Raw genomic sequence first — 72,089 nt, 5'->3', positions numbered from 1 at the left:
TTTGCAACCTTTGTTATTAATCGCTTTGAGCTGAAGCCCAATTTTGGAGATGAGGCATCTCCGATCATCTCATGAATTCTCATCTGGAGATCGGATGTTCTATATCACCTCGCAAGGTCCAATCTGGAGATTGGGTATCTCACGTTGTCTTGTGAGGTCCAATTCGGAGATCAGATGTCTCACGTCATCTTGTGGGTCCAATCCAGAGATCGGGTGTCTCACATCAGGTTGTTCTAGTTTGGTTGGGATTCCTATAACCCTATTTCGACTTTCTCCCGACCTTGTTTGGACATCTAGATCTTTTTTCTCATGTACTATATCGTCTCACTTGATTGGGTTTTATCAATCTGATTGGGATGAGGAAAAATTTTTCAATGAAACTTTTGATTAGGATTTTATCTTCATTGAGACAAATCAAATATTTTATTAAAAATTTTATTGATAGTACATTCTGAAATTTTCAGCATTCCATATTCTTGGAATGACTGTGCCATTTAGATTTTCAATTCGGTAAGCTCTTGGATAGATCATCTTGATAATCCGATAAGGCCCTTCCCAATTTGGAGCAAGTTTTTCTTGCTCCGTTGGTTTCGAGACTTCAACTCGTCGGAGAACCAAATCATCCTTATAAAAAATCTTAGGCTTTACCCGAGTGTTGTAATACTTGGCCACTTCTGCTTATAAACCGCCATGCGGATTTGCACTCTTTCTCGAGTTTCATCAAGTAAGTCAAGACCAGTTTTCAACCGATCTGAATTTTTTTTTTATGAAAATTTTCTATTCTGGTCGTAGGTAGACCGATCTCAACTAGTATTATGGCTTTTGCTCCAAAAGTGAGTTTAAAAGGTATTTCTCCAGTTGGCCTACAAGGTATAGTTCTATATGCCCAGAGAACATTATAAAGTTTTTCTGTCCAGGGTCTTTTAGCCTCAGTGAGCCTTGTCTTCAAGCCCTGAAGGATGATTCTATTAGTGACTTCGGCTTCTTCATTTGACTGCGGATGACCAACCGAAATAAACTTATGGTCTATAGAGCTCAGAACAAAATTTTTTAAACTTTTGATTATCAAATTGCTGCCTATTATCAGTAATTATGACTCGAGGCAAATCGAAACGGCAAATAATTGATTTTCATATAAAATCCCTCATCTTTTTCTCAATAATTTGTGCCAGAGATTCAGTTTCTATCCATTTGATAAAATAATCAATAGCCACAACCAAAATTTTTTTCATCCAATGGCCATTGGGAAGGATCCCAGAATATCCATTCTTAATATAGCAAAAGGCCATAGTGCTGTCATAGAATTAAGTTCTACTGTAGGCTGGTATTGAATGTTAGCATACCTTTGACACTGATCGCATTTATTAACAAGGTCGGTGAATCTTTTTGAATAGTAGGCCAATAATAACCTTATCGGATTATTTTATAAGCTAGAGACCTGCCCTCCAAGTGATTGTCACAAATTTTTTCATGAACTTCTTGAAGGATGTAATCGGCTTCCGACAGCCTAGGCATCAAAGTAGCAGAGATGAATATGACATCTTATATAGTTGATTGCCTTGAATGACATACTATGGGGCCTATCTTTTAATTTTTCTTGCTTCAACCAGATCAGCTGGCAGAGTCCCTTTAGTAATATGCTCCATCAATGGATCAATCCAGCTTGACTCACGTTCAATTTGGACAATCGGCAAAATCTTAATACTGGGCTTTTCAAGAACATCAATGAGAACACTTTGATTAAGCTTGAAAAAAACTCGATGTGGCCAAATGAGATAATGCATCAGCTCGGATGTTTTTCGATCTTGGTATTTGTATGATTTCTAAATCTTTAAAGTTTTTTAATAATTCTTTTATATTATTCAAATACTGAGATATTATGGAATCTTTAGCTTCAAATTGACTTAGTACCTGATCGACGACAAGTTGAAAATCAGTAAAAATTTTAAGTTCTTAACATTGAGCTCTTTAGCCATTTCAAGTCCCACAATGAGTGCCTCATATTATGCTCCATTGTTTGATGCATCAAAATTAAATCTCAAGGCACGCTCAGTCACAATGCCTTCTGGGCTTGTCAGAATTAAATCAGCTCCACTTTCTTTAGAATTTGAGGCTCCATCAACATGTAGTACCCAATAAGAATTTTTTTTGACATTCTCCAAGCTCTTCAAGATTGGTTCTTCATCAGGGATAAAGCATTCGACAATAAAGTCAGCTAACACTTGAGCTTTTTGAAGATCGAGGTCGATAATAAATATCTAATTCACTTAATTTAATGGCCCACTTGGCTATCTGATCTGAAGTGTCAAGTTGCTATAAGACTAATTTTAGAGGTTGATCGATCAGAACTATAACAGAATAAGCCTGAAAATAAGGTTGGAGTCATCTTGTCGATATAATGAGAGCATAAATCATTTTCTCAGTTTTAGAATATTGAGTTTCAGCATCTCTAAGCAATTTACTTATATAGTAAATTGGTTTCTATATCCCTGCATCATCTCGGACTAAAATTGAACTAACAGCATTAGCTGAAACAAATAAATATATGAATAATTTCTCACCTTCCACTGGCTTCGATAATAATGGAGCTGTCCCAAGATACTTCTTGAGATCGTCGAAGGTAGCTCGGCATTCATCCGACAAATTGAAGTCTTTGATCTACCTTAATATTTTAAAGAAAGGAAGATATTTTTCAGCTGACGTGGAGATAAACTGACTGAGTGATGCTATCCATCCAATAAGTTGCTGTACTTCTTTGATGGAGCTCGGATGCTTCATTTTAAGTAGAGCTCGGATTTTCTCAGAATTAGCTTCAATTCTCTTTTGAGTTACAAGAAAATCTAAAAATTTCTCCGAAGTAGCTCCAAAAGCACATTTATTGGGGTTGAGCTTCATTTGATATTTTCGTAGTTTCTCAAAGATTTCTTCCAGATCGATAATATACCGGTCTGACTAGGTATTTTTTACCAACATATCATCAACATAGACTTTCATATTACGATCAATTTGTTACTTAAAGATTATATTCACCAAGCATTGATATGTAGCACCGACATTTATAAGACTAAAAGGAATCATTTTATAGCAATACAAATCTCTTTCGATGATGAAGATCGTACTTTCTTCATCTTCAGATGCCATCCTGATCTAATTATAGCCAGAAAAAATATTCATGAAACTAAGCAATTTATGTCCTAAAGTAAGCATCAACAAGCTGGTCAATCTTTAGGAAAGAAAAATTATCTTTTGAACAAATTTTATTGAGATCGGTATAATCAATACAAATCCTTCATTTTTTATTAGCTTTTTTAACCATAACAATATTTGTGATCCACTTCGGATATTGTGCTTCTCTGATGAATTTTGCTTTCAAGAGTTTGTCGACTTCCTCATCTATTATCTTTTGCCTTTCTGGGGCGAAGCTTCTTTTTTTTTGTTGCATCGATCTATGTTTCAAATCAACATTTAGCTTATGCACAATAACATCAGCTGAGATCCCAGGCATATTAGAGGTTGACCGAGCAAAGACATCGGCATTCATCCAAAAAAAAGATATTAGTTTTTTCTTCAAGTCTAGCTTCAATAGAGACCCAATTTGGATAGTCTTTTCTGGATCATCACCCAAAGGAATAGTAAGAAGTTTCTCAGCTGGTTCTCCTTGATTTTTGCTGATATCAACTTTACTTTCTTGATCATGTATTTCAATTGGTAGAGCTTTCATGGGTCTTTTCATTTTTGTGGCTATCAAAAAGCACCGCTTAGCAAGCATCTAGTCTTCCCGTATTTCTCCGAACCATATTTAGTAGGGAATCAGACTAATAAATGATAAATGGAGACTACAGCTTTAAGGGTATTGAGCTCAGATCGGTCAAGAATAGTATTGAAAGCTGATGGTATTTTGACAATCAAAAAAGTGAGTCTCACAGTTGACTGACAAGACTCCATTCCTACGGTGATGGGCAGAGTGATCTCCCATTCCACAGCCACAAAATTTTCAGAAAACCCAATTAGGGGGGTGCTGACCTGTTTTAACTGATCTGCCATATACATTTTTTGAAAAGCATCATAGAACATGTCAGCAGAGGTTCTATTATCCACCAATATTCTTTTTACATCATATTTTGCTATTGTCATGGAGACGACAACAGCATCATTATGAGGAATTTGAGTTTATCTGACATCATCATCAGAAAATGAATTTGTGTTATATGTGCGCAGATGCTTTGGGAAGCTCTCGGTTACTTTAGCTGCCCTCTCAGTCCCACCAAGATTCGAGATCATGTTAATAACTCCAGCCGTAGGTTTATTGAGATCATTTTCATTATCGGGCTTCTATCATTGGTTAGTAATTTGATTTGCCCGATCTTGAACATATTTGCTCAGGTGACCTCGGCAGATCAGTGCTTCAATTTCATCTTTTAACTGCTGACACTCAGTATCGTGGCCATAGTTTCGGTGGAAACATCAATATTTTCTCTTATCTCTCTTTGGTAGTGGGGCCTTCATGGGATTAGGATGGCGTAGATACCCCTAATCCTCGATTTCCATTAGTATCTGAGCTCGAGGAGCAAATAATGAAGTATAAATATCAAATCGCCAAGGTGGGCTTTCGGACCTCGAATTCTTTCGAGGTTGCTCAAAGTTATTTTGCTGGTTTCTATGGTCTTCTTCTCAGGGCCGCTTTTTCCCATCTCTTTTTTTCTTCGCTTGAGGAGTATGCTCTTTTCTTCTTCTTCAGCTTGAGTATACTTTCGAACTCGGATTAATATCTGCTCATAATTATCTAGATAATTTTTATTAAGGGAGAAGATCAGGCGATTGCTCCTAAATCCTTGCTTCAAAACTGCCATTGCAATGGACTCATTGAAGTTCTTTACTTCCAATGTGGCGGCATTAAAGCATGCTGCATATTCTCGAAGAGATACATCTTTCTGCTGTTTGATAGTAAAAAGACTATTAGTATTCTTCAGATGAATCCGATTATTACAAAAATATGAAATGAATAGTTTGGCCAACTACTCGAAAGATGAAATAGATCATGGCTAGAGGTTGGAGAACCAAATTCTCATAGATTTTTTAAGAGTGATTGGGAAAGTAATGTAGAGTAGTGCATTAGATGCCCTCTGCAATCTCATGATGACCCTGAAGCCTTCAAGATAGTCTAAAGGATCAGTGGAGTCATCAAATGATTCCACCGCAGGCATCTTGATCCGGGAAGAAATCGGTTCATCAAGAATTTCTTGAGAAAAAGGGGATCGCAAGTTGAAATCGCTTCCACCATGAGAATGGCTTCCAATCTGTGTCTCCATCAACTTGTTCTCAAGATCTTGGATCTTTTGTCCAAGACCTTCTTCCACATTTAGCTTCTTATGGGGAGTAAATTTCACTTCCCAAGATTGATCGGTAAGATCAAGAAAATGATCATGGCGAGGATCTTGAGGTGCTGGTTGCTGAGAATGATGTGATTGAATCATTTGGGGGGTGGCTTCTTGTTGCCTTTCTGTAGTACGCTGGAGTTGTTATACTGCAGCAGTAAGAGCTTGGACCTGCTAGATCAAGAGATTGAATTGCTGTGGATCAATAGTAATTGATAGTTGGACATTTTCTTGACCATCTCTAGGAAAAGATGAAGCAGGTAAAGGCTGATTCGGTGTTTTCTTGTTCACCATGTCCATAAGAAATTTTCAAAGTGCCCTCCTAACGCCAATCTGTTGCTACAAAGCTTCAGTGGACAGTCGACGAGGTCGGTAATGAATCAAACTAAGTTGCTTCTTGGTTGAACCCGATGAAGTCTGTGATGATTCCTGTAAAGACAGTCTCAAAATCAATGGGGTGCCCTCCATTTTAAGACCCTCCGATGGTTAAGTTAGATGAAACCTTGAGGACAGATAGTGGAAATGAGAGAATAGAAGGACGAGAAAAGAGATTGTGGGCAAAATAGAGAGAAGACTCTTGTTTTTTTCAGTGGGGCTAGCTGAAAGTGATTCAACAAAGTCTTGACTCTATCCTTCCAGACTTACCTCCGGAGGATATCTTACCCTCCTTTATATAGAGAGGGTGAAGAGGTCTCGTTCAGGTTGTCAGGCCGTTAGGAAAATTTGTTAGGCTGTTAGTTTGTTGTAATAGAATAACCAGCTGTATAGAGATAGTGGGGTGTTTGCCCATGTGGCAATTGGCTGTAGTATAGCTAGAAGACAGTTGGTGCTGAGTTGGGTGACAGCTGACACTGAGTTGGATGACAGTTGCCGAATGACCGTCTGCAGTTTGATGGCACGTCGATAATCTACCGACGTGGCATAGCTGAATTCGGTAACTTATTGAATTGAGTATCATATATCTCCGTAGTATCAATAACCATATCGATTAAAGACCGACATAACTCATCGCAGATCGGCTAACAACCGAGATGAACATTATACTTTAAGAACAATCCGGAGCAAATCGGATCAACCGAATACCAGATTGAAGAAGCAGATCGAAAAATGACCGATGTGACCTGAAAGAGAATTCATGACAGATAATAATCCATCACCATGTGTCCAAATGATGAGGTCGGATAACATATACCAACAGTTTTAAATAAATATCCTAATTTTATAGGAAATAATCCAACAAGCCAATAAATTAAAAAGCAAAGAACCTGATAGCTTTTTATTTTCTCCTATACTGTAGATTTTTAAACTGTAATTAAGAAGCATAAATGTGCACTTACAAAAATTTAATTTGTAATTCTGAGACATATATTGTATTGACCTAAGTTGATGCATATTTATATCATGAGTTGTTGTTTGTAAGGAAGTTGTGTGGTTATTCCCTTCTCCTGACCTGATGAAGGATAAATGTTTCATAGAATAAATACGGATGCTTGCACATTCAGATATATATTATGTCAGCCAAATCAGATCCTCTCGATCTGGAGAATTCAACAGTCTATAAGTATCCATCACCAATACCCTCACTGATATCCAGACAGTATGGTTTTAGTAATAGAATCTAAGGAGAATAGGACTAACCCTAAATTTTTCCAATACAATACAGAGCACATCCACTGACACATGTCACATGTATTTTGAGAGAATTCATAGTTTACATGTCAAGATCTGTTCTTAGAAGGAAGTGATTCATACTTAAGAGTAGAAACTTTATTGGAACATTTTATTTTCTGAAAGCCACTGCAATACTAAAGCTGTTGATGCTTCAGTTTTCAGTTGGTTCTCGATGCATTTGCTCATCACCCATTGACAAGCTTGCCATACTAGAGACGAGGGAGTAACATAACGTTTAGGTTGTACCTATTCTTGAACTCAAGCTCAGTTGCTTCTTGGAAGCATAGTATTTCACCAAGTGTTAATATGAAAGAGTTGCAGGTTCTGGTCGATGCTTTATTTCCTATTTGAGTAGATAGAGAAGCTTTGGAAGAATTTTATTTACAAGAATCTGGTATCCTTTCTCTGTAGGATGATCGGGATCCCAAAACAAATACTTAGTGGCATCTGGGCATGTTAATTGACTCAAATTGTTGGGCAGAATGGTGCCTACAATTTTCCCTGGATCAAAGCACCCCTTTGTTACTTCCTCAAATCCTGAAAAAAAAAATCACAACTTCAAGGAAGATGTAATAAGTGTGATTTTCTCAATTAATAATCATTGATGATGCCAATGAAGACCATTCATCATCTGAAGAATATAAACTACTGCAGAGAGCATCTTCTCGGTGGAACCTATTGATCACCTTGTCAACTACAATATGCTGCCTCCCAAAAGGTGACCCTTGAATGTTAAGCGAGGCCCCATTTGGTAGCTTGGTCAATAGTACAGAATAAGCTTCTTTGCTAAATAGATACAAAGGATAAACGTGATTAGTACATTTACATACCGTAGTCATAAGGATGCATAATAAGTTCAAGCAATGGATTATAGACATCAATGTAGACAATCTTGGCCCCTGGATGGTAGGTGGCTAGCCTTTCCACTTCCATGGATAGCTCACTATTGAACTTGATGGAAGCTTGGTTATAGGCATCCACACAATCCCTGGCAATTCCTCCTCTTAGAGTTCTTTGTGCAGGCAGACAACCTATAGGAGGAACACCCACCACACCAATCTTACGAGGTCCCAAATTGTACAGTTCCTGCCAATGAGAAGAATTTCTCAGTCCAAAATGATGAAGCTGTCTTATGTTTTATGTGCTTTCGTTCCTTGTGTTGATGTGATTCATAGAATCAAGGAATCATCTATGAGTGCTACTGTATACTAGATGGTCACTGTAACCTATGTATCCACTGGGGAGTGTAGATGTACCTTTAGAAAGCTTGATGCTGCTTGAAGCACGAAATTGATGTATGAAGGGAGATCATAGCTCAGAGCTCTGATAGAGCTAGTGAAATATGTGTTCATTAAATCATCGGTCCCAGCAAATATAATGCATACACCTTCTGCGACTATATCAACTGCTCTATCTTCACCGACAATGGCTTGTAACTCTCTCTTGTATTCTTCGAACATCTCTAGCTGATCCCACAATGAGAAAACTGACTGAAAGTGGCAAAAGGAACATGAAAATATCATTTTGGCTTCTACAAATCATGACAAACTCATCCAATTGCGATGGCTATTGATCATAAAACAATTGCTCCTATAAAACAATATATGAATATAAGAATAACCAATTCAAACTCTACAGCAGAAGCTATTCAAATTAACTCTAGGATCAAGCAAAAGTGAACCATTTGGACTGCAGTTTAGTGTAATGCAAGAAAATAGAAAAGCTAGTTGTCTAGCCCTTTCTTCAGTTGTTCCTTCATTGACCAAACAAACAATTTTAGAATTCCAAGTTATTCAGGCATGGTCTTCTTCTTCTTCTTCTCTTTCCTCCCCTAATTTTGCACGAGAAGGTTGTTCTTATTAAGTATCTTTTTCTTTGATTTGAAATCACAATTTCATTTTGTGTTTATCTGGTTTGTTTCATTACTTTGCAATTTTTTCTTGATCTTTACAAGATAATTATTGATCTTAGAAATGACTAGGGTTTTAAAATTTTTTGGAAGTCCAAGCAGAAAATATGGAAAAGCAATCAGCACTGACCTGCACTCAAGAACCAAGTGACTTGAAAGGATGGGTGAATGTAGATGTTTTGGTTTTAAGGAAAGCTAATTCTTTAAATGGCACACCTTCAAGTGGTAAGTTCTATAAAGTCAGTGCACTAAAGTACTTTTTATAAGTCAATGGAAGAAAAGGAAGTGCTTTTATTAGAAGTGGAATAAATAAAGTATGAGGCTAACAAAGTTAAAAAATTTATACCAGTAATTCAGCGGTAAGGTTATCATATCCTGCACCACCAGAAGCAAAGCTTACACCAGTGAGCAGGTCTTGTTCCTTTACGTCTGGGTCAAGATACGCCGGCAAAAGCTCCTTTACTCCCAGCAGAGATGCTGATTTGATTAAATGACAGGAAGGAACGATGCATGATCAAATTCTCAGATAGATTCTAAATTTTAGACAGTCAGTACATGGAGAAACTATGAATATATTCTTTGTTGGGTTATAAAATATGTATTGTTATTGCTTTACCAATGAAGTCCGTGGGGATCTTTCCATTGCTGAACCTTCCTGTTGCTCTGTGTCCTATGAAGTCCCTTCCATATGGAGGGAAGTTGCTCTTGGCAATTGTCAGGAGCATGTTGTTGTTGCCTGGGTCGTCAATGGAGTCTCCAAATGCAAAGACTGCCGGCACTCGAACTGCTGTCTGGTCTGGGACCAGTGCTTGGGATTGGATTATTGGTAGTGTGACGAAGAGAAAGCAAATGACAGAATACATTCCCATTAGAAAGCTGAGCTGCTTTTCTGTGCTTGTTTTCTTATTGCAGAACATATTCATGCATTATATAGTGAAACAAAAGAGACAACCCAACTAACACAGCATGTTGCCATTTACTCTCTTGTCAAGTTTTGTATTAGAGATCTGCTCTACTCTGCAGTTAGTTTTTGTATTAGAGACCTTGGTCCAATGAGGATTACACTGCTTGGGTTGTAGGGAAGTGAAACCCTCAACAGAGGCCCTTCTCTTTTTTTTTTTTTTTTTTTTTTTTTTTTTGGAGAAAAGTCGCTGGTCTGCTTGGCCAACCCTTAGCCACAGAAGTCCAGAGAAGCGTTTAATGGGAGCATTTAATTTCCTGATTGGATTTGAACAAAGCAGTGATATCTCAACCCCCAACAGACTTCCAGTTCCAGTATTTTTGTGTTAAGCTTATCCATATTGAGTCATCATACTACCAAAACAACTTTTGAATGTATCTTGATCGGAAGTGTTAGTACTGCACTAAGGTGGTTATTTTCTTTAGTAGTATTTGAATTTTTGTGCCGTTAGTTTGTTGAGATGTCAACTTTAAGTGATGAAACTTTGTGATATTTCATGTATGGTGCTTCATAACGGTGGATTTAAGGCAGCACTGCATGAACGGTAGTTATAAAGCATTACGGTGGATTTAAGTCAGCACTGGATGTATAAAAAGAACCCAGTAATGGGAAAGTTGTATGCTAGTCATTAGTTTTTTAGTAACCCATTAGTTCATAGTCAATTGAGACACACACGCGCGCGCGCGCGCGCGCGCACAAAAAAAAGGAGGAATATGAATAATGTGCAATAAGCAAAAAGGAATCATTAAAACTGGAGCTGTGGTGGATGTAGGACATTATCAGATTGGTGGAGCTTAAAAGGAGGTTTTAAAGTAGAGTGCTAGGTATTTGTATAGTACGCAATGAACTTTTTCTTAGATGGTAGTGTACCCTCAATTATATCCCCACCGCTCAATTAGTTGGTGCAATATTGGAGCAATTATTTTTTTGGGAGAACAGGGGAGGCAAAATAGCCACCCAGAAGTTTATTAGAGAAGAAAAAATGGGTAGTGTTAAAGAAGAAGTGTACAGAGACTCAGGTAGTAGATTAACAGCAAGAATAGGGCAATAACCGAATTCTGTGTCGCAGCATGGAACTAGATCAGATGATTCATTTACGCATCACTTGCTATTTCTCTTTTCACTTCCTGTCTAATCTTTTGATGCAAATCCAATTATCAGAAGAGCATCTAATTGTCTGAATGCTTCAATAATTCTTTGTTTCTAGGTTTGCATGACTGCAAGTGGATTATATACATTTCTATCCAGTTCGAGTCTATCCAGACTAGTCTGTCGCAGACTTTTATTAAGAAGGATATTGCAGCAGCATGACCTATTTGCAAAGATTCAAAGTATGAAGTTCCCTCCAGCACATGCAGAGATGGAGCAAATTCCTGCTGTCAATCCAAACTAGAATTCTTGTCCTGTAGGCTGATTTTGGGGCCCCAAGCCTACATCTGATGCTCAAACTAGATTTCATTTTGGCAGATGTTTCTTTGGTCGGGAAGATCGGACATGACACATGGAGCCTGGTCTCACTACCTGCTAGATTTGAGACAAAACTAGATGAATTCTGGGTTATGCTAGGCCTGCATCTTGCAAGAACATACTTGAATTGCACTTATGAGTTGAGTCCCTGTGTTTGTTTATTTTATATTTGATCATTTTGCTTCCTCAGTTAATGTACATCAGAAGAGATTTTTCAATATTTATCTGGATGAGTTTCATGCTTCCTTCCTGCATTAGATCCCGATGTTGGAAGATATACCATCGAGTAGAATCATCATTTGCTTTGGAAAATTATCAAAATATTAAATCTTTTTACTGTGTCCCAATCTTGTGATAATAAGATGATAAACTATGATTAGGAATGATATGGGAAAAAGAAAATCCAGATTTACCTTCTGCAATTGATCTGATAATTGGATTAATATCATAATAAGAGGTATTGTGGCTTTGCCTGACATTAAGATGGATTGCTTCTGGCAGAACACAAGTATTATAATTATATTCTTCCATGCATTAAACTCAAAAACAGGCTTTACACTAGCAACAGCAGAATGTCAAAGAAATGTGCACACAAATACGATGCTTCGTGAAATTCTTTGTGCACCACAGGCGGTGTAAAAAATCGACATGGAGTGTATCATCTCATCAGATTGATCTTCGTAGTCATCACTTTCCAACATATATTTAATGTGTACAGATCGATTTTTTCGTTTAAAAATTTTGTATAATGAAAATATCTTTGTTTTTTTAAAAAATTATGATATTGTATATCCATATTATAACATCCTGCATCTATAAATTGCACGGGATGTCATAATTTTTTTAAAGAACCGAAGCATTTTCGTTATTCAAAATTTTCAAACAAAAAAATCGATCTGCAGGCATTAAATGTGCGTTAGAAAGTGGTTGGACAAAAATACCTCTCTTATATTATGATATTTTAGGCCGTATTATGACATCCTGAGCTATATTACGTCAAAAGATGTCATAATTTTTTTTAAAAGATAGGAGTATTTTTATCATATAAATTTTTTAAACGAAAAAGTCGATCTATAGGTATTAAATGCGCGTTGAAAAGTGGTGATTATGTGGATCAATCAGACAAGATGGTGCACTCCACGTCAGATTTTTTACACTGTCCGCGGTGCACAAAAAATTTCTCATGATGCTTCGTGGATCCTTTCATGCGTGTGCATGTGCGTGCATTGTAAGATCTCGCTGTAGGGTGATAACTAACTCAGAACACATATTTAGTACCATATCGGCAGGTGAGTGAAACCATGAAACAAAATTGGTAGCTTGTACCGTCCAATGCCACAGCATCCCTTTGCTGCTTTTACAGGGAAGATGCTTTGGTAGCTCAAAACATCTCCCAAGTTCTGAACCCGGCAAATCTTTCTTTTGGAGGCGGGGCTTGATAACTCGGATGTTGCCAGTTCACCAAAACAATTTGCAATTACCTCTCATGCAATGATCCACAATAATATAGAAATCTACTTGAGGAAAATATTACCATTTGAGCATATCCATAAAACAAATATTTTTATAGAATTAACATTGCCATAATTGCTTGGCTTCCGTAAAAGATGAAGCACAATCTGGTAGATTCAAGCTAGCTACTATTTGTGCTTGCTACTTCTTGACTAAGCCTTCTAATCTTTGTCATTATCTTCGAAATTGAACAATAGTTCTGCCTGACTGAGGTAGCTCTGCAATTCTCCTGCAAGAGTTCTTTTTAATGGTACACATCCCAAGGGTAAAGGTCCCACCAACGCAATCTTGCGTGCTCCTAGCTATGATGATTGCTAGAGGGGAAAATAAACTAATCAGTGTCACTATGTTTGTAGTAAATAAGAGGTGTATTCTTATATCAAGATTTGCATTTCAGTTTAATTACTATGAGGTTCCATTATCATTTTATAGTGATTTGATATTAACACGGTATCTTTTGAGAATGATTCGCCAAATTTTTTTGCTTTTTTTATAAAAAAAAAATCAAATAATCTAGGTCTTTAGAGTCTAGTCGGAAACTTTATGAACTCTGGCAACTTCAAAAATGCAATCATAATTGAAGGGAAAGTTAGTTGGCATTGCTAATAATTCAGGCCATTAAACATCAACGAAGATGTATAGGTACGAATGAAATAATAGCATTAATTCTACTAACCTACCTACATTAGATTGGACAACGTAATAATAGATCATGCACCAGAGGATGTCATGTAGCTATCCTCATTCAATCATCTGAACTTATAACATTGATTGTGCATGTGTTATACATTCAAATTGGGACAGCGAAACATGTTCTTAACCAGCTCACAAACCTTTATTCTAAGGGGAACATTTAGGACGTGAAACAGTAGTACCCATCTAGTTGCATCCTTAGAAACCGCATTGCAGCTCAAACTTGGTGTGATTCACGTATCCAGTCCTAGCTTCCTCGTGCTGATTCATAGCAGACATGGATACTTACGAGGTCGGAGGTCACTCTTCCATTGGAGAACCTCCCCATGGGTTTTCCCCTGGGATGGTGAAGGTGACAAGCGCATTGTTATTACCCATATCCACTGTTGAGTCTCCAAACACTAGCACTGCTGGAACCACTGGCCTTGTCCCATTGGAAGCTCCTGCCCCACCAGCTTAGAGAAAGAGAGCACAATGAGAGCCCCTACAGCCTCCATTTCCTCTCCTCTTGTTTCTCTCCTGATACATGTAACCACATAAGTAGAGGGGGTAGATGAACGCAAATGCTAAAATGAAGAGCTTGTGAAAAAAAATTAAGGGTGTCATGAATAGAGTAATTCTATTTTAGTGATAACAGTAATAATTGACACATGGATCACCAACAGCATAAAAAGGAGAGTTTTATTTAAAAGGGAGTCATTCAACCAATGTTCTCACAATGTACTAGAAAGAGATGTGGAGACGAGAAAGAGAATCTAATAGAATGAGAGTGGTTTGAGGTGGTTGGATGTCAGTGTCTTGAGAACTGGCCACAACCATGTGGAATGAATTTAGTTTCATGCATCATATCCTGATGTTTGTGACCTTAAAGTCATCTGATTCTCATTACAATTTATCACTCTGAAACAGTAACTGGTCTCGCAACACCTATGCTCATCGGCTTCGTATTAATGTGGGTGACCCTTGTTTTCCATGAGCTCTAACATTTCCAGGGCCCCAGATTGTCCATGTCCATCGAAATTTTTTTAAAACAGTAACTGGTCATGACACTCATCGACCCTCTCTTTCCACATAATTCCCTCGATAGAGAGGTACGTAACAGGCTCCAAAACCGATCATTTTCTCTTCCTACAGGTCTTAATTAGCAGCAACCCATCAAGTTGTGGGGAGCCATCATGAGTGTGTTTTGGCGAAGTTGCAGAAAGCTGAGTCCCATAATCATAGTTTCCATCCTCATAATTCTCTTCTTCGAGAGCTTCTTACCTCAAGTTGCCAGAATAGCACATGCATGTCTATTAAGATTTGAATTTAATAGTGTAAAAAAACATTAATTCTTTTGTAGTGACGATCCCGATACCGTCTCCAATAACTATTTGGTTACATATATTTCATCAACATTTATGCCATATAAGTCTTCAATGCTTTTTAGTCTTCCTCACTTGGAAGCATGACATCTAATCATAATCTTTTTTGCGAACACACATACATTAGGCTGCACTCAGAAGAATGATGAACATGATGACGGCCATGTCAAAAGAAGATAATGAACGAAAAAATGATCTGATTTAAAAAAATACTGATAAGTAGTGCAATTTCAGGAGGAAGCTTCTTCATAGACCCTATACAAATGTTTTGAATGTGGTTCATGATTTTCTAACTTTGGCTAATATTAAAAATTATATATATATATGTCTTTAAATTTTATGAATTTTTAATTTGAGGGGAAAAAAAAAGGGATTTCCTGAAGAAGAAAGAGAGATGGAAAGAAACGGGAAAATCTCCTGGCCGAGAGATATGACATGACAGATGGAGAGATTTGCTGAGGAAGATGGAAGGTGTCTTGTGCGTGTTTTTTTCTTCATTTTTTCTAATTATGAAAATAACAACTCCTTTAGCAAAATAATAATAATAATAATAATTTTATTTTTTTTAAAATAAATATTAGAGAAAATATGATAAAATAGGAAGCTCACCCACGCTTCCCCCGCCCCATATGATTTTTGTTCCCTCTCCCCTCACAAACTCCCCTCTCGAGAGCGCGCCTTCGCCCCCCTTCCCCCGAACCCCTTCGAAGGCACACCATGGCAGCCTCAAGCCCGTTGCTTCTTCTCTTCTCCAAATCTCCTGGGAGCGTCTTGGTCCCTCGTTACGAAGAGAAGGCAAAGGAAGCTCAGCCATGTCGCCAATTGGCCGTAGGAAGGGAACTGGCGGTCTTATTTCCTCAGAAAGGTGGGATCTTGCATCCATTTTTCTGTTCCTCCTCTTATGCTGATCACCGTCTGACACCCTCTTCCGTACAAGTGATGCATTTCTTTTTTTCTTTTTTTTTTTTTTTTTGTGTGGTGCTTGAATTGATCGGTCAGCTAAAGATTAGATTTTTGCTTATAATTGTGCTACTTGGGTTGTATGGCTGGTGCCAAAGATGGGAGGCTTGTCCCCCATTTAAGGTTGGGAAATGTTTGTGTTGTCGGATTGGGCTGTGATAAATTGGGGATGCTATTTGTTGCTCATAGATGGGATGTTCCTGGGAAACTTGCTTTCGGATATCTATCTTCTATATCTATATATCTTCTATTTATCTATCTATATAATATACTAAAATAATTTTATTTGGGGCATTTAATAGGATAATTAAGGTTTACCTGTCAAATTTTTACCCCTCTACCTCATACGCACATGTAGATCTAAAAAAATATGATATGGCCTAATTAGTTCTCTCTATGTATGGCACTTCTCCATATCAGCAGCTTTTGGTCTAAATTTTTTAACAAAAATAGATTTTTTAAAAATATTAACATCGTATCTTTGTTTTTCTAAAAAACTTCATTTTCATATCAAAAAAAACTTTTATTAATATATTTTAACATAAATAAAAAAAATTTTACTCATTTATTAATATATTTTAGAAATTAATTGATTTTTAATTTTTTTTATAAATACTGACAAATACCCTAATTAGCCAGCCTATTTTTAAGGAGAAAAAAGCAACAGCTTTATTTTTTTTTTTTAAAGACTATTTTCAAAATAGTGAAAATTGATTCCACTTTTCCCACCCTCCCCAGTTTCAGTCTTTTCTAATTCATATATTCCCTGATTTATCAATCCAGCCTCTATTCTTAAAGTTTTATTCTTAAAATTTAATAAAAAAAATCTCACCTACTTCCAAATTAGCCACCTATTATTAATTATTAATGAAAAATGACAGTCCTAAATATCTTTGAAAAGCTATTTTCAAAGCATTGAAAATTATCTCCACCTGTCCAGCTTTCCTAATCAATAAAAATAATGATAAAAAGTTTAATAAAGAAAATCTCACCTGCTTCCAAATTAGTCACCTATTATTAATAAAAAATAATAGTCTTAAATATTTTTGAAAAGCTATTTTGGAAGGAAAGATAAAAAAAATACAAACGGTACCATCAATAATTATGCTAAATAAATCCTCCTATCCCAAAAGGCTTCTTGCCACAGCACAGTTGAAGGCACGAGATACTTTGATTAACTAATTCATTAAAGGAATCAAACAATATCATACTCAGCTAATAACTAATTAAGGATGAAAGCATTTACAAGATAAGCGAGAAGGGGTGCAAGGACTAAAATTTGTACTCCAGCATTTGGTATTCCACTGCCAGCTTTATTGGACATTAACCAACTCAACTTTATGCTGTTAATAGCCATCTACAGATGGCTTCTCTCGAACAATGGAGATCTCGGAGAGAGCATCGTCTCAAAGAAGAATCAATCTAAAAAAATATGACATGGCCTAATTAGTTCTCTTTATGTATGGCACCACTCTATATTAGCAGCTTTTGGCCCAAGTTTTCTAACAAAAATAGATTCTTTTAAAAATATTAACATCACATCTTTGTTTTCTAAAAAGCATCATTTTCATATCAAAGAAAATTTTTATTAACATATTTTAACATAAACGGAGAATTTTAACATAAATGAAGAATTTTTCACTCATTTATTAATATATTTTTGAAATTTTAACATAAATAGAAAATTTTAACATAAATATACTTTCATTTTGGATTCTGAATTTTTAATTCAAATTATTTACTCTATTATAAAGCCTAATAGACAGAACAGTGTTTAGACCAAATTTCTCATACTGTCCATTACATTGAGCATTATTATTATCCTTCTATATTCTCATTTCAGCATGGTCATGAGATATGATTCTATAAAAGACATAACTCCACTCAAGGAGAATTAGAGGATCAAAGCAAGAGTGGTTCAAATGTGGACGATGCCCGAATTTAATCTTTTCGAACAGGTTAACAATATCGAGATGGTTCTTCAAGATGTAATAGTGAGGCGGTGTCATAACAAGTATTTTTATATTTTTCTATTCATTAATCAGCAGTTAATCTTATATTTATTTTTTTTCCATTAAGAATCAAGAATTTATGCAACGATAAAACATTCTTTTATTCAAAAATTTTTAGAATATTATCTCGAAAGGAAAAGTAGTTATTATAAGTCAGTTCAGGGTTGGTCAAAATAGTGGTTCTTATAGGACCACTAAATATCTCTTTAAAATTAACTTTCAATACTCCACCAACATGCGTGTTACTGAGGATAATTATGAGATATCTATGTATGATTTTGAGTTTACTCGATTCATAGAGATAACCTCAAGACAAGCTGATGAGAATTATTTGATTGGTAAGATCACTACATTATGTACTATTGTTAATATAAGTATCACGATATTCTTTAAAATATTATCCTATTTTTTTCATATATAAATTAATTCTTATTTCATATTTGTTATGGTTCTTATGGATGTTATTAGCAAGTTAGCTGTTGGTGAACTGGAAGAAAGCTATAAGGATGGCAGCAATCAAAAAAGAATGGAGATAGATCTTGAAGATACAGATTAATTTTTATCACTCTTGATGCACATATATCCTATTCATATGTTTGCTACTTTTTCATTTTGTTAACATGTATTCTGTTTCACTCTTGATGCACATGTATTCTGTTCACTATTCCGTTAACATGTATTCTTTTCACATGGAAAATGGGCTACGAGCTCAAAAAAAAAATAAATACTCAGCACTATTTATGTTTTTATATTTAATTATTCAATATTTATAGAGGCAATAAAATGATTTGTACGTTGTGGGGGTCTTTTGCCGACAATATTGTTGGAATTATATCCAATACCCAAAATGGTCCTATTATTGTTGTTGTCCAATGGTGTAAGATTAAAAACTTCTCTGGTATGCATTCTCTATGCATGAGTTTTGTCTAATGAGTAATTTCATTAATATATAATCTTTGCATATTTAATTATCTTTATTCTATTTTATATAAACAACAGAAAGATATCAAATTCTCTATATGCATCTAGGATGCTCATAAACCCCACTATTTTAGAGGTCATCGAATTTCTATCTCGATAAAATACCAAATTCTCTCTGTGCATCTATAGATATGTAAAAGTGTGTAGCGTGATAATCCTCTTTGATACTTTTTTTTATAACAATCCATTATTTATCATGCTCTTTTTTTATTTTAATAAAAAAATTATATAGATTTAACTGATCTTTAACTCAAATGAGTATTAAAAAAATGGTAGTACTAATATGATTAATAGACATATCATAGTTTAAGATTCTCGATCCTTTACACGTCATCTTTATTGATGCAGATCGAAGATTGATGAGATTGCTTTATCACAGTAACCTAGCCAGCTTTGTAGCCAAACAACTATTTCTACTGTTGATGATCTTTTACAGATTCAAGAGAGGAAGACTATTAACGAGATAAAGAAGTATCGTGATATATGTTAAATTCTTGATTTTAAAGTTGACATCCACCCTTCATGTTATCTTCAATCTCTTATTGATGCATTTCAGGAGACTATATGTGGGACAATCGCTATGATGATGAGCATCGACACGGAGCGTGGGTGGTTTTATAACTCTTGCAAGAAATACACTAACAAAGTTATTCTGGATGGCTCTAGATTTTACTACGAGAAATGTAATGGACTTGTGAATTCTGTTGTACCTAGGTAAAGATGTAAAATAAATTGACTGATGGATATTTATGTTAATATCATTTGCACTAATTTTATCTCCAATCATTTTGTATAGGTTCAAGATTGAGTTGAGGGTGATTGATGAATCTGGCAGTGTTGTTTTCATTATTTTTGATCGTGAGGTTGCTAAGTTCCTCCAATGCACCGCTGCTGAATTAAGAGATTTTATGTATACAGTATGTGCCTGAGAGATGGAGTACTGTGTAGAATTTGATATATTCTATTTTATTTATTATAATTAATTTTTTTGTTCTCTAATTCAACACAGAATTCTGGTGATATCAATCAAACTCCTGAGCGTTTAGACCAATTTTTTGGCAAGAAGTTCATTTTCAAAGTGCAAATCACTGATAGGAACATTAGGGGTTATAGCTACATATACTTGATAACGCGTATAACCAATAATGAAGATTTGATTGCAACCTATTGTTCTAATAATGATTTAGCATATGTACATATTTATTTGAAAAAATAGTATTTTTTTCAATTATGTATTCCTCCTATGATTAACACAATTTTTGTTTTAGGTACATGAGGAAGAAATTGATACTCAGAGCATGAGCAGGATGGTGTCTGCTACAATTGAGTCTGAAGTGAGGAACACCTCTGATGGATTAACACCTACCAAATATAGTTCTCCAGAATTAAGTAATAAGTTAGATGACAATGAAAACCTCATAGCCTAGATGTCTTCTAATGCCAAGAAAAAAATCAAAATGGAGCAGTAGTTTTATATTTTATTGGTTAATTTGAAGTACTTTTTTCTTCTACCATAATGATGAACCTTTTTGGTGGTCTATTTCGTAATAATTGTAATTTTGTCAAACCATGTTGGTACTTAATGTCTGTGCTTTTGTTGGTATTTATAAATTTTTTTTTGGTGTTATTCTTAATTATTTGGTATTTATTTTCTCATAATAACGGATGTCTATTGGGAACATAACTTCCCCCACTTTTTTATAATGACTACACGATTTAATCTGGCATTTGAGATCTTTAGAACATCTTATGCAAACAAAATATATACCATGAATATAATTATGTTGAAGAATCACATGCTATAAAAATTTATAGTTCATCTTTACATCATTATATTTTGCTAACGGTTGATAAAATTTATCTTTTATATTTCAAAAATATTATCTTTTAATTAGTAACAGAATTCTAATTATATGTGGTAAGTAAATTTTGTAAGGCTTTAACAAAACATCCATGATTATGATTTTTTTGATGAATCATGAATACTGTATAATTTTATAGTTTGCCTTTATGTCATTATATTTATCTAATGGTTGGTGGAATTTATCTTTTTTTAAAAAAAATATTGTATTTTAATTAGTAACAAAATTTTAATGCTATTTGTTATCTCAACTTCGTTAAATTTAAAGATACTTGTATATAATTTGTCATATACAATTTCTCATAATAATTATGATTATTATTTTGAATATATATTACTTTATCTTATAAATTACGTATTTACAAACACTCAAACACTATCCAAAAAAAATAAAAGATATTTGAAATTGCTATATATATGTGTGTGTGTGTCTTCAGTCATTACTAACAAATTGACTCACACATTTATAGGTTCATAAATTTCTAATGTATTTTACTGTGGAGAAAGTGGCTCTATTATGCTGGAACAATACTCTTCGTTGTCTCCTTTATCTGATATTATGAACAGTAAGTTAATTATAAGTAATGAAACTACTATATACTTTTAAATTAATTATACTCAATATTAAATTAATCCAACTAAAAAAAATCTTTTAGCAATACAAGGGAGTTTAAAAAGGACACAATCAGATTTATTCTCATGCAGTATAGAATATCAGATGGAGAATATGCGAGATACAAATAATATAAAGAGAAGTAAGCAATTTTCACCATCTGTTTCTAATGTCAATGAAGTGACCAACTATTCTGTTCATATGCAAGTGGTAGAAGATGGTATTTATAGTACACTCATTATTAAATTATTTATTTTTTAAACATTATTATTGACATTAGTATATCATCTAGTTTAATGTGACTCAATTTTATTGATATCTTTATTATTGCAAACTTTATACAGCAGGCTTAGATGCCATTGGTGATGATTGTTTGAATGCTTCTTTGAGATCTGATATTACACAAGTTGAACATAGTATGTTATTTTATTTTTTTATTTATTTTTTTTACTAAGATATATGACATAATATATTAATTAGAAACTAAATTATATGATATATAACATATTATTTTAATTTTATACTAGATAATTTTGGTGAGGATATTCATCATTCTGAGGAAGGTATGTTATTAATTTATTTATAGTTATCTTATTTTTTATATATTGATTTTATTTATTCTTTAAAGTATAAAGCTTACTACTCATTAGTTAATTATATATATACATTTTATGGAATATTAGATTACTGGGACATAGGTGATCCTCTATCAGCATGTGAGTATTGCGGAGCAAATATGTGGTATGAGGAGAGAAGCAAGAAAGATGTTAAGAAAAAAATCCTAAATTCTCCATGTGCTGCATATAAGGTAAGGTTGAGCTATCATTTTTGAAACATCCTTCTAATGTGCTGCATAAGTTGTTATATAATAGAGATGCAAGAAGCAACCACTTTCGTAATCACATAAGAAGTTACAATATGATGTTTGCCTTTACGTCAATGGGAGGTAAAGTAGATAAGGATATAAATAGAAGTCGTGGTCCCTGTGTACAGAATAAATTGATAAAATGTTGACATGATTGGAGTTTGCTCTCAAATGCTGGTTTGACTCCAAAATTTGCACAACTCTATATTTATGATACAAACAATGAAGTGTCAAATAAGATTTCTGCAGTAAGATATTTTATATTCTAAATACAACTATAAGTTTAATATATATTTTTATTTCCAACAATTACTTAATTTATTGAATTATTGCTTTAGGAGTAGGGATGATAATGGCCAATTTGATGTTGATATTGTGGCTTCATTGAAGAATATGCTAGATACATCAAACTCATTGGTTACGACTTTTAGAATGGCAAAAGACAGAATGCATGCTAATATAACCAATAATCTGAAGATTAGAATGATACGCAAATGTTCTACAGATAGAAGGAGATACAACCTACCAACGTATTCTAAAGCTGCTGCTTTGATAATTGGTGACATTGGATCTATACAACATGAGCGAGACATTATTATACAAAATAAATTAGGACTGTTACAACGTATCCATGAGGCTCATCTGCTATATCTGCCAATGCAATACCCATTATTGTTTCCATATGGGGAAGATGGATATAGAGATGATGTTGAGCTCAGCGCAATAAATACTGACTCCACTGTTAAAAGGAGAAGAGTGACACTAAGACAATTTTTTGCCTTTAGAATTCAAGATAGAGACAATGAGCTACAAACCATTATGAGTGCGAATAAGCTTTTTCAATAATTTTTGGTAGATGGATATACAATGATTGAGTCTGAAAGGCTATCTTACATAAGAATGCATTAAAAGAATTTAAGAGCAGACCTTTACAAAGGCCTTACGGATGTTGTGCTTAGAGGAGAGACAAATCCATCATCTCAAGGAAAACGTATTATCTTATCTTTGTCCTTCACAGGAGGTGCACGGTATACTATACAGAATTATCAGGATGCAATGATTATATGCAAATGGGCTGAAAATCCAGATTTATTTATAACTTTCACATGTAATCCAAAATGGCCTGAAGTTTCTAGATTTTTAGAGTCAAACCACTTGAGAACAGAAGATAGGCCTGACATTGTAGGTAGAGTTTTCAAGATCAAGCTTGATCAATTAATCAAAGATCTAAAGAAGAATAATTTCTTTGGAAGGATGAAAGCAGGTATAATTTATAACCAGTTCGTATCATTTTTACTCAACGTAATGTTTTTACTTAATTTTATATGCGAAGTCATTTTTGTTCCTCTATGCAGTGATATATACAATTGAGTTTCAAAAGCGTGGATTGCCTCACGTGCACATATTATTGTTTCTTTGCAAGGAAGATAAGTATCCTACGGCGAAGGATATTGACACGATTATATCAGCTGAAATACCTAATAAGCAAAAGTTTCCTACATTGTTTGAGGCAGTAAGTAGTCTAATGATTCATGGTCTATATAGTCAAGCTAATGGCAATTCACCTTACATGGTTGACAGTAAATATTCAAAATATTTTTTGAAAGTATTCAATGAGTTTACTATTATCGATGAAGAAGGCTATTCGTGGTACAAAAGATCAAATAATGGTGTGACGATAGAGAAGAATGGAGTGATTTTGGACAATAGATTTGTCATACCTTACAATCTAAACTTACTGATAAAGTATATGGCTCACATAAATGTGGAACGATTCAATCAATCCAGATCCATAAAATACCTTTTCAAGTATGTGAATAAAAGTCATGATAAAGTCACTGCAGCCTTTTATGGTGGTACGGAGAATTCAGGATCTGAACAATGCAGGAACGAAATCAAAATATTCTAGATTGTAGGTACTTATCTCCATGAGAGTCTGTCTAGAAAATTTTTAGATTTGATATTAACTACAGAGAACCCCCAGTTGAAAGACTATCATTTTATTTATCAGACCAACAGATGGTGGTTTTTTCTGATGATGAGCCGATTGATTCTGTTATTGAGCGTAATGCACATAAGGTCACAATGTTCAATGCTTGGCTAGAGGCTAACAAAAAATATTCAGAAGCAAGAAAATTGACTTATGCTGATTTTCTTACAAGATTTGTCTTTAAAAAGGATATTCGTTAGTGGTCTCCTAAAAAATATGATTTTTTAATTGACAGATTGTACTACACTCCATCTGAAAGTGGAGAAGTTTATTATCTACATACTTTGTTGAACATAGTCAAAGGACCAACATGTCCTGAAGATATCAGGACAGTTGATGGAGTTCATTATTGTTTATTTAAAGATGCATATTATGCAATGGGCTTACTAGATAATGAGAAAGAATACATTGATGGAATAGTAGAAGCAAGTTCATTGGCGTCAGCTGAGAACCTGAGGCATTTATTTGTCATGTTGCTTTTCTCTAACACTTTGTCTAAGCCAGCATTTGTTTGGGAGAAAATTTGAGAATTATTATCCGATGACATTATTCATAGCCAAAGAACACTACTAGGACATGATTGTAAGTTTCTTTTTAATATCCCATAGATTTAAATATTTAATTTAAATATTTTAATTACTATGAATTTATATTTTTCTTTAATAGCTAACTATTACATGTGTTACAGCTTTACAACTTATAGATGAGGAGCTAAAGAATTATGCTCTTATTGAAATTAAGAATTTGTTGTAATGTAATGGGAGAAGTTTTGCTGACTTTGAATCAATGCCTTATCCAGATATGAATAGAGCACAAAAGGGCAGTAACAAGTTGATGCATGATGAGTTAAGTTACAACAGAAGTATTTTAGTTGAAGAGCTTCAGCACCTTCTAAATTCACTCACTGATAAGCAAAGATGTATCTATGACAAGGTAATAAGTGTCGTGAATTCCAATGATGGTGGTGTCTTCTTTGTTTATGGTTATGGGGGTGCAGGTAAGACATTTGTCCAAAAGACTCTCTCAGCTTCATTGCGATCACAGAAAAATATTATGTTAAATATTGCTTTCAGTGGGATAGCATCCCTATTGCTCCCTAGTGGTAGGACAGCATATTCTAGGTTTGGTATACCATTACAAATAAATGAAGATTCAGTTTGCAATATAAGACAAGGCAGTGATTTAGCTAAGCTCTTGGTGCATACTCAGCTTATTATATAGGATGAGGCATCGATGACAAACAAGTTCTGTTTTGAAGCACTTGATAGGAGCTTAAGAGATATCATGAGGTTCTCAAATCCAGAATGTGCAAATCAGCCATTCGGAGGTAAGGTAATAGTATTTAGTGGAGATTTTAGGTAGATTTTATCAGTAATACCAAAAGAAACAAGGCAAGAGATAGTCTTCTCAACTATTAATTCCTTATATATATGGAATCATTGTGAATTGTTGGCATTAACATGAAATATGAGACTCCATTTGGGATAGTCAAGCATTGTTAACCAAGAAATTAAAGAATTTTCAAACTGGATAATCTCAATAGGTGAAGGAGCAACAGATGAAAGCAACGAAAGTGAAGCTATGGTTAATATTCTTGACGATGTTCTCATAAATATCTCAGACGATCTTATAAAGGCAATTATTGAGAGCATGTATCCTAATATTTTGGAAAATATAAATGATCTCAATTATTTTCAAGAAAGAGCTATGCTTGCTCCCACCCTGTTGAATGTTGACGTTGTTAATGAGTATATGCTTTCAATGATCTCAAGGGAAGAGAAAATATATTTGAGTTCAGACAGTGTTTGTAGGGCAGATGCAAATGTTGACAGCATGGATGATTTGTATACAACAGAATACTTGCACAGCATAAGGATGTTAGGCCTACCAAATCATATGTTAAAGTTGAAAGTCAGTGCTCCTGTGATGTTGCTTAGAAATATTGATAAATCTTTGGGGCTGTGCAATGATACAAGATTAATTATCAGTCAACTAGGGAAGCACGTGCTTGAAGCAAAAGTTATCTCAGAAAGTAACGTTGGTCAAAAGATTAACATTCCAAAGATGGTAATAACATCTTCAAATGCCGTATTACCTTTTAAGCTTCGTAGGAGACAATTCTCTTTGGCAGTATGTTTTGCTATGACAATAAATAAGAGCCAAGGTCAGTCTCTTTCAAATATGGGTTTATATCTATCAAGCCCTGTATTCACTCATGGACAACTATACATCGCCGTTTCAAGGGTACGGAGTAGAGATGGACTAAAGATTTTAATTCTTGATAAAAACAAAAATTCTTCGAAAAGTATTACCAACGTTGTGTACAAAGAAATATTCAACAATGTATCTTAGGTTATTATCTATACAACCTTTATCCATATGATTACTTACGATTATTTGCTATTATTTTTTTATTTGATATTATTTCATTAATTACATTTATCTTTCAATTTACAGACATCTTTATAAGCATGAATCCACAATCAAAGATGGTCTAAAAAATTATTATAATTTTTTTCTTTTGTAAGTAGTTATATCTATTTTATTTCCATTAAGTACTTAAAATATTGTAATACTAATTAATCTTATCTCTCAAATTACAGACATTTTTTACCATGTTATATCGACAATCACGGATGAAGTATAAAGTTATTTTAAGGTTATATATTATCTATTTTCAAAATAACTATAAATAATAATTTTAAATTATTCAATATATTTTATATTCTTTCAATTAAATATTTTTTTTATTTTATACTATTGTCATACCATAATCTGCGTATCGCACAGGTCGATACTAGTTGTTTAATAAGGCTGCTATGGACTAATGATTTGAAGCACGTGTATCCGGCTTTCTTAGAGTAGGAATGTAATGTTTGCTTTTATAAAAACGTGCTCTTTCTGTCAAGCGATGCATATGTTGCATTATACATGGAATTGTTGAAAATTAAGAAGTTAACCTCTTTTGCTTCTCAACAATCTTATTTGTTTCTTTCTTTCTTTCTTTTCTCTTTTTTTTTTTTTTTTTTTTGTTGCTCTTGAGATGGTTCTCCTTGCAATTGCTTGATTGCTCTAATTTTCACATGAGGCATTGTTCTATCATAGTCTATGAATGAGCTTAAGTAATTTTGCCGATTATCATGGTGTTTCTTGAACAAATCTAATCATTTTCCAAGAGATGCTATGGACATTATGACTGCAAATTTTTATTTTGCTTTTTCTTAAAAAAAATTTGTTTATGTAATTACATGTTCTGCCTCAAGATAAACTGAATTCCTTGGACAAAAAAATTGGGTTATTAATTGTAGGACATGAACATTTAAGCATTTAAGCATTTTCCTCTTGACTTCTTCTGAATTACGTGATCCAATTAACAACATTGTGCTGCTATCTTGCCATCATTTAGTTGAAACTGCAACATTTGCACATTTAGCGATCAAGATACGTGACCTCTCACTTTAGGGTGAAGATGCAACATTTGGCTTTCCAGCTTGTGTTGGGATATTATTTTGCAATTAAGCCATACGAAGGACAATTTTGCAAATTCACTTGGGGGTAATAATGTGCTGCCTAATTGCTAATAACTTCTTTTCCACAACTTTGAGGAGATATCGGATGGTTGGCATTAACAGTGTAATCGATATTTTCATTATTGATGCTAATCAAATATCCATTTATAGAGATGTTCACACTCCATATATTCTTTTTCTCTGCAATGCTTTGGCCTTTTTGCAGAAATTTTATTTCAGTAAACAATTCATTTTATTTTTGATCCTAACGTATATTTATAATGGAGAGGCTCACTTCGAATGCCTTTATGGCAATGATTTAACCGTTCATTTGTATTGCACCATGCCACATGATAAGTAACATGCCACAATAAATAGCATGTCTTGGGTGTTGGCCTGTGTTGCATTATATTGCGAATTCACAATGAGATGCTATGGTCCAGACCGGAACAGTTTGGTGCCTTGTTAGGCTAAAATGACTTAGCTTATATTTATATGCTAATTCTAGCATCAGCTAGAATGCCCGGTTAGAGTATGACCTGTGATGTTTGTGACATAGAGGCGGCCACAACATTCAGGCACAAAGAAAACTTGCATCAAAATGATGTCGTTGGATATAATACTGACGGAATAACCATTGTTCTATCTTGGAGAAAGCTTCAAATATGAAATCTCCGCAATGAGCTTTAACTTTCATATTGCATCAGAAGAAGATGAATGATCAACAAAAACTTTGACTTGGGAAACACTGATGAGTAGCAGCTTTCACAGACCCTACACAACAAGGGTTTTAGACTGACTCTTCTGACAATTGCTATTTGTTTAGTCAGGAAACTGGGACTATTTTTCCTGAAACATCCGACGTATGGTCAGGTCAATGTTCCTATTTCACCTGCATCACTGATTAAATTTAAAACATACTATTAAATCATCAATAAGACCTATTCCCTTACACGGTGCTAACAAGAGTATATGCACTTAAACAGTCAAAAGTCTAAAACAACCAATGGCTGCACGTAAGCAAATCCAAGGGGCGAAGACAAGGTCTACATTTAGTCAACCGGGAAACGAGTGTGAAATAACTCCCATATCAATATATCATCATAGCAATCCCATCAAGTTGCATCCTAGGACCAGGTTAAATTTAAGGGTAACCACTAGCATGGATAAAACCATGCCTAGTTTATGAGGTACCGCTAATTTGAACTAGTCCCGCCGAGTGGGTACTCCACTTGCCGGTACTAGTTGAAAGCTGATGTAGGCACCACGACGAATAACTCCCGGTACAGTTTAAAATTACAAAAGGAACCCTACGTTATGAACCATAATAAATTTGAACTAATCCCCTGGTCTCATCAACTCACTTTCGTGTTTAGGGCGAAGCAGTCATAAGCACAGTAATAAATAGCAAGCCTCGAAGTTTAAACATTTCATAAAGAACCAATGTTATAAGCATCTGACGTGCGATACCACCTTCCAGGATTAATACAAACTAGATATAATCTTAATGACAAGTAAAATCCATACAATTTTAATATTGCATAAAGATCCCAAACCACGAATATTTGCAAACTCGATGTATGGACCTGAACTAGTCCCGCAACAGCACCTGCCGGAATTAGCTGGAATTTGGAACTTTACAACACAATGGCAAACACACCCTGTATGATTTGTGTTATAAAAACATGCAAGTTCCCTCGCGCGGAAGTCAGCCATCGCTAGCGCTCAAAACATTTATATTGGATCTGGATCCAATACGGTGCAAAAATCATTTACTGCCGTCACTCATAGACCACTCAGCCACTGTGACAGAAAATATAACCCCGATTTTTCATATTTATTCAAAATTTATTCAGATTATAAATTATAATCATTTGATATATACTCTGATATTTTATATCTTCATAATTGATTTATCATAAAAGTTCAATCTTTTTTTCTTCGATAAAAAATAAAAAAATATTTAAAAATACCAATATCTTCAATATATTCATAGATTTGTATTAAATTTTTCTTACAAGTTCTTTAAAATATAGATAATTTATAATTGTTTTCATGCATGCTACAATTAAAATAAGTAGTGAAATATAATATAAAAAAAATAATGAATATATTATTTTGTTTAAATATTTTTAAAATTATAATATATTTTTAATTCAAGTTAACAACTATGTTTAGGCCATTTCTTGGTTACCGTGCATAGCATAAAATCTTGATTTTGTTCCCATTCTTTACGATTATATTATTTATATTATTTTTTTATTATTGAATTCAATTTAAAATGTGATTTATACATGAATAATATCTGTTCAGATAGATAAAATATAGACAAAACCAATATCCAGCTTATATCTATATACATTTAGAATAAACATAAATATTGATTTGAAATAAATTTAAATATATTTAACATCCGAACCGTATCTAAGGATTTTAATTTTGGTATCATTTTAACACCCATTTGCGCTTTTTACTGAAAAATATAGACGTGCATACCAATCCGACCCCTGACGCCTGACGTGCAGCAGAGTTGCAGAATAAAAAATGTAATGACAACACATCATAAAGCAGCAACCACGTCCCAATGGAAGGGGTTTTGGGGCCGTCAGATCCTGACTTCTGGATAGCTCCCTCGCCCATAATAATAATAAAAATAATAATAATTCCAGTCAATTTAAATTAGGATCTAGCTAAAACCTTAGTCTTGCTGAATAAACACAAAATGAGTCCCAAGACAGCGATGAGTAATAAAACTCCATGAGGAGCTTTGCTCATAAATCCTAAGCAAAATTTGAAAACCTAGTTCCTCTCGCTAGGTGTTCGGACATACGTTTCTGGGAGATGTATGACCATCTGCTAGGCCGCTAGCATTACTGCCGCACCTGCATCACAAATCACCCTTTAGAATCATTAAAAAAATTCACATGAATAGAGATGGATAATATCTCCCTAAGAGAATACTAAAACCCCTGAAGCAAATTCATATGACCAGATTGGGAGGAAAGCTTTCTGCATAAAGATTCTTTTTCCCACAATCTTCTATACCCTGGGATCAAAATGCTCTAAGCCACCATATTCGTTGATCATTGATTCGGAGAAAAAGGCAAGTAGAAGAACGGACAAATCCATGAGGCATGAAGACTTCCACTGAGTTAAGAAGCATGTTTTACAAACCGTTTTTGCACAAAGAAAGGGGTCATTAAAATGGACTTGCACATACATAACCAGCATCTGGCAAACTAAAGTTTGAACTAATGACCTACTGTCTTATATGAAATGGTACAAAGGCCAACAATGAATACATTTATTTATTTATTTATTTGTAAAAGAAAGATTTAAAAAAGAAACAAAGGATACACAATTGCTAAGGAGAAGCCCAAGAAGTGTAGTGCAGAAATGGCTATAGATCCACGACTAGGTAATGCAGGAGCGGAGAGAGCATTCTCATTCATACACATCAAGTAACTTGGAAGGGCAAACTATTAACAGAAGGGAAACAAAGCAGCTCCAAAGTTCATCAAGTAAATTCCTAACGCCAGATAAGGCAAGCATAAATAAATAAATAAGACCAGCCAGTCATTTTACAGTAGTTTCTAATCATCCTCCTTCATATAAAAACCTGTTTACACACGATGTTCAAAAACCTGCTCAAAGAGGATTCACATACAAAGAACCACAAGCCTAACGTTTACAATCATGACCACACGAGAGATTTTACAAAGCCAGTAGCCGAACTTGTTGTGAAACAGAAATTTTCACAAATCTTACTCTGTGCATTATCATGATTTGATGAAATCAGAAGATCAATGAGCACTAACCAGGAAAGGATGTTGGCAGACACCACATTCTATTGTTTCAGAACCTGAGGCCGGAACTTGCACCTGCAAATCAACCACTTGTATCATATGATTCAGGCCCAAAGGAATGTGGATGCAGTGCATCAAATAATCGAGAAATTGAGAAAGGAAGGGGCAAAGAAGAAAAGGCCTTGTATATGGCAAATGCCCAGGGCCCTAGGAATTTGACCTGGAGGTGGACTGTGCAGGTGGGACATGCAACTTCCCTCATGCGCCTCCCAGAACCATCAGAGGACTTCGAACCTACAAAATAACCAAGCTGTTATATTTGGCGCAAAAGTGTATCACCAGAACATAGAGGCGTTAATGTTGTTACTAGTTATATACCATACCTGAAGATGACTTGCGATTTTTGTCCATTTCCTCCTGGTGAAAACCATCAAAACAACAAAAATAATTAATGTGTACCACATAAATTTTGCCCCCTAAGCGTTAACATTAATTGATGGAATTCTAAGTTTGAAAATGCACCTGAAGTTTTCTAGCCAGATCCTCATGACTGTGCAGTCCAGCAGGTTTGCTGGGAGCTTCCTTTGCATAGCTCAACCTTTGAGAAACCTCTGCCTGTGGAACACAAGAAATCCCCCACAAATCACTAAGCAAAAACCTTTTAACTGATATCCTGCATGCTATATTTTTTCAGAAGGACCAAGTCCACCCTTCCTATAAGGTACCGAACAGATTTACATCTCTATACAATCTCCAATGTTGTATTATCCAGATAACTGTCAACACTGCTACTTATATTTATTTTTAAAAAAAATAGGCTTTTTTGCACCTTTATGTTCAATCTCTGATTTTTGTTAGACAATTATGTAAGCTTGTGTCTCATTGCCTTTAAAAGATTTGTGTAACAAGAATATTAGATGGACACTCCCTTAAGTTGCAGAGAAAATGCATACTATTTGCCTAGCTGGAGTTTAGGATTACACATGTCAGTGGTTATATCAATGATGAGATTGGCAAAGATACATAACATGTAAGAAGTAGATTACATATGATAAATGATTGGAGGAGAAATGTATATGCTAAAATGCAACCCAATATAAATCTAGCATAAAAACTGCTCTTTTTTAAACCATGCAGGTGGATTCAGTAGGCTTAAGAGTAGTGAAAATACACCTTTGCATAACAAAGTTCTCCATAGATGCAGAAGAAACTGACAAATTTTTAGAAGATGCCTTGACACTTTGAGAGTAAGGACAATCAACTAAAACATAGGGAAGAATCCTACAAAGCATACAAGATTGCAATCTAGTAGTTGATTTCATCAATTATATGTCAATCACATGAATGATTTACAGTTTCTAGGTGAAGACTAACAACATGACTATATTAATGATGATAATCACTGTTCAAAGTTGGCCCACCACTACAACTAGTTCACATGTAGAAAATCGATGTTCTTATATGTAATCTTATACTCAAGCCATTGAGTATAACCACTGTAAATGTGCCCGAAGTTAGAAGTGACAGACCTTGGAAATCAAATTCATAACTGTCTGCGTATGTTCACTAAAATAAAGCAAAGCATGAATTTTGTATGTCATCGTACAAACAATTAGCAATGCAAAAAAAATCTCATTACTTACATTATTTCTCAACCGATAAAGAATGTTTCCATGCATTCAAAACATATCAGCTGTTGTCTCACCTTGCCTCTAAAAAGCAAGTAAAATTAACCATAAAATATATAATTTACTTCCTACAGCTTGACTATTGTATCCAAAGATTTCTCTCTTTTTAAAAAAAAAAAAAAAAAAAAAAAAAACAAAACATGCTCCCCACCCAACAAATTGATGAATAAATTTGACTGAGCTTTCTTTCCGGTCAAAGAAAGACCACAAGCAAAAGCAGCCTTCAATATTAATGCTTAAAGTTGCCATGAGAGTGCCATGAGAGTGAACACATACATAAAACCACCAGTAAAGACTAAATCATTTGGCATAAACAACCATTTTGGATTGCATGTTCTCCAATATTTCCAATTCTGAGTCAGCATGTTAATAATCAAAACTGCATACTGAAGCCGGAAGAAAATAGTTGGATGGTACATTAGTAAGTTAATGGGTGCCACAAGTGAGATAAATTTATGAGATCCAGAGTCCCATGGAGAACCTTCCTGCATCACTCATTTAAGAACATGCTAGAACCAATATTTGCTCAAATGGATAAATGGTATATAATATTTTACTCTCTTGAACAAATAAACTGCAAAAGTTTGGTACATAAACACAAGAAAAAAGAGCATACCATGCATCTATCGCACACTCTGACTGGCTGAGCATTTTCATCTGCAGTAAGAGCAATTCTACCCTGCGTGCACTTGTCACAGAAAATATCACCACAGTTCCTGCAATGATGCTGGAAATAAAGAACAAAAGACTTGTGTTAGCAAATAAAATGTTGTGATTTCAGTTAAGCTAATGGTGAAGATTAATGATAAAAATGATCAAAAGTATCACCCTGCGAACAAAGGCTCCAAAATCCGTTCCACAAGATGTGCATTTATTAACTGCTTCATCTGGAACCTGAAGAGTGAGAAACATATATGTACTTCAAGTACCATAGAATTAGGATAAAAATTAAAAATATTCATGTACCTGATAATGCAATAAAAACAAGTTCAGGTCTCCCAGCTATCCAGGAAACTCTACTATATGATGTTTCTGATATACTATATGATGTTTGAATGGTTTTAATTCAAAAGCAATGGACAAGAGCAAAATAAATCACATATACAGACATGGATAACATATGAAGTAAATGCAAAGACATGAGCATTCTTCATTTAAATTTTGATAAAAAATGCTACAATCAAAATTGAGAAATTTTGGATTCAGCTGGAAGCAGTCCTGGTTTTGGAGTTGCAGCTGAAACTAACATAATAGGACAAAATAAATGCATAATATGAGCCTGTGTATGCTTTTTTTCAATCCATTTTTTCTAGGAACAAATTTCTTTAAATTGAAAATATTCAAATATTGGAAGAAAATAGCTTTTTTGACAAATTTAGCATCCTTGAAGCACCCCTTGTACATTTAGATTGTCATATGTTACATTGCCATCAAACATTATGGCCGCGATTGAAGGTTTCTAATTTTAAAATTATGATTTCATCAACCTCCGAAATCAAAATTTTTTGAATATTTTAAAGCTCAGATTTTTGTTTTTTGGGTTCAGAAAAGATCAGAAGACGAAATTATAAAATAATAAAAGGGAGAAATGTGAACTAGAAAAAACCTACTCAGAACAAATTTTCAGTTTCATTAATTTAAGATTTCTGTGAAACTTCACTGAACAGTAAGCAAAAACAACAAAACAAAATGATAAATTTTCAACAAGAAAAAAGTGAAGAAGCGAATGCAAATATTTCTAATCACAAGCAAGAAAATTGCAGTCACATATTATTAATTAAAGATAAGGTTCCTTTTCTCAATAGGAAAAAATGGTTCCTCAATGTGCATGTGGCACAAGAAAGAATCCAAAGGTGGATATGCAATCAAAAAAAGGACATGACATTAGTTGGAAGAAGCATAAAAGCTACACCAGTCACAAATGTACTGCTAAACAAATTCAGCTTTTATGGAAATGCATAACAAATTCATCTCTTTCTTGAAGGTTCAAGAAAGGATAAAGAAGCAACTACAAACATGGATGGAAGCAGTAAGACAAATGCTAGAAAAGCCTGCAGTAACATATGTTCTGAACCTCCTCACAATGGAATGTGCAGGATAAACAAAGTCAATCACACGGAAGAAAACCATTGGCAATAGAATGTGGTAATGTTTTTTTTTTTTTCATTCACATTCCAATGCCAGAACAATCACTTGTGCATTTACCATCTTGATAACCACCTTGACATATAAACTTACCACCTCATCAAATAGGATTGTGAAATTTGTGTCTCATCAAAAAGTAGTAAATTCCCTCAACAAACATCAATCAACGAAATCATTTTAGAATATGCAAAGCTTATTCAGAATATACAGTTGCTTCCCAAATAACCACTTCCATGTGGCCAAAAATGAATAACCTCTTCTAAGTTCTAAGTGGCCCAAAATGAATAACCGCTTCTAAGTGGCCAAAAGTTAATTTTCTTGAACCTACCTACCCAAAAATATAATAATGCTTGAAGAAGCATCCTGCCAAATTTAACTATAAAAAGCATGCAGAGGAAAACACTATGTACCAGATAACCTTCAACCCTCTGGTTGCTATCCAAATATATTTCCAATCCATAGATATACCACTGCAGGAAGAACGTATCAAGCTAGCATGGCCAAAAGATCAATTTATTTTTGCCAAAGGCTTGGTGTTCTCCAATATAGTGTATGCTCTCATATTGTAAATGTTTGTATCACTTTTAATACATCCATGTTTCTACCAAAACTTCACAATTCACCCTTAATAATATCTTCCCATGGTTTTCCTTGCATAATGATCAAATATCTTTATAAAACATGTGAAAATCTGATTAATGATCATTGTACACAAATATTATCTGTGATATAAAGCAAGTCTAATAGATCTTATTGAAATATTGGTTTGCAACTTAAACTAGCGCAGGTAACTGTATGTAAGGGAGTGAATATACTTCATTGTAAATGTTTTGGCATACTTTTGACATTCCAAATCCAACTAATTGGGTGCAAGCAAACACAGATGTGTCTAGTTAGGTCCTTTTCTCACATTATCACGTTCTTTTGGACCACACTTCCTTGTTTTGAACACCAATTTGTTAGCAGGTGAAAATGAAATATGCAGGCATCTTTTGCCACTATGAAAAGAGGACCTGCTAGCATATTCTTACTCTAGTGAAATTTAAAGAATATATTTTTTGCCAACAAGTGGTTGTCAAGCACATCCATCAATAGCAGATTTGCAAGTAAAAAAGCTCATCATTTTTACTTATTTTTTCTTACATAAAAAAATTTAAGAAAATAAAGAAGAACCAGAAGGAGAGATTGGCCTCCTCCTGTTGTTATAGCTATAATTATCTCCATTCCTAATGCTAACATCTTTCACATTTTTTCCTTTTTTTCTTTCCACATTTCAAAAGTCAGAAATGGAATAGAACAAATCTCTAAGAGAGGTTCTTCATACATAACAAGACATAATGAGCCAACAGTTTGCACAGATCATAGTGACAGCATATGAAGAAATACAGATAGCACGCCAACAGGACAGTGTTTTTTTTTAAAAAAAAAAAATGCTTTCTGTTTGTCTTTTTTTTGATTGGGGGTGATGGTAGAGTCACAATATATACGTCATTTCACCTAAGCAAATTTGTCAACCAAACTGAGACTTAATAATAATCTTTTTAATCCAGGAAAATCAGGACATGATAGAATAAAGGCAAACAACTGTTCATAGCCCAAAGTGTGGGACTCAGGAATGAAAATCAACTCAGAAAGGAATGCATCTGAACTTACCCAATGGTCTTTCTCCTCATTGCCAGGTTTCATCAAGTTCAACCAATCAGCGAAACCTTTCTTCTTTTCAGTTGGCAGTTCAGACAACTTCGCACCATCAGCAGTTCCTTTGCCTCTACTAAGGCTATCTTTTCCACCCATCTCCTTCAGCTATGATACAAGAGATCATACAACCAACAATTCTGAGTATGGTAAATTCATTCCACAATACAGACATGCATGTGTCATAGTCAATTTAAACACATTATAGAAAAAGATTGTGAAAGCAAATATGAAGAAACAAATATGAAAAATTGAATGACATAATTCACATGTACTGACAAAAAAAAGTCTCAGCCCCATTTGGCACTGCTTTTGGAGTGCCAAAAAGCACTTCTTGAAGGGCCAAAAGCTCTTTTAGATGATCTTGAGGTGTTCATTAAAAGTTTTGAAATAGCTATCTACTTCCTCCAAAAGCTATAAAAGGTCTGCCAAAGAAAAGCTCCAATTCGGAGCTTTTGGCAAAAGCTCTACATCATTTTCATTTTAATGAAAATTTCACAAAGACGAAAATACCCACAATAATAACAGCGTAATGTAATGTAAGATATAGAATACACATGGTATAATAAGTTAACTAAGTAATAAATCTAATTTTAGTCATCATGAATATCTTTTCTAGAAAACTCAAGAATTTCCAAATTAAGAAAGGACACTTAACTTTTAATATTTATGTACAATTCATTTTATGAAATTGGACCTCATCACTTAATCATACTTCAGTTTATCATGGGCTCGAACAGATTAATAAACAAAAGATTAATGCTATGTGATCATTGATTAAAACAATTATTCATGTGTATGCACATAGACAACTCTCCAGATTAGAATCCTGTACCTTGTTATTTCCTTTTATTGTGCTTTCTCTTAACAAAAATCTTACCCATTTTCAAAACCAAAATTAAATGCATTAATTTTGCATAAAACTGTTGCAGTTCAAGATTTGTGTTGCTCCTGGCATGTGGACTAGAATTTATCTCACACATCTACAAGCTACACCTTTTCAATCTACACTCAATAGCACTGATGTAACCAATAAAAGTGTACAGCAGAGGGAGAAGACAGCAGTTCCTTTACAAATATTAAAGTTTTTTAAAGCACCCTGGTCAAGAGAAGCATGAAGCCTTGGTGACTAACCTGCACTGCTGCAGCTGTTACTGTGTCAAGTATGGTACTGGTAGTATAGCTGTTAGATTGCAGCCTTATGCGCCTTGGTTCAATATCAACAGAGCTCTTAGACCAGAAGGTAAAAATGGATGAATCTGTTACCTGGATGAAACAATGCGAAAGGCACAGAAACAAACTTAGAATTAAAATATATCTAAAACTGAAGCAGACATATAGTCTATATAGTGAAGTGTCCAACATGACCAACTTACATCCCATCTTGTCACGGTCTCAAGGGGGTATATCCTCAATGTTCTGGAAGAGCTTGGATCAAGCATACGAATTCCATCCAAACCAATCTGAAATGAAAAGAGAAAACGAACTGTTTACAGAAAATTGAATAATAGAATAAAATCAGCCTAAAGTTGTATCTAAATGTTAAAAGGATAACAAGAAGTCATCATTTCCAAGTGTTTAACTTTATCATATGCAATAGACAGCGACAATAATTATAGGACAAAAATGGTTCCAGAATTACATTACAACTACTATTGAGTTCTGACACTACAAGATGCCAAACAAGATGGGGATGAATTAAATAGCTACAAGCAAACCAAAAATTGTGAACCTAAACGAGGTGGCTAGGCCAGCAGATGACTCCCTGGTCTGACGGTCAGTCCACTATGCCATTCCCATGTTAGAAACCCCAAACATGTTGCATACCTATCACATAGATATATTACCATTGTTGGGTTTTAACTGAATTAGAAAACCCAAGGAGAGTTGTTAATTGAATGCATAGAACATATTATTACCAATATTATCATAAGTCCCTCTGAAGAACCTTCTCATCTCTTTCACAAAATATAGATGACATAATAGATGATACTTTGAAACTGTTTTAGGTGCATGAATCATGATACTTTAAAACTGGTGAACACTTTATTGCCACCTATTAGCATTTAATTGTCAATGCAATGTTCTAGCAATGGTCACTGAAGACATCATTTAGTTGTAACCCCACTTATTTCCTCAGTGCTTTCTTCATTGGGTTAACCACTCTATCACCAAAAGTTGGCAACCAGAAAACCTGACTGTTATTAGCTGCTGAAAAGATGTCTGAACTTTGAAAGCTTAAAGGCCTATCCTCAGTTAAAACTAAGAACCCTAAATATCACATGGCCATAAACATGCAGATGCACAATCCCTCCTAATACTGACAAACATAACACCTTGCAGGCTAAGATCTTGTTCATCATTGTTAATGTTATGCTGCTCAAACTAAACAGTTTGGCCTTCAGAATTCAAATGTTACAGTAGCATTCCTTCATATTTGCAGCTCGTTTAAATGCCAGTTTGGCAATTCTTTAACTAATTGTAATTTTCTTGTACAGAACCTTCATGTTTTGCTCTTTAATTACTAACAAAGCCTTTAACTTGCGGATTTTCCTCAGATTCATCTTTCAAGCCTGGCACTTAGCCTCTTTATCAATGGTGAACATTTAAAGTGGTAATTTACTTTGCTTGCCTTCCCTTCGAGATTGCTTAAAACCATCATCATGAATTTTCTATTGCTCCATCTTGGCCTTGAAATACCCTCTCTTGATCCATCATTTTATCTTTTACAATATTGAATACTTCCTTTTTGTTTACTCCACTGCAATTTGATTCTTACAAGGATCTTAGTGACGTTAACTAAAAAATGATCTTCCATATGATCTCAACCATCTAAAGTGGATCCCACATGATAATCAACTCTCATACACCCAGAGAATAGAGCAATGGGCCAGTTTCCTATTCCTGCCAAATGATATGCCCATTCCTCAGCAATGCCACTTCATTTAAAATATAAAAGGGAGAGAGAAATCCCCGCCCCTCCCAATACTTGGTTATTGGAGTCCTCCTTACTAACTTATTAAAACCCCATTTTATCGTAAATCAACACCTTCTAACAAAAAGAATACTAAAACCAAATCTGATAATAAAGTATATCAACTATCTGAACTTAAACAAGTCTTAGCAAAGTCTAAAGCCTGCCACCCCTTCTTCCGCCTAGACCATGTCAACTCACATCTATAACACTGATGTCACCTTAAAGTCATCAGAGTTCATAAAGGTCCATTCTACCTTCTATAATATTGATGCCACCTTAATCTATATTGATGATGCAAACCAAGCATAAGACATTTTTGGAAGGCCTTTAAGGACTGTTACGATGTGGACTTGTCCCTCAAGCTATTCATTTTTTTTTTCCTTGGGACAACCCAATGAACATGGTGATAAATCAAGAAAATCGAAAACAATCAAGATTCAAACTTCTTAGAACCACTCACTGTCGTTGGGTCATCTTTTCAACATCTAAACCTTGTAAAAACTGCTTTGACTAGATCCTCCGAATTGAATTCCCTTTGTGCCCTCTTTCTATATTCTGCTTTATTTAGGGTCTTGGTTGTGGTGATCTACAGCTGATCCAGCTAGTTTGGGATTAAGGCTTAGCTGCGCTGAGTTGGTTGTGGTTATCTATGATGAAAAGCTGAGAATAATTTATAAATTTTTCAATAGTTCAAAGGATATTGTAACTATGCTTTCAAACATTTTTTTTCAAGTGTCACCCTATTCTTCATTGCAGTAATGATTCAGAGCATCACTGGCCCTTTTGGTTTCTCTCTCTCTATGTTTTCTTCTTTCTTCTTCTCATTTCTTTTTCGTTCTTGTTCAGGTAGCCTGTTGTATTTGCTTACCTCCATACACTTCCATGAACTCCATGTCCAATGAGTCCATTGAGATAATGCAGCTAGCATCAAAACAAGCATCTTTCCTTCACTAGCCTTCATCTTTGAAGCTCTGTAACCGATAAAACCTGTGTCCTGAAGCTCTTGCATAAAATTTTGTTTGATGATCTAGGACCCATGTGGAGAACCCTTAAGCAGTGAGTGTTGACATGCACCTGTCTACTGGCACATGACGTGGCACCAAGCCACATGGCAAGAAGAACTCTATCTGACATAGGCAACGGCAGGAATCATTAGGAGACTTCCCAGTCCATCAGTCATCCAGTGGACTAGGCATTTCCAATTATCTCACTGCTGGCCACCATTTTTATCGACTAGCATTGCCGCGATCATACACATCATCACCACGCACCTCACTATTACCGCAATCCCCACCCTCCACTTTTCCCACTGACCTCAACTTGTGTTTGAAAACATGCCCAACAGTGTAAGAAGTCGAGTCGTATCTAGCCTGCGAATCTTGAGATTTCATCAAACGGCAGTTCAACAACTTACCAGGTAAGTCTCAGAGAGTGTGTGCTTCTATAATATCATTAACAATCTCTTCTATTTCTTTTTCTCAACCGTCAAAAGTCACCTAATCTTTCACCAACCTAGCTCTATAGTATGAAGCTTTTTCACTGTCTCTACTTGATTATTATCTGAAAACCAAAAGATAAGCTTCATATTTGTGCACTCCATGAACTCTAACAATCTGGCACTAAGAGGCGTCAAATCGACTACATAATTTCTCAAATCAGAGATGACCAAAACACAATTTCCATGACAGCACCTTTATAGAAACAATAGCTACAATTTGGCATCAATTAGCAGTGATCGAATTTTAGGATAAGTTCTTGAATTTGCTCAACTGCAATACTTATAATTATGGTTCTCAAATTTGCATAATCGTTATTTAAATTCCACATAGGACTTTATAAATGAAGAACTACAAATATGGTAAAAAAGGGATCCAGAAAAATGAATAAATCAGCTAAGTGCATGACTAGAAGGGTGAGACCTCAAGCAAAAATAATTTCCACATATTATTTGTAAAAGGCAAAAGGCTTGTGTCATTTCGAAGAGCAGCACCCAGCTATACTATTACTAGGACCGAGATGCCTATTACATATTCTCTCCCCGATAAAAATCCAATTACAAAAATTAAAGTTATGCAGGAACATCCTAATGTATGTTATGATTGTCAATCATTTTAAGTGCACGAATTAACAAGCCAAATGTTTGGTAGTTCCAAATCAGTTCACTCTATAAGGCTCTCATAATTATAAACTTCTAAATAATGATAATAATAATCAAAAAACCAAAAGTACAGAATCTTAACAATATACCTAAAATAGTAACAAGTCAACTCCAACAGTAATTGCATCAAACACAGCACACCAACTTTTGGACACTTATTTTTTAGCGTTTCTTTGATCATTGCATCTATTTGGCACCCTTACAGTTCCTTCTCGTTATCGTGTTGCATTTACTACTTCCAACATTAACATCCATCATGCTGGTGTAAACAATTGATCCATTCAATCTGTCTTCCCTCATGCATCTTGAAGCATATGATTTGTACGGGCATCTTGATTGTCCTGATCCTAAACTTGCTTCCAAGACATGTTAGAACCAGAATCTGAACCTGATTCCAGACACACATAGGCCATCACCAGCTCTTGCGCAATACATTTTAGATTTACATAAAAAATTTAAAGGGAGGATAAATCCCATTTGGTAGACATTGCAAACCCTCTATTCCATCCTCACATCAAGGAGCTTGCAAAAACTGGGTATAGCTTTCAGGACTATATTTAACAAGGCAAGTTAGCACCAACCCTTTGCGATTCAGAAGAATGATCAAACATTACAACTGCTCTATTCCATCCTCACATCAAGTATCTCATGCATCACCACCACAAGTTCGAGCAACTTCAATGCTAGCACATCTATAGGTAGCATAGCCTTATATTCAAGGTTGCTCGTGCCAAGCTGTCCACTATGAAGGCCCACTTCCTACTTCAAGCTTACAAGATTGTCCTTGTGGCAACTTCATGATCTACTCCTGGTGTTAAGGCCCTTGCTGTTTGCATTTCAAAAATGTGGCACTCAACAAATCTTGCATTGAGTAGCCTAAAAAGTAAGCATACACTCAAAGGACCTCCATTGTAATTAAAGTATGGACCTTAAAAGCTTCAACCTGTTGAACAACTTCAGTAAATGCACTAAAATCAACAATGATTGTAAAAAGGTTTCCATAAACTTGACACCAAATTATTATTATTATTTTTCAAATCTACCATGTAATATACACCAAGCATAACAACGTTTGCTTAGATTAAGCACTGTAAGCTGCCTATCATGCACTCTCAATTACCTCAGAAATATCCTACACTAGATCTACTTGAACTCCAATGAACCTTACATTAGTAGGAGAATATTCTTATCCCTATCCAATTGTGTGGACACAATCCCTACACTTTGTGTCATCAATTTCTCTGAGCCTAATTTGTGGCACTATAATACTGACATATACTTAATCCTAGACTACAAAAATGTTGCTTTTTTTTTTTTTTTTTTGTGTGCGCGCGCTCGAGCGCATGCATGTGAGGGGTCGCATGAACAATACAAGCTGAAACTTAGCTGCAAATGGCCCTCCTTTTTCACGTAACATAGTTTTATGTTTTTTTCTCTTTGCTCGGTACTAGGTTTTGAACCCCACTCCCCTATCTACATTGTGATGTACCTATAATTTTGTGTGCTACTGCTTCATAGTGACATCTCCAGTTCCATCATCTGTAACAATTCAGTGTGACCTAATATCATGATTTGCAATCAAGCTAGGAAAGTCATTGAAGTATTTCTTGCAATAGTATGCAAAAATAAACATCCCTTCCTTCTCATCTCATCTGAAATGCTATCATGCTGACACAATATTTTGATCTCAATAGTGCTTTATGATTGCAAACGCCCACCATGTTGAACAAAGTTCAAAGTCTTGTTGAGACTTGCAGGATGACTCAACATTCCAAGTAGCACATGCTGAGGATAAGGAGCTTCAATCTATTTTAACGGACTCAAGTACTGTGAGTAGCTTTCCCTTATAGAGGGGCCCTATGAATTACAAGTGATTATACAGGACTCAGACCTAATTCATAAAAAGGCAAAGCATTAAAAAGCCTATGTCCCCCCCCCCCCCACACCCAGAAAAAAAACTCATCTTGTAATCTTGGCTTCTCCCAGGAATATGGCATATAATATGATAAGACGTTCTTCCCTTTAGCAGATACATTGATTGTGTTTTCATCATTGTTGCTTAATTAATTGAGGAAGTACATCGTATGGGCTCCACAAATGTGGCATGTTCTGCCATCAACAAAGGGCCTATGGCTCTTGTTGTGTACAAGTCAATCAGCCTATGCCTTGCTGTTAGGTGCTAACAGGCAACAGTGAGAGAGTAATTGATATGCTAATAGCAGAGAACAAAAAGAAGAAGGAAAAAAAAACAAACATTTCCACAAACACACACACACATGGAGGATAACAACAATGTTCGCCAAGTATATAAAAACAAAACTAATCACAAACACTCATGACTCGTCTCCTAAATGCACCGTTAGTCATGGTTAAATGCAGATTAATTGCCGAAATTTTACCATAGCGTTTTCTCCCAAAGAATGGATGAAAACATCAAGGCACATGTTAACAACGGTTCATGCACAACACAACAAACATTTGCAAAAAAATCTAACGACAAGTGCACTTTAGCTAAATATCACATTTTCAAGCCTAAAAATGCTAATTTTTGACAACATCAGCAAATAATTAAATGTGTAGTTGGGTTTTTCTTTCAATTATTCCACTTATACCTGGCAGAGGACATCCAAGGTGCTCTGTCCACCCCCTTCCGCCAACAGCTTGACCCGGAACTTCTGCACCCCATTCTTCACGTCCTGCTGGGTGTCCACCTTCGGAACAGCCCTGACAATCTTCCCCACACTCCCTCCCTGGTCCTTCCCACCAGAAGGGAAGCTAATGGACCTCCCATAGTCATCAAACAACGCTGTGGAAGACCTGGTAGGCGCCGTTCCCCGTGAACCATATGGTTCCACTCGGCCTCCATCATAGGCATATACACCCTCGCCAAGCAAATCATCCTGCGGACCACCCCGGTCATATCGCAGCCCACTCTCTGGCTTCCTCTCATAGAAATCATGATCGAAACCCGAACCACTTGGACCAAAGCCAGCAGTCACGCCCGCGCCATACCTTCCAGAATTCTCACTAAAATACCCGCCGCCATGATCAAATCTGGCAGCAGAGCTCTCGTAAGGGTTATCATAGGGTGGGAACGGAGCGGAAAAAGACAAACTTTTATCGGTGGGAGGGCTAGGATTGGGATTAGGGTTCTTCGGAGGGGCGTAACTTCCAGCCGGCTGATGGGAATCGTAAGGATAATAGGGAACCGAAGGGGACTGCTGGAGGTGAGGGAACGGCGCCGACGACGGCTGCTCAGGCGGGTAGGGCGACGGATTGTAGGGCTGGTAGGGGGGGAGTTGGGAATTTTGGGGCGGCAATTGGGATGGGGGCTGGGTGTAGGAAGGGGCGGAAGGGGGAAGATTGGGTACTGGGTCGGGATTCTCGGAGTAGGGATGGTAGGATGAGGAGAAGGCCGGGAATTCAGCGGAGGAGTAATGGGAATACGGCGGGGCAGAGGCGTAGCTCGGCTGGATCGGATTGGACGAAGGGAATTCGCTAGGCTTCGCGTTAGGGTTAGGGTTTGGGATCGACCGAGGAGGGTATTGATGGGGGTAATACGCGGAGCCGTAATCACCGCCTTGCTGCATCTCCGCCCACTGGAGATCGTCGGATCGAAGCTGGCGATGGAGAACGCAAGGACGACTCGACAAGAGGCAGGAAAAGGATAAGCGTTAGGGTTAGGGTATCAACTGGAGCTCTTCGTCTTCTTCGGAGAATTTTATTGATTGGCCTTCGCTGTCGATCGATCGAGTTCTTTTCGATACTTCCTCGCGCCGGCACCGTCCCAAGTCGTTGCTCTTGAGGGATCGACTAAGATAAGATGGTCTTATCAATCTCGCCGTAAATCTTAATCAGGAGGGGGTTCCGAGTTTATGATGGAATCTACTCCGCGGGACCCAGGGTGACGGCTACGAAGTTGTGGGCCTGAAGTTATTGGGCTCGTTAACAAAATTGTAGCCCAGTTGTGACGAAAAGGGTCAATTTTTCCATTAGCCGCACTCTAACAAAACAATTTGGTTTGGGTTGTAGGTGTTATTGTGATTTGGTCCAGTGAGGCATGGATCACACATAGTTTGTCATGGTTTGATTTAAGTGGTGTGGCTCATCCTAGTTTATAATTTGGCACATCACATGTTAAGTGTCACATAACTCTTATCTCTATAATATGTGATTGTCCTAGATCTTTTAAGCAAACTTACATAGTTGGATTAGAATATGTAGGCTTCTCTTGCTGATTTCCTCAATCAGGAAGGGCCATTAATGAGGCTTCATTGAGATTTTTGTCTATACGTATAGTGCATATAATGAAAGAAGCTACATGTTTTGTGGATTCACTATGGATGTGGTTTATCTTGGAGGTATGATGCAATGAATATTATGTGGACCGTCGAAGCAATTGATAAATTCCATGAATCACAGCCATCTTAGATGTCGTACAAGTGAAGGCATTATGATTCATGAAGCTCATTAGATCTTGTGGCCACATAACATACAATGTTATGCATATACTAATAAAGTCAGCTACTTTATATGGAATTTCAAAATCTATTGTCCTTTTGTTAAGTCAACCCATCATATCTTTGTGCATAGTGACATGCATCAACAGAAGCGATGTTTAAGCATAATACCAACATGGGCTAAAGGGATGGATAATAAAAGAAAAAGGCACAACAACATCTTTATACGAAATACTATGTATTAATCTGAAAGTCTTCGTATGGAAATGATGCGAATTCGGTTCATAAGTTCAATTTAGGATATCATTCAACGAACCCTTGGGCAACTATGCTATGTTAAGCTCCACAACTAATTATGCGGGCAAGGTCACAATATCATGTTAATTAGACATATCCTTTAAATATGTATCAGTATTGGAGATGGTTTCTTAAAGTTTTATGATGTGTTGTCCTTGTATAATATAATCAGCATGTAAGACCATGATACATCTAAATATAATGCTTGGCTAATCATCACATATCAAAAATCTAGGTAGAATATGAACAGCAGCAAATGTGGAGCATATGAGATAGATTTTTTTCCTTTTCTAAAAAAAAGTAAGCATGCCCCACCTAATCATGACCACAATTTGCTCCTCTTTTGCCCCTGAAATGGCAATTTATGCAAAAATCCAGCATATCTTTTGTTATTTTAACAAAACAAAGCAGAAAGAACTACTACATAGATTCTAAACAAAGTGTACAAGAAAGAAAACTTATTTGTTTTCTATTTTATTTTTACATCATTTCAAAGTTCCAAACCAAATATAAATATATTTTGAATTAGGTGTGACTCACCTTCCCAATCAAAAACTATATTGGCTAACTATATCTCTTTTCTGTCTAATAAATAGTCATCTTATTTTAATATTGATAAAGATAGATATCATAGACCATGTTAGTTTCTATCAATTGATGGCTTGCTCCAATTTTCTCGGGCTATTTCTACCTATAGGTAAATAGTTAAGTGGTCAAACAAATAGCTCAACACCGACTCCTTTGCCCTACTCTTCTATAGAAGTTTTTGGAGACATTCCTTCAACTTTTTATGATTTGTACTTACATCCTCAATATTTAATCTTTTTTAATTTGACTCTAAATGTTGTGAATTGGTTGCAATATGATTTAGACATCCATCCAATTTCTAGTGCTCTTAGCTGCAAGTATGAAATTACTAGTACACCCTCAAATTCTTATTTTCACCAAAACATAACTTTTCTTCTAATCTAAACTTATCTTACCTGATGATGATGCATTCACAGATCTTTATAGAAATGGATAGCTGTGCTACATCACAATGAAAATCTAAATTTTGAAGTTTAATTGGAAAAAAAATAAAATTTTGGAGGTATAAGTTTAAATCGTAAAAACTAAGAGGGTGTCGTTCTAATTTTCTCTAAATTTTTTATTTCTTTTGCTCTTCCACCATGTCACCTTGTGATACCCACATGCCGTAATCTGATAACAAAAAAACAAAGACCAAGCAACTATAACTTGCTAAAGCTTAAAACAATATAAAAAAAAGAGGAGATTTTTCACAACAAACAAATAAATTTTTGAGCTATAGTTTTAAAATATAAATTATCTGAACTCAACATTATGATAAAAAACATAAAAGTTAATGGACCAGATTCCCTATAATATACATTTTAAGTAAAATAAACCTAATATAGCCCATTATGCCTTATTTCAATTTGTCTTTTTCTCCCAATTTTCTTTTTCTCCTCTTAGACTAAGGGAACCTCTAAACTATCGAGTTGCATTTGGTGCATTGCCAGACAATCTTAATTTAGATTACTTAATAATTTAAATTATCTGCAATCTGAATAGATTGCTAGTAATGTTGATTATTATGTTTGGTACACATTAGTAATGTTGCAGTAAAAATCTTAGGAATCTTAATTGATATATTTGGTATGATAATTAAATTATGGATAATGTAATATCAAATTCTCAAAATATACTTAAATTAAATTATTAGTTTAGCATTTTAAACTATTTAGTTAATTTTTTTAATAAAAAAAATTATTATATAAAAAATTTATTATTTTTAATACTTATTATTATTATTATTATTATTTTTCTTCCTTCTCGTTCCCCTGCACACCAGACCCCGACCCCCATCCCCCCACAAACCCCAGCGGTCGCGCCTCCTTCACCGTCCCTGGCCCCCTAGCGAACCCACACCCCGCGCCCCTTGCGACCGCCTCCATCGCTGCACTCACCCACCCACGCCGCCGCCCTCACCAACCCCATCGGAGATCGTGCCGATGAAAGAAGGTGGCGAGGGTCAGGAAAGAGATGACGGCGAGGTTCGACTCCGGGAGCTGAACCAGCTGATACAAAGGGATCACGGTGGCAGAGGATGGAGAGGGAGGTGGTAGCGGGAAGGACGATGGCAAGAACCACGAAGGCGGCTCTGCTGCCAGAGGAGTGGTCGAGACCGTGGAGCAGCGACGGGCGGCATGGTCGCGAGAGGGGGGGTTGGGGGGGAGATATGGGCGAGCGACGAGTGGCGCCGCACGAAGAGGGAGAAAGCGGAGGAGGGCGGTTTCATTCAGAAACTTTATTGTAGGATTACCAAAGTAATAATAATCTAGCTAGCCACCCCTTTCATTGGTAATTCAAATTATCTCATGAGAAATAATCTGAATTGCCAAAGCAATCTGGATTACCAATCCAAAAAACATACCAAATATGATAATTTAGATAACCATATTAAACTACCAGCAATCTGAATAGTTGTCAGCTATCAAATGCAACCTCAATCTTTGGAGACTCACAGAGGGGACATTCGCTAAGAGAGGCCTCCGCACTACTTGCACAAACAAAGATGTTGACAAAGAAGGAATAGCATGTATGAATCTCGGTTACCACATAATTTACAAGGAGAGAGAACTCGATTTGCTTGTTATCTTCTTTTCTTCTCCCTGAAAAACTCAAACTAGTGTGTATGTCTTCTATCCCTAATGCTCCTATAGAGACAAAACAAAGCTCTTGTGCTCGTCCAAGTGTAGCCTTAAGAGCTAAAGCCATGGCCTCCTTCTCCGGTGCAATATTTTTCCACATCTCCTTTTCCTCCTCTGCTCTACTTACACAATCCTGTAATGTTTGGGTTCTTATGCTTGCATTTCCCAGCTCCTCTTCCTTCCATCTAAGCAATATGGATGCCTTTGATTCCAACTTTGTCAGCAAGGATGACATATGTTGCTTTGTTTGCATATTGAGTGAGAATATTTAGTTGTTCATTCTGCTTTGCATGCAAAGGCATGTTCATAATAGGAGAATCCATCAACATAAATTTTCTTAAAAAGAAAAAATTCTTTTTTCTAAAAACCTTCTACATAAATTTTTAAAAAGCTAGCAAAAATAAATATAAAATAAAATAAGATTTACCGATAAAGGAAGATATTGATCCACCTTCTCGTTTTGTTTTTCCATAAGGCCAGGTAAAGGACTCATCAAGGAAGAATTATCTAATAGACTATTGGACTCTGGAATGATCATCGAAGGAGGAAATGGAGCCAAGATATGTTGAGACCTTTGTTGCTGGTTAAAAGATTGATTTGAATTCTCTAAAAGGAACTCTTCACCCACTGTATTGTTGTAGAAGATTGGAAAAGAGTCATGAGCAGCCATAAAATGTAGCAATGTTGAAAGGAAAAACTTTAGAAAGGTTGAGAGAGGAGAGCAAGGGAAGGAGAACGAAAGGGGGTGGGGAAAACAATGGACTGTGGAGAACAAACAAGAAGAGTTATGCTGGATCAAACAAGACGTATGGGTCTTTCTAGCCTAAAAAGATGAATCAAAAGGCTATGAAGCTTTTTTCGCCATGCACACGCGTCCATGGAACACACATCTAGATGGCCACTTCTTAAAATAAGCTCACTTATTTATAATTTTCTATTTATTCTATCAAAAATGACAAAAGAACTCACTTTTCATGGTACTTAAAATTTACCTTTTATTAATTCTTTAAAGAACTAGCAGAAAAATATTTTTTTCTTAATAATTGATACTTGCCTTTTATTATAAAAATGGTACCAATTGTATGACTGCTAATGAAACTTAAAAAATTGATTAAATATAAGTGATACTTGAGAATATTATATAACTAAAATAGATAATTATTATCTAAACCGATATTACTTTATCATTTTAGATATTCGATGGGAGATTTTACTAGGCAATCATTAAATTTTATTGCTTAGTATGCAACAAAAATTTGACTATTAAAATCTCTTATTTATCATACTGTGTTATATTATGATATTATATTTTAAAAGTAGTTGGAAAAAGAATAAAAATCATACTCTACACATCACATGAGGCTTGTATTCTAACATGTTTAGAATACATGAATTGGGCAATTTTATGTCTTATATTATATTTTTTGATTTATAAGTTTTCAAATATTAGACACAAGTTACCTTAAACAGCCAATATTAAACAATCGACATGTTTCTACTCAACCATATTTAAAGTTAATTATTAATATACAATAGAAATTTAGTTATTAAAAAAATTTAATTTATTATAATTTAGTATATTCCATATTGCATTTTAAGAACAATTGGAAAAAGGGGAAAATGTAGCCCATGTATGTGAGTTATATAGTAGGGAGCACTATAATTTGACTCAAAATATTCCTCATGACACAACAGGGTTGATGATAAACAAGTCTAGAAAGGTATTCTAGGGATCATATTTATCTCAGTTTCTAAAAATATGACATGGATGTGTAAAAACGAAAAAGTAATGGATCAGTGATCTTTATAGTAGCCTAGATAGTTAGCATGCACGAGAAGAGTGATGGATGATATCCGAAAATTTTCAACCTCTGTTTGTAGGAGAATTTAACTATATGCTAGAATATTAACCAACATAAATGAAAAATGACTTCCATGTTGTAGGAAAATAATCTATTTATACAACAAGTTTCATGAGACCAATAAGGTCTTCATGATATTCTCTCTCCACTTGAAAACTACCTATTGTTGGCTAAATTGGATGAGGCCTTGTGTTGCTAGTTAATAATTGTCTCACTCATTATAGAATAATAAAAGATTTGACTTAATAATCTAATAAGCAAGTTTAAAAGGAAATAACATTGTTGCAAAATAAGTCTATATTTTTTATATTTTAAAAAATATCATAAATTAATGTTAAAAATATTACGAAACTAGAAAAGTTCGTATGTTGGAGACTTCATGTAAGATAGTTATATAGATGCCCCCCAAAAGGGCATAGCAAGTTTAATATAGACCATTTCCTAGATGATAAGTGATGCATTGTATACACACAAATATAGTTTTTTTTTTTTGGGTGAGAGACACAAATTTAGTTACCGAGCATGTTTGATGCTAGGAAAGGAAAGCAAACTTTGATATATATTGTTGGAGAATACCGACCGACCCTGCTCACACCGACTTACAATCGGGCATGCACGACCGACCGACCGATCGACGACTGTCGACCGACCGAGGATATATCGGTCGGGCAGACCCTTTCTGCCCTTCCGACCGACTGCACCAGGAGGTCCGATGTCCGACTCCCGCGACGTGCCCAACTGACCGTCGGAGGGATCCGAATCTCTACCCGACGCTCCTCAGCTGGTCACCGACCCAAGGTCGGTCGATTCCTCCAATCGTTGTACTTCTGTCAGAGACTGTCGGTCCTGACAACGGCATGCGGCACTGCCGCCTAGGGGCATTATCCCACCTAGGGTATGGGTCAACCCTAGCGATTTGACAGCCCCACGGTGATTTAACACCTTTACGGTGACTCTGGCAGTCTACAGTGAATTAATAATTTCTCAATTGTCTGCGCCATTAATAACGGCGCCATACCACGCTCCACTATATATATCGGGGAAGGCAACAGTGCTAGGGGTCCTTCCGAAAACTCTCAGGCTTGCTCTCTCTCTCTCTCCCTCTCTCGCTGAGCTCCTTGTTTTCTTCTCACTGTTGCCTAGTCTCCTCTCTGACTTGACCGTCGGAGGGTCCCCGCCGGAGCCGCCTCCGGTCAGTACGGACTTTTTTTTGCAGGCGCTCGTTCCCGATGACCAGGCGACGAGGGGATTGGCCGCAACAGATTGGCGCGCCAGGTAGGGGGCCAAGCAACGCTCATAGTGACAAGTTAGTACTTCATCGACAGCACAGGGGATCGTACCCCCACAGAATTCAAGATGACAAAGACAAGAGCTCAGCGATCGAGGGTCACCGGATCGGCGAGGCACTCTTCCCGTTGGGAAGAGGCCTCTCCTCCACCCTCCACGGCGGAACCTAGCTCTTCGCATCCTGCGGTGACCACGGAGGTGCAGATCGCGGTGATTGTGCGGCAGATGACCGTGTTGACGGACGCAGTTAAAAGCCTTTAGCAACAGTCGGTCCGACTGCCGCCATCACCGGCCGGTCAATCGGCGGCGCATCCGATTCCCTCCAGGAGCAGTCGCCGACGCCCGCATCGATCTCCTCCACCCTCCAGGAGCAGTCGCCGACGCCGAGCACCTGCCACAGCGCTCCTACAGAGAGGAGGAGGGGCGGCTGCGGCACGACGCACCCCGATCCCGGTGACATTCTCCCTCCCAGCTAGAACGAGCAAGGAAGGAGAAGCGCCCGCGGATGCCGTCCGCCTCTCTCTCGGACTCTTCCGGAGACTCTACTCCTGGGGTCTCCCAGCACCGACAGACCGACGACTACGAACGTAGGTTCGAGAAAATCGACCGTCGGCTCGCACAGCTGCAGGTGGACGGGCAGAAGTCTTCAAATGACGTTGACTTTCAGACCGCCCAACTTCTCTCCCGACTCATCCTCGACGAACCGATCCCCAGTCGGTTCAAGATGCCGCATGTGGAGCCTTACGACGGCTCCACCGACTCAATCGACCACCTGGAGAGCTACAAAGCTCTCATGACGATTCAAGGGGCAACCGACGCTCTCTTTTGCATCGACTTCCCCGCCACGCTCCGCAAAGCTGCCAGAGCCTGGTACTCCGGTCTTCGATCGGAAAGTATCCACTTCTTCGAGCAGCTCGAGCATTCTTTCGTGGCTCACTTCAGCACCAGTCGGAAGCCACCGCGAACGTCAGACAGCCTTTTCTCCCTCAAACAAGGAGAAAACGAGACGCTCTGACGCTTCGTGACGCGATTTAATGCGGCCACACTTGAGGTCCGGGACCTCAACGAAGACATGGCTATCTCGGCCATGAAACGGAGGCTGAGGGCATCCCGGTTCACTTACTCCCTGGACAAGATCCTCCCCCGGACGTATGCCGAACTATTGGAGCGCGTGTACAAGTACATGCACGCGGACGAAGGAGCCTCTGACCGGTGCTTGACCGAGTTCAAGGACCCGAAGGAAAAGCGGAGAAAGGGTCGGGACCCCTCCGAACCTAGCAGGCCCCCGACCGATGGTCGGGTCTCACCCCCGCAACGAAACCAGAAGTCGCCTCGACGGCAGACTCCAAGGCCGACACGCCCCAGGTATGACTCCTACACTCCTCTTTCTGCTCTCCGTGTGCAGATTCTGATGGAGATCGAGGGGGAAGAGTACCTGCGACGGCCTCCGTCTCGAAGGCAAAAGGCCTCGACCGACGGAAATACTGCCGATTCCACCGGGGCCACAGCCACAATACCGAGCAATGCATCCAGCTTAAGGATGAGATCGAAGCTCTCATCCGTCGAGGGTATCTCGATAAATTCTGGAGGAACCCACCGGCTCAACCAGTCGTCGATCGACGACCCCAGCCGACTGAAGAAGCGACGACGAATCAGCCAACGGCCGGGGTCATCAATATGATTTCCAAACGACTTGGCCCGGGGACGTCTGCTGGAGGAGAGCCGACGAAGAGGCTGCGCCCGGACGACGTAATTACCTTTACGGAAAAAGATATTTGGGGCATCCAAACTCCCCACGACGACGCTGTTGTTGTCTCGGCGACAATAGCGAACTATGATGTAAAAATTTTTTTTGTAGATAATGGAAGTTCGACGAACGTTTTATTTTACTCGACCTTCTCCCGAATGCAACTATCAACCGATCGACTCAAGAGGGTACCTACGCCCTTGATAGACTTCACCGGAGACGCCGTCGCGACGGAAGGAGAAATTACCCTGCCCGTGACGGTCGGCACCGAACCACGACAAAGCATGGTCCATCTGACTTTTGCGGTAATCCAAGTATCTTCGGCCTACAACGCCATACTTGGGAGGCCCGGACTAAACACCCTTAAGGTAATTATCTCGACCTACCATCTCCTGGTTCGGTTTCCGACCAAAAACGGAGTCGGAGAGATGCGCGGAGACCAACAGCTCGCTCGCCGATGCTTCCAGATCTCCGCTCAAAGTGACGAGTTGGAGGGCTCCCTGACGATCGACAAATTAGACCAACGGGAGGAGGGAGAACGGGGCTCACCGGCCGAACAGCTCATGTCAATCCCGATAGCGGAGAGCCCCGATCGAAAGGTGTGGGTCGAGTCTCAACTACCCGACCCCGAGCAACAACGGTTGGCGGAGCTGCTGAAGGCCAACGCTGACATATTTGCTTGGTCGGCAGCAGATATGTCGGGCATCCCCCCGGAGACAATAACGCACCGACTCAACATCGACCCGACGGTGAAGCCGGTGAGACAGAAGAAAAGGTCTTTTGCTCCTGAAAGACAGAAGGCCATCGACGAAGAAATGGACAAGCTACTCGAGGTGGGCTTCATCAGAGAAGCTACGTATCCCGATTGGCTCGCCAATGTTGTCATGGTCAAGAAAGCCAACAGAAAGTAGAGGATTTGTATCGACTACACCGACTTGAATCGGGCCTGTCCGAAGGACAGCTTTCCACTTCCAAAGATCGACCAACTGGTGGATGCGACGTCCGGTTATCGACTGCTCAGCTTCATGGATGCTTTCGTCGGGTACAATCAGATCCGGATAGCACCCGAGGACGAGGAGCACACTACCTTCGTGACCCCCAAGGGCCTCTACTGCTATCGAGTAATGCCCTTCGAGCTGAAGAATGCCGGTGCCACCTACCAACGACTTGTCAACAGGGTCTTTAAAGACCAGATCGGGCGCAACATGGAAGTATATGTCGACGACATGCTGGTAAAAGTGCGCAGATTCCAGATCATGTCCGAAATCTCGAAGAAACCTTCCGCACTCTACGACGACACCGGATGAAGCTGAACCCAACTAAGTGCGCCTTCGGAGTAACCTCAGGGAAGTTCCTCGGGTTCCTCATCTCGCAACGGAAAATCGAGGCCAACCCCGAGAAAATCAAGGCCATCATCGACATGCGGCACCCGAACACCAAGAAGGAAGTCCAGCAGCTGAATGGAAAAATCGTCGCCCTCAGCCGGTTCATCTCTCGGTCGGCTGAAAGATGCCTCCCGTTCTTCAAAACCCTGAGGCAGGCGAAGGGCTTCTCTTGGTCAGACGAGTGCCGGCGGGCCTTCGAGGACTTGAAGGGGTACCTGGCTTCTCTGCCGTTGCTTGTGAAGCCAGAGGTCGGAGAGACACTGTACCTCTATTTGGCCGCCTCCCCCGAGGCGGTCAGTTCGGTGCTCGTCCGAGAGAACGAGAGCCGGATTCATCAACCCATATACTACACCAGCAAAGTGCTCCGCGGTGCTGAAGCTCGATACTCAGAGACAGAAAAGATGATTTTCGTCCTGACCGTCTCTGCACAGCGACTCCGCCCATACTTCCAGGCGCACACCATTATGGTTCTCACCAACCAGCCCCTGAGGGCGATACTGCGCCGACCTGATACATCAGGACGACTAGCAAAGTAGGCGATGAAGCTCAGCGAGTTTGACATACAGTACCGACCGCGACCTGCCTTAAAGGCCCAGGTCCTGGCCGACTTCATCGCAGAATGCCCGACGACCGACCAAGGGTCGGAAGACGTGGACCCCGGACGAGACGCGGTCTCTGAGCCTGACCCGGTCTCCACCTGGGTACTGCACATCGACGGAGCTTCAAACGCTCAAGGGAGCGGGGCTGGGTTCCTGCTCACCAACTCGGATGGGGTAGTCATCGAGTACGCCCTCCGATTCGACTTCAAAGCCTCCAATAACCAAGCCGAGTATGAAGCGCTCCTCGCCGGCTTGAGGATGGCAAGGAAACTTGGGATCGACAGCCTCAGGGCATTCTTCGATTCTCAGCTGATCGTGGGGCAGGTCAAAGGCGAATTCGAGGTGCGAGATCCAGCCATGGCAAAATATCTCCAGAAAGTGAAGGATCTCGTGACGCGCCTCGGATATTTTGAAATCTCCCACATCCCCAGGTCGGAGAACGTCCGGGCCGACGCACTCTCCAGGCTGGCGACCTCGACTTTCGACTCTTTGGGCCGGACGTTCGTGGAGAATCTCGAGCAGCCGAGTATCGACAAGGTCGAGGAGGTGCTACAACTGGCGGCTGAACCAAGCTGGATGGATCCGATTGTTCGGTACCTGACCGACGGGATCTGCCCTGAAGATCTCGCGGAGGCCAGGCGGCTCCGATGGTCGGCCTCCCAATATGTGATCATGGATGGCCGACTCTACAAAAGGTCGTTTTCTCTTCCCTTGCTCAGGTGCTTGGGACCGACCGACGCAGATTACGCACTCAAAGAAGTGCACGAAGAAATCTGCGGGAGTCACTTGGGGGGCAAATCCTTAGCCTACAAGGTCCTGCGGCAGGGTTACTACTGGCCCACCATGAGGAAGGACGCGGCTGAGTTGGTCCGGAAGTATGAACCATGCCAGAAGTATGCCAACATACAACACCGACCCCCTAGCCAAATCACTCCTATTGTCGCCCCATGGCTCTTTGCTCAGTGGGGGGTCGACATCCTCGGTCCCTTCCCTCCGACATCGGGTCAAAGAAAGTTCATAGTCATCGCCACCGACTACTTCACCAAATGGGTGGAGGCCGAGCCCCTGGCGCAGATTACCGAACGGAAGGTGGAGGACTTCGTCCAAAAGTCCATCATCTTCAGGTTCGGATTGCCGCATACCATTATCACCGACAACGGGCGACAGTTCGACAACCAGGACTTCAGAGACTTCTGCGCGAGGTTTCACATCACACACCAACTGACTTCAGTCGGGCACCCACAGTCCAATGGCGAAGTCGAGGTGACCAACTGGACCATATTACACGGGCTTAAAACCCGACTGAATGAAGCCAAAGGCCTCTGGGTCGACGAGCTGGGCTCCGTTCTGTGGGCTTACCGAACGACCCCCCGCATTCTGACCGGAGAGTCGCCTTTCAGTTTGGCCTATGGGACGGAGGTGATGATACCACTCGAGATTGGGCTGCCATCTACCAGGGTCGAGCGGTATCAAGAGTCGGACAACTCTGATTGCCGAAGAGCCGACCTAGACCTCCTCCCCGAACTACGGGACGAGGCTCAACTTCGCATGGCTTCATACCGACAGAAAGTGGCCCGGTATTACAACGCCAAGGTCAAACCAAAGCTCTTCAGGCCCGGGGACCTAGTCCTAAGAAAGGCAGAGGTCTCGAAGCCTCTGGACCAGAAAAAGCTAGCTCCGAACTAGGAAGGGCCCTACATGGTAGTAGATACCTATGGGCCGAGGGCTTACCGACTGGAAACTCTGGAAGGGAAACCCATTCCCCAGACCTGGAATGTTGACAACCTGAAGTTGTATCACCAATGAACTTTGTGCTTGTTCATTCGGAATACAAATTCAGTTTCAAAATTCGGAGTTTTAACTCTTCGACTGATGATCGGCGCTCGCCAAAAAGGACGAGTCCCGACGCCCCGACTTGGACTTAATGTCCACATGGGACTATCGGCTCGGCCGCCGACGGTATATCGGACGTTCACAAGGGCCGAACCGCCCCCGGCAACGGGAGTTAACACTCCTTCTATGGTCGAACTTTCGGGCCAAACGATCGGCTAACTTACCGAATGAGCTCCGACCAAAGAAAGGCTTAACGCCTGCGCGACCGCCGTCGCGACTTATCGATCGAGCTACGGTCGGTCGAAGGATATTCGGCTTACCACCGTCTATCACACGAAGCGACCACTGTCGCATTCATGACTCACCGACCAGGCTACAGCTGGTCGAAAGATATTCGGCTTACCACCGTATATCACGTGGCGCAGTGTAAGTACCCGACACAAGGGTATCGGGATCCGACTTATCATCGTTTCCCCGACTAAACGCACCGGACGACATCTGACTGAACGTGTCGAAAGGGATCCGACTGCCAAGTCTTACCCGACGGTCGATCGGCTTTCGGCCTGACAAGGATGCCCGACTCACAGCCGGGCGAAGGACGCCCGACTCACGGCCGGGCGAAGGACGCCCGACTTAGGCCCTCGGCCATCGAAAGGCCGATCTAAGGTCGGAACTTTATCTACCTTCATGGCGGCAAGAATTACCGAACGTCCTAACTGATCTATATGGGTTAGCGACTTACGTGTTCAAATGCATTCCACAGCACATGAAAAAAAAAAGACGTGCGGAAGAAAAAAGTTTAAGTCCAAAACTTTGACTTTGATCAAGGCAACTTTTACAAACTGGGCCGAAGCCCGATTACAAGGATGACCGGCCGAAGCAAAAACAAAAACAAAAAATCGACTAATCCTCAGAGTCGGCCTCCTCCACTAGATGACGGTCGGGGATGGTCGGCGAACCCGCTCTGGCTTCGGCAGTCGGGGCCGCTTGATCTTCGGTGGCTTGCCCTGCGTCTTCTTCAGCTTCCGCCCTGGTGGTGAGGCCTTCCGATGCTGGATCGGCCGTCTCCTCCGCAGCTGGGGCCTCCGACTCCGGCAGAACAATGCTGCTGAGATCAAGCTTCGGGTACAGGCTTCGAATGGCTTCCCGAGCATCCTCATACCCGACCCAGTACGAAAGGAAGCCGCTCTCCAGAAGCTCTTCTCGGTACTCTTCCGAGTCACAAAAGTTTTCGACGGCCTGACCCATGGCCTCCTTCGCCGACTCCGCTTCTGCCCTCGCGATGTCCGCGTCAGCCTGGGCAACGGACAGGCCTTCCTCGACCTTAGCAAGATTTTCGAGGCTTACTCGGAGCTGCTCGTGGTAGGCCTCCAGCTCCTAGGCGAAGCTGTCCCGCTCGTGCCGAAGCTGACGGACGGTCCGGGACTTCTTCTTCGCGTCGTCCCGGCTCGACTGCAGCTCCGACTCCGATGTCGCCAAGGCACCCTTGAGTCGGGAGACCTCCTCCATAAGTCGGGAGACCTCCCCCTCAAGTCGGCCCTCCCGCTCGACCGACTGTTGCAGCTGGTCGACCAGGATGACCCTGTCGGCTTCAACAGCCGCGACCTTGTCTCTCCAAGCCGCGCGCATGTCGCCGAACTTCTGGTGTCCGACCTCTAGCTCGGATATGTTGTAGACCAGCTGCAGAAAGCAAAACTGACCGTCAGAAAATCAGACTCACGAAAACAATATTGAAAACGAAGGAGAGAGGAACTTATCCAGATCATCATCGGGTAGAACGAAGACAGCATGTCGGAGACACGCTGCTTCTTCATCGCCTCGATGTCGGTGGGAAGGAGGAGTGCCTGGCACAACCTCCTGGCCAAGTCAGGGTTGGCCAGGCCCGATGCACCTTCGGGGAGTGGGAAGTCGGTCGATCCTCCACCGCCGGCCGACCGTCCTTCATCGCCCGACGCCATAGGGGCCTTCCCTCGGCCGGACGCCCAGGCCCTGACGTCGGAGGTGGACGGCAAGCTTGAGCCCGATCGAGTCTCGACCGACGGTGCAGCAGCAGCGGGCGTGGGTCGCTCGGGCTCGTGCGCCTCCCCCCGATCCTCCTCTGCCGGTTGAGCAGCCGGTGCACCATCGACCGACTCATCGGCCGCCCTTCTTCCGGGCGAGGCGGCGCCCTCGCCCGACGGTCCCTCGGACGGGACTTCGACGAGCACTGTCGGCGCCGACAGTGCGATGACGGGCTCCACCCCCGACCCGGTCGGTTCGCTCGGCGAAGCTACGTGGGGCCTCTTGGGAGGCCGCGACGGCTCGACCCCTTGTGCCGGCCTCTTTCGAACGGCGTACTGACGTACGTCGGCTGCCGTCAGTCTTGATCTCGACGGCATATCTGCAAACAACGACAAACAGTCAACACCGTAAAGAAAAAACAAAAAGAAAAAAAAGGAGAAGAAAAATGAAAGACCGACCTAAGCGAGGGACCGGACTGAGGCCGGCGTCGTACAGGGCCTGCTCGGTGACGAGCTCCCTCTGCTTCGGCACCGAGATGTCCTTCAGCTGGTGGAAGTCTTCCCGATCCTCAGCTTCCACCCGACTGTTCTCGTTCGGCTCGGTTCGGGGGTTCCCCCAACGGACAGGGAACCCCCAAGAAGTGGAAGAGGATGCGAAGAAGAACTGGTTCTTCCGTCCGTGAATAGACGATGGAAGACCAGTGATGATTCACGGATGGAAGACCAGTGATGAAGGAAAGCCCCTTCCGAGGATTGAAGTACCACCACCCTCGGGCTTTAGGGTGGGGTCGGAGGACAAAGAAGGCTCGGAAGAGGGAGATCCGAGGATCAGTCGGCAAAAGCCGACACAGAAGAGCAAAACTGACTATTAGTCGAACTGAGTTCGGCGTGAGTTGCGCTGGGCACAGTCTGTAATAGTCGAGCACATTTCGGACGAACTCCGGAACCGGGAAGCGAAGGCCGGCCCGGAGGTCCTCAACGTAGAAGGCCACCTGGCCCTCAGGCGGGCTGTTAACCCGATCGTTGGCACCAGGGGCGAATAGCCGAAACTGCTCCGGGATGCAATATTGCTCCCGGAGCCGATCGATGTTCGGCCCCGAAAGTGAAGAAGCCTCCACCTCCGGGGTCGACCGAGGGTCGTCAGTCGGCTCTCCCGACCGACCACCTCGTGGAGATGTTCTGGCCATGGACTGAAACAAATGGCAGAAAGTGAAGAAGGAGGAGACGGTGAAGACGATGGTGGCCCTCAGAGGAGGAAGAGGGAACTCCTAAGAAGAAAGGAAGCGCAGAAGAATACCTGGGATGAGGGATTACGCGGGCAGAGTCTCGACAGCAAAGTGTGGGGAGGGTAAAAACTGAATATGGGCAACCCTCTATATATAGTACCCCCGACGGTCGAGATGAAGGCACAACCAACGAGGAGTCCCCAAATCTCACCACGTGGCATCATCCGGGCCGTCCGTCGGCCCGACGCACCCATCCTCAGATCGAGCCACATCACCTCAATCCGCTCCAACGGACCCGTCCCAATGGTCACATGCCACGTGGCGCAGAGGCCGTGACGTTCCGTATCCCCGAAGGGGCGGCGGGAACGACGGTTTCCCTTCCCGATGGGATGAAACGCCTTACACCGATAGGACGTCTGACACCGACGAGACGTCTGACACCGACTGGACATCTGACGCCGGCGAATCGTCCGGTATTCATGAGATGCCTGGCATCATATCAACCCACGGTACGGTCGGAACCTGGCATACAGAGGATCCACTCCCTTTCGCCCGACGCTGCTGCCCAAACGAAGACATCGGCCAGCGCGCCGTCTAACTCAGGAGTGGAGGGGGGCAACTGTTGGGGAATATCGACCGACCCCGCTCACGCCGACTTACAATCGGACATGCACGACCGACCGACCGACCGACCGATTGATAACTGTCGACCGACCGAGGATATGTCAGTCGGGCAGACCCTTTCTGCCCTCTCGATCGACTGCACCGGGGGGTCCGATGCCCGACTCCCGCGACGTGCCCGACTGACCGTCGGAGGGATCCGAATCTCTACCCGACGCCCCTCGGCTGGCCACCGACCCAAAGTCGGTCGATTCCTCCAATCGCCGTACTTCTGTCAGAGACTGTCGGTCCTGACAACGGCATGCGGCACTGCCGCCTAGGGGCATTATCCCACCTAGGGTATGGGTCAACCTTAGCGATTTGACAGTCCCACGGCGATTTGACACCTTTACGGTGACTCTGGCAGTCTACAGTGAATTGATAATTTCTCAATTGTCCGCGCCATTAATAACGGCGCCATACCACGCTCCACTATATATATCGGGGAAGGCAACAGTGCTAGGGGTTCTTCCGAAAACTCTCAGGCTTGCTCTCTCTCTCCCTCTCCCTCTCTCTCTCTCGCTGAGCTCCTTGTTTTCTTCTCACTGTTGCCTAGTCTCCTCTCTGACTTGACCATCGGAGGGTCCCCGTCGGAGCCGCCTCCGGTCAATGCGGACTTTCTTTTGCAGGTGCTCGTTTCCGATGATCAGGCGACGAGGAGATTGGCCGCAACATATATGAAGACAAATTCTAGCCCAAATCGGACCAGCGCATATCTAAAATCTAAACTTCCAGACCGGGTTCGCTTAATATCCGTCATGGCAAAGACCGATTGCAATTTGATTCATATATATATATAAATATATTCATATATATATATAAATATATTCATATATATATATATATATATATATATATATATATATATATATATATATATATATATATATATATATATATATATATATATATATATATATATTCAAGCATGTAAGCTAAATAAATCCTACGACATCATCCGTATGGGGGTCCGACCCAGGCCCATTGGCGCCTCTCGAGTCTGAAGGCTTTCAGCGAGCGAGCGGCGCAAGTTCCATAAGAATCCCAAGGCTTTTGGCGGGAGACGAGACAAGCTCCCGGGCGAAGGAAAAAGAAGAGGCAAAATGGCGGAAGGGGAGGAAGCTCGGGCCATGGCGGCGGAGGAGTACCGGGTCTGGAAGAAGAACACCCCCTTCCTCTACGACCTCGTCATCTCCCACGCCCTCGAATGGCCCTCCCTTACAGTCCAATGGCTCTCCTTTTCCTCCACCCCCTCCTCCCTCTCCTCCTCTTCTTCCTCCTCCTCCTCCGCCGCCGCCCCCGTCCACCGCCTCATCCTCGGTACCCACACCTCTGACGAAGCCCCCAACTTCCTCCTGCTCGCCGACGTCCGGTTCCCCCTCCCTCCCCCCCGTAAGGGCTCCGCTCCCCCTCCTCCTGCCGCTGATGTCCCCATCCCGTCGGTCGAGATCGCCCAGACGATCCCTCACGAGGGTGAGGTTAACCGGGCGCGCTACATGCCGCAGAATCCCGCCCTTGTGGCCACCAAGACATGCGGGTCGGAAGTGCACGTCTTTGACTGCGCCCGCCGCCCACCCAAGCCGCTGGAGGGGGAGACTGGCGGCCCGGACCTTGTGCTGAGAGGACACGCTACTGAAGGGTATGGGGTTTCGTGGAGTTCTCTCAAGGAGGGGTACCTGTTAAGCGGGTCGTATGATTCCAAGATTTGCTTGTGGGATGTGGGTGCGACGCCGAAAGAGAAGGTTCTTGATGCCAAGGATGTGTTTGAGGTAATTTCTCAGAAATAAAAAAGTATCTTAATAGCTGGTTGTTTGGGTTGCTTTATAATGTTGGGATTTTTATTTAGTTTTGTAATAAAAAATAACACTTCTCAGTAAATTGCGTCTTCATATCTAGAACAAGCAATGTCTGGAACTACAACGCTTATCTAGTACAGTTTGAGTGCAAAATTTTGTGGGCTTGTCAAAGGGAAAATTATGTTTGGTCATGCCGGAATAACTTGCCATGCAGCTTTCCAGATTACCCACCAAATAAGAGAGAGGGAGGGAGGGATGTGTACCTTTTTGGCAATCTATCATCATATAGATAGTACCTGTGAGAGCTTGCTTTTACATTGGTACAAGTTCCATGGCTTCAAAGGTGGTCTTGATTTTTGAATATAATATTTTGCTCCAGATCACTAATAAATGGTCAAAACAAGCCAACCATACAAGTGCAGGGAGATGGTGCTTTTACATTTTTTTTGCATGCATGTTTTGTTCAATGGAAAAAACTGTTAATTATTTAGAAGAATATGGGGTTGTAAAACATTTTGCTGAAAGTGGCACTCAGTTTTGTCATTAGAAAACTAAATTTTAGAAAAGTCTTTAGGAAGCCGGCTGAATTTCCATTCTGGAATATATGGAAATCTCTCTGGTATATCACCTATTGGTTAGTGCTCTTATCGCTTTCTTTCTTTTTTCTGCTATATTACTGCTATTTTTTTATAAGAAAGTCTTTTTTATTGTCCTGTGCCTAGAAATTGCAGTTGTATGAGTGTGTGAAATTTAGATTCCCTTTTTTTTGTTCTTTTTACTTATTTCCTCTGACAGTCAGAAGTTGTGCAATTAATACTTTTCTAAACTTGTTTATGTTCTTTTAGGCTCATGAAGCTGCTGTCGAAGATGTTGCTTGGCACATAAAAAATGAAAATCTATTTGGGTCTGTTGGTGATGATCATCTATTGATGATCTGGGACTTGCGCTCATCTGCATCAAAAAAGCCACAACATTCAATTGTAGCTCACCAAGATGAGGTGAAGCAGCTTAAGATGTCGATACTACTCTCTCTCTCTCTCTCACACACACACACACTCACCCCCCCCCCCCACACCCCTATATATATATATATTTTTTTTTGTAATTGGATGTTGTTTTTTTGTTTCCTACCATGCATTTATTGTACTTGTGCATGTATAATTGTCATTTAGCCACGGATTTTTTTAAATAATTCTATTTTATATGTTATGAATTACGGTGTGTTTTGAGCTGGATTCTCAATATGGCAACTGAATACCTTTATCATGAAGATGTAGGAAATGATGTCATACTCATGCATAAATTATCATGGACAAATCTGAGGATAATGTGGTTAAAAACAGGCAATGCATGAGAATATGCTGATTTTTATTTTTTATTGGGAATTGATGGACAATAAACCACCATATTGTTACCGAATACCAAACAGCAAGAAGCCTTTTTCCATGAATATGAGGTTGGTTTGGCGTTGAAGATCAAGATATGGCATGTCAAAGTTCGAGGAAGTTTTATGCTGGACATTAACCTGATATTGGCCAGAGTAAGAGATTGGCACACCAAGATATCTTGGAATGCAGGAAACCTATCTTATTGCTATGCAGTTTAAGCTTGTGCAACCAAGGAACTACCCTCCAAGATTCCAAATACCTGGAATCAATTAAAATAAAAGGGAAGAAAAGAAGGGGCTGTGGACAAGGTTACTCATCAAAAAAGCTATATCATGTTGCATATTTGTGAAATTTTTTGTTTAAATATTTTATGTTATATTAATTTTTGAATGGCCTACGATGCTTTCTTGAAGTGTGTATAGTGATTTCGCTCTTAAGGTGAGTTACCAAAGAAATGTGGAAAAATAATGAGTTTCCTCAGTTAAACTGGATGGTCATGCTTGAGTGGTCAGAAGGCTTCCATGCTTCACTCATACTTTTACTAACATTTTATCTCTTTTCAATAGTATAATGCCTTAGGTATGGTTCTGCATTTCTTTTGCACAATGAACAGTGAAAAATGGTACTAATAAACTTAGTGTCACAGGTTAACTCTCTGTCCTTCAACCCATTTAATGAGTGGATTCTTGCTACAGCATCTGCAGACACAACAGTTAACCTGTTTGATTTACGGAAGCTGACAACAAGTTTGCATACCTTTTCTAGTCACACGTATGTGTTCTCATCAATTTTCATCGAGCAATATCTATTGCCTGCTTTTGTAACAAGATTGATGCAATTTTTTTTAAATGAATTATGAATTCTTTGTTTATATGTGTGTCATGGAAATCCATCTCTTCAGATGTCTCTAATTACAGATATTTCCTGTGTTATTGTGAAGTGCATGTTCAAAGTGTTTCATTTGAATGTAATAGTCATTTCATACGATGTTTAAGATTATGAACTCGGATATATCTGTGTGCCTAAAATTAGCCTTTTCCCCCCCTTCTTTTTGACTCCTCTATTTTGAAGCAAATCATGTCCCCCTGATTTAAGAGATTGCATTGATGTTGGACATTGTTTTAATGGTTCTGATGCCAGATTTATATGGGTGAAGGGGTGCGTGCGCGCGCGTGAGAGAGAGAGAGAGAGAGAGAGAGAGAGAGAGAGAGAGAGACAACAAGCCTCAGTTGTGTGAATTTAGTAGCTTAAATGTGTAGTGTGCATTTACTAAGCATCACATGTGTGAGATCAAAAAGCCTGTACACCACTCTGAAATCTACAAGGAAATTTTCTGTATAGAACGCTAATATAGATAATGATGGTTAATGGGTGTTATCATGCTATATATTTGATCCATGAAATGGACATGGAAGTTGAAATGAAAATTGTTTTATGTTATGCTTGCTGTTGAAATTTCATACCGGTTTTACTTATAATAGGGGGACAAGAGTTCATAGGATTATATTAGGGGGTTTCTAATCTATGGCATGAGTGGTATGGCAAGTCAACATGCACGTCTTATCTCAAATTGGTGAAAAGAATAAAAGGGATATGGATCCACAATTTCCAAATGGTACCTGTATGGTATGGTATCTATTTAGTACTTGAATAGTATCACATGGGATATATTGATTTGGTACCTAAATGGCATGGTATGTCCAGTGTGGTATGTTATGCACTGATATTGTGGACCATGGTTCCTAATATCGATTTTTCCAAAGCTGGAGCTGCCTATGCTGGGTGGCGAATGCTGGGTTTTTACTTTTGTTTTTTGTTTTTTTTTTTGCTTTGTTGTTTTTTTTTTTTTTAAGATGTGGAACTGACTATGTTGAATTCATTAGGCAAAAAACATTGTATATAAATAACCAAATACAATTAATATAGACATGTAGTTATAAAAATGAAATTGGTGGAATCATAATAGCAGTAGTTGGTCCATCATGTGGAAGGTAATAGCACCTGAGTCAGAAAGATTTGACTGACATGTTCATCAGCTGAAGCCAGGATATCATTGAGGATGGGAGGACGAAGTTGCAAGGCAATGAGGGGTAATAGCCACTTATGTAGAGCCTGGGTAGTTTTTGCTCTTTATACGACTCACTGACTTTTAGTCCTGTGCTTGAAACAGTTGCTACTTTTTCATATATGATAAGCCCCCATTGTGTGTTGCTTGTACATGACACTTTTTATAGGTCTATGTGACTTGTGAATTGGTGCATGTTAGGTTTGTAATATTGATTATATATATATATATATATATATATATATTGTAAAAGAATTACAATATAAAATTAGTTAGACCCAAAAAGAGTGCAAATTTATTGGTGCAATACGAAATTTGGAAAAAAAAAAAAGTTCTCCAAAAACTGGCTCGTCTTGATATTCAATGTTATTCTTTTTCTCCCATGTAAGAATAAGGCTTGAGGAAATCACAATTGCCTGCCTTGGTTACTGGTGTTAAAGATGCCATGTTTAAGAGTTCTAGTGGGCTCAATATTTGTTAGGATTTACTTGCTATTATTGCATATAGAACCATGAGAGGAGGCTTATTTGAAAGTAGCATTAGGTTTTTGGTTATCTTTGATTCTGGATTTTGTGACATACCATGATAAGCTGCATGGTCTTCATTTTTTTGTCATTCTATTTTGCTAGCAATCATGTATATGCTATCTGCAAGTCTGCATAAGAGCATTGCATAAAGGATTCCTTAATTACCCTTCATAGTAGCATGCTTTCTTATTTTCAGCATGCGAGGTTTTGTTATTTACAAATGCATGGGAAATTGTGAAATAGTGAATGTGTTTTTTTTTCCTTTTGACAGCTGAGGTAGGATAATTTCAACTCTTGTATTTTGATACTGTGTTTTCAATTTCCTACAATCTCGAATGCCATTTCCATGTGTTTCCATATAAGAAAGATTGATCCAGGCCAACCAGAGTCTCTTTGACCTCTTTTCAAAATTAGCTGCCATGTTCTGCTTATTTCTAACTTTGATGCTTGGTTATATGGGCTTTTATATTATCTTTAGATAATTTGATTTCCATAAGCATATCTAACTATTTCATTTTTACAGAGGACCAGCACTTCAGGTTGAATGGAGCCCTAAACATGAAACTGTTTTAGCCTCTTCTGCTGCTGACAAAAGACTGATGGTCTGGGACCTTTCCAGGTATGCAAAATTCAGTGCAACATGCGGATGACATTACCAAGCTGGATGTTGACTTTTGTTTTTTGTTTTATCCCTGGAATAATAATCTCTATGGTGCTTACTAGAACCAAAATAGAAAAAATTCTATTTATTCTTATGCATTATGAGTATGCTATTTTTCTTTTAGATCATAGAACAATTTACTGTTAAAAAGGAATAGGTGAAGCATTAGAAAAAACATCCATGCGATACTGCATTAGAGGATATGTAAGAGAACTTTTTTAGTTGGCTTTTTTCATACTTCTACCACTTTGTGATTGCCTTGAAATATAAAGTATGGCCTCTTTCATAAGCTTGTTTTCATGAACTAATTCATTGATGAGGACGGACCTGACATAGATCAACATGGATAAAATATTTTGTACATGAACACCCATAGAAGCTGCTCTCTTGAGAATGGGCGATTTTCGATGACAATAGAATAGCATATGGAAATTTAGTAGGTCAGTTGTGGGATAAATTAGGCCTATGTAAAGAACATCTAGACAGCCTAAATTATGCCCGGGGATTCACCTACCATCTGTCTTCATGCATTTATAGAGGACCTTATCATTTTTTTTAAAAAAAAGTTTTGTTTGGACAAATTCATGAATAATTTTCTTTGTTTTTCGTATGAACTGGGATGCTTCTGAAAAACCTTACAGATATGCAAGTATCTACCCTGTAAAGGATGTATTTTGTTGGTTCTTAACTTTTGAGGAACTTGTATGCTACCCAAACAGTTACCTGTAGAAAGAACCTTGAATTAGAAATGCTCAACAAGTCTGAGATTGTCAAAATAGGACGGTAGAACAAAGCTACCTTTCAACTAAGTGTATAAGTTCAGAGCTAAGATGTGTGGAGTAATATTCTCTTACATGTTGGATCAAATGTGCCAAACAGTGGAGAAAAAATGTGGAGAATTTTAATAAAATAAGAGTCTTTAAGATAATATTGGTTTTACAATGTCATGAGATTGCATGCCTGTGTTTGTTTCTTTCTTCAAATGTAAATTTTTTACCCTCAAAATTGGCTGATAATTATGTTGGAAACATTTTATCATTTACATTATGAAAATCATATGGAAGCCCGTTGATAATCAGATTCTGTCATTAGGTGGCATGCTACTGCATCTGCTACTTTTTCCTTTTTGTTTTTCGAATCATTATCTTCCTACCATTTAAGCGGAGCCTGAGTTTGTCCTTCAAGTTCATATCCTATGCTGTCTTTTATTTTTTGCCTGGATCATGTGTTTATTTATTTTATATGTTAATGCTATATTTGTACCTTTAGTTCTCATCATTCACAATAATGTCCAAAAATTTAATTTGATTTGGTGACATGCTCAGGGTTGGAGATGAGCAGGCAGAAGAAGATTCAGAGGATGGACCACCTGAGCTTCTTTTTGTTCACGGAGGCCACACTGCGAAGATCTCAGAATTCTCATGGAACCCTGATGAGCCATGGGTCATTGCCAGTGTGGCGGAGGATAATATTCTCCAGGTGTGGCAGATGGCGGAGAGCATATATCAAGATGATTATAGCACAGAAGTTGCTGATGAACTGTATGCTGCTGCATAAATTTTTTTGTGCAATCTTCTGTAATTGCTGTCCGAGTAATGCCAACATGCAATCATATGTATGGGAGACTTCCCTTGAGCTATGAATGCTTGCATGCTTGACTGGCTATGTTTAGAATCATTGGCGGACGCATCTTGTGCTTTTTCCTTTTTTTTTTTTTTTTGGTGATGGTGGTGCCGTGGTGGTATAAAACTGAATGTAGACTCTGTATACAGAACTTCTAATCTTTCAGCATTTTCTTCTTGTTTTTTCTTTTATGCCTTGCTGCTGGCGACCCTTTGGGAAGGTGTGCTGCGGCTGTGGGTCCGAATCTTCATTTCATGGAGTTATTCCCAATCTTTGGTGCTGATTATTCTCTGAACAATGATGGCCTTGGACTCATTTTTGATGGCAATATCCTTGGGTGCTTGCTCAATTGTCTTCTTTCTTTAAATTGTTATATGTATGATTTCTACTTAGAAGGGAGTGTATCTTTCGTCTGTGCTAATATATGTCCCAAAGCTGAGTTGAATGCATCACGGTTGCATCCTATCTTTCTTTATTTTCATTGTGTATATGCCTGTTTTATTTCTGAAACAGAAATGAAATGGGCATTCTCTACGACCTCTTCTAATAGGATGGTCGGTCTTCTGGCACACTGCGTTTTCATACTATCAAGATAGCTCTTTTTCCCATTGCATTGTTTTTATATTCAGAAGATATTCAGCTTGCCTTTTTTATAACAGCTTCTCTATACCTTCCTGTTCTATGGATTTACTGCTTCTGTTTAGTCTTCGCACAACTGTTGGAATGATGTTCAAGATGCAATCAGCTGCCATGTTATTTCAACATTACTTCATATCACCTCAGCTGGTGGATTGGTTCAAAATGCATTCAGCATGCACCTCATGTTTGACCTTCCTTGCTTTATCTTATTGGTTTGTTTTATCTTGGGTTTTAGGATTTGCTCTCTTCTAGGAGTTTAAGCTATCTCTATGCTTGTTTTCCTGTACGTGGGCTTTATTCCACTCATGTTGCTTTGGGTTGGAACTACTGTATTATCGTTTTATACTCTCTGTAAACCTTCTTATGCTGTTGTATAGCTTTCTTTTCTTTCTACCCCCCTCCCAAAAAAAAAGCCTAAAAGTGAAAAGCCTATTTTGCGGCAGAAACATGGTCAGACCTAGAGGTGGACATACTTAGTCGATAGGAATTATATTGTTGAGAAGATGTTGACAAAATCATTCCTTTGGAAGTAACTGTCACGTATCGTAAACATAGTTAAGCTTTGGTCCATGAATTTATGGATGAACGTATCAATGACGACCCCTCTCTCTCTCTCTCTCTCTTTTTCTTTTCATTTCTTTTTTCTTGTTCTTTTCTCGGAGACTAAGAAGGGGTGCTGATCCCACCTGCGATCTGTACATACTCCATCCTAGTAGGCTGGAGTATAAGCCAAAACTTGTGAAACTGGGATTTTGCTAATCAAAGGTTAAAACAAGAACCAATGCCATCTAGAATCGAAATCCCGACCTCTTGCCCAAAGGACAAGAGACGGTATCATCCAAGCAAGTAATCGGTGGTACAGTATGAAATGAATGAAATTAAGGATTCAAAGTGAGATAATTGTCATCCAATACCTTTGATGATAGTTTTGCCAACTTATCTAATCGGCATCCATGCCCTTGTTATCGTGGCTTCTAAATCATGTGATGCAAGGTTACCCATTAAAAAAAAAAAAAAAAAAAAAAATCATGTGATGCAAATGGGCCCAATGAAGAGCATCAATATGACGATCACTAAGCCAACAGTATCGCTTCACGGATAGGCACGTGGG

At 38.9% G+C, this 72,089-nt stretch overlaps 3 protein-coding genes, 1 long non-coding RNA gene and 1 pseudogene across 7 annotated transcripts; 2 read left to right on the top strand and 3 right to left on the bottom strand.

Moving 5' to 3' along the window:
* Positions 1 to 6,864: 6,864 nt before the first annotated feature.
* On the bottom strand, positions 6,865 to 9,878 carry LOC105055112 (GDSL esterase/lipase EXL3). The gene is made up of 5 exons (XM_010936830.4): positions 9,572 to 9,878; positions 9,302 to 9,432; positions 8,303 to 8,536; positions 7,877 to 8,132; positions 6,865 to 7,583 (listed from the first exon to the last, which is right to left on the bottom strand). The coding sequence occupies exons 1-5, from the start codon at positions 9,876 to 9,878 to the stop codon at positions 7,390 to 7,392; spliced, it is 1,122 nt and encodes a 373-aa protein (XP_010935132.2). The 3' UTR covers positions 6,865 to 7,389.
* Positions 9,879 to 15,490: 5,612 nt separating this feature from the next.
* On the top strand, positions 15,491 to 19,819 carry LOC109506475 (uncharacterized). The gene is made up of 3 exons (XR_002165816.2): positions 15,491 to 15,817; positions 19,254 to 19,376; positions 19,462 to 19,819. It is a non-coding gene; the product is annotated as an uncharacterized lncRNA (long non-coding RNA).
* Positions 19,820 to 30,290: 10,471 nt separating this feature from the next.
* Positions 30,291 to 46,041, bottom strand: LOC105055113 (protein FREE1). 4 transcript variants are annotated; one of them, XM_073246486.1, is made up of 13 exons: positions 44,825 to 46,041; positions 38,454 to 38,540; positions 38,212 to 38,343; positions 37,036 to 37,185; positions 34,066 to 34,131; positions 33,854 to 33,964; positions 32,072 to 32,164; positions 31,933 to 31,966; positions 31,770 to 31,843; positions 31,562 to 31,624; positions 31,101 to 31,222; positions 30,789 to 30,884; positions 30,291 to 30,625 (listed from the first exon to the last, which is right to left on the bottom strand). In XM_073246486.1, exons 1-12 carry the CDS (start codon positions 45,800 to 45,802, stop codon positions 30,827 to 30,829), a joined length of 1,968 nt encoding a protein of 655 aa, XP_073102587.1. In that variant the 5' UTR covers positions 45,803 to 46,041; the 3' UTR covers positions 30,291 to 30,625; positions 30,789 to 30,826. The 4 variants fall into 4 exon arrangements, with proteins under 4 accessions (XP_073102587.1, XP_073102588.1, XP_073102589.1 ...); XM_073246487.1 differs by lacking the exons at positions 30,789 to 30,884; positions 31,101 to 31,222 and having other exon boundaries at positions 44,825 to 46,038; XM_073246488.1 differs by lacking the exons at positions 30,291 to 30,625; positions 30,789 to 30,884; positions 31,101 to 31,222 and adding an exon at positions 31,246 to 31,272 and having other exon boundaries at positions 44,825 to 46,038.
* Positions 46,042 to 48,954: 2,913 nt separating this feature from the next.
* LOC140852818 (E3 ubiquitin-protein ligase BOI-like) lies at positions 48,955 to 50,447 on the bottom strand (annotated as a pseudogene).
* Positions 50,448 to 63,250: 12,803 nt separating this feature from the next.
* LOC105055114 (histone-binding protein MSI1) lies at positions 63,251 to 70,530 on the top strand. The gene is made up of 5 exons (XM_010936833.4): positions 63,251 to 64,048; positions 64,921 to 65,073; positions 66,110 to 66,234; positions 68,579 to 68,674; positions 70,042 to 70,530. Exons 1-5 carry the CDS (start codon positions 63,383 to 63,385, stop codon positions 70,271 to 70,273), a joined length of 1,272 nt encoding a protein of 423 aa, XP_010935135.1. The 5' UTR covers positions 63,251 to 63,382; the 3' UTR covers positions 70,274 to 70,530.
* The last annotated feature ends 1,559 nt before the right edge of the window (positions 70,531 to 72,089 follow it).

This window comes from Elaeis guineensis, chromosome 12, assembly GCF_000442705.2.
Source record: "Elaeis guineensis isolate ETL-2024a chromosome 12, EG11, whole genome shotgun sequence".
In the NCBI taxonomy this organism is placed as follows: Eukaryota; Viridiplantae; Streptophyta; class Magnoliopsida; order Arecales; family Arecaceae; genus Elaeis; species Elaeis guineensis.
The sequence above is the reverse complement of the archived record's forward strand: the minus strand, read 5'-3'. Positions and strand labels throughout refer to the sequence as shown.

Coding starts and splice junctions, on each gene's coding strand:
- LOC105055113 (XM_073246486.1), bottom strand. CDS start 45,802: ATGCAGCAAGGCGGTGATTACGGCTCCGCGTATTACCCCCATCAATAC. Junction 38,541..44,824: donor CCTTGGATGTCCTCTGCCAG/GTATAAGTGGAA, acceptor TTTTCATTTCAG/ATTGGTTTGGATGGAATTCG. Junction 31,625..31,769: donor CCTGCACAGTCCACCTCCAG/GTCAAATTCCTA, acceptor GTTGATTTGCAG/GTGCAAGTTCCGGCCTCAGG.
- LOC105055114 (XM_010936833.4), top strand. CDS start 63,383: ATGGCGGAAGGGGAGGAAGCTCGGGCCATGGCGGCGGAGGAGTACCGG. Junction 66,235..68,578: donor CATACCTTTTCTAGTCACAC/GTATGTGTTCTC, acceptor TCATTTTTACAG/AGGACCAGCACTTCAGGTTG. Junction 68,675..70,041: donor ATGGTCTGGGACCTTTCCAG/GTATGCAAAATT, acceptor TGACATGCTCAG/GGTTGGAGATGAGCAGGCAG.
- LOC105055112 (XM_010936830.4), bottom strand. CDS start 9,878: ATGAATATGTTCTGCAATAAGAAAACAAGCACAGAAAAGCAGCTCAGC. Junction 9,433..9,571: donor GATCCCCACGGACTTCATTG/GTAAAGCAATAA, acceptor TAATCAAATCAG/CATCTCTGCTGGGAGTAAAG. Junction 8,537..9,301: donor ACCTTACCGCTGAATTACTG/GTATAAATTTTT, acceptor TGCCACTTTCAG/TCAGTTTTCTCATTGTGGGA.